Consider the following 59,691-nt stretch of genomic DNA (forward strand, 5'->3'; position numbering starts at 1 on the left):
GTCACCAGCAAAGCGCCCCTACACCATAACACCTCCTCCTCCATGCTTTATGGTGGGAAATACACATGTGGAGATCATCCATCCACCTACAGCGCGTCTCACAAAGACACAGCGGTTTCAACCAAAAATCTCCAATTTGGACTTCAGACCAAAGGACAAATTTCCACCGGTCTAATGTCCATTGCTCGTATTTCTTGGCCCAAGCAAGTCTCTTCTTCTTATTGGTGTCCTTTAGTAGTGGTTTCTCTGCAGCAATTCAACCATGAAGGCCTGGTAACTCGAATGAACTTATCCTCTGCAGCAGAGATAACTCTGGGTCTTCCATTCCTGTGGCGATCCTCATGAGCGCCAGCTTCATCATAGCGCTTGATGATTTTTCAGATCAAAACAAATCAAAGTTTAATTGTCACATGCACCAAATACAACAGGTGTAGACCTTATAGTGAAATGCTTACTTACAGGCTCTAATCAATAGTGCAAAAAAGGTATTAGGTGAACAATAGGTAAGTAAAGAAATAAAACAACAGTAAAAAGACAGGCTATATGCAGTAGCGAGGCTACAAAAGTAGCGAGGCTACATACAGACGGTTAGGCTGATTGAGGTAGTATGTACATGTAGATATGGTTAAAGTGACTATGCATATATGATGAACAGAGTAGCAGTAGCATAAAAGAGGGGGTTGGGGGGGCACACAATGCAAATAGTCCAGGTAGCCATTTCATTACCTGTACCTGAGTCTTATGGTTTTGGGGTAAAAACTGTTGAGAAACCTTTTGTCTTAGACTTGGCACTCCGGTACTGCTTGCCATGCGGTAGTAGAGAGAACCGTCTATGACTGGGGTGGCTGGGGTCTTTGACAATTTTTAGGGCCTTCCTCTGACACCGCCTGGCGTAGAGGTCCTGGATGTCAGGCAGCTTAGCCCCAGTGATGTACTGGGTCGTACGCATTACCCTCTTGCGGTCAGAGGCCGAGCAATTGCCGTACCAGGCAGTGATGCAACCAGTCAGGATGCTCTCGATGTTGCAGCTGTAGAACCTTTTGAGGATCTCAGGACCCATGCCAAATCTTTTTAGTTTCCTGAGGGGGAATAGGCTTTGTCGTGCCCTGTTAATGACTGTCTTGGTGTGTTTGGACCATTCTAGTTTGTTGTTGATGTGGACACCAAGGAACATGAAGCTCTCAACCTGCTCCAGTACTGCCCCGTCGATGAGAATGGGGGCATGCTCGGTCCTCCTTTTCCTGTAGTCCACAATCATCTCCTTAGTCTTGGTTACGTTGAGGGATAGGTTGTTATTCTGGCACCACCCGGCCAGGTCACTGACCTCCTCCCTATTTGCTGTCTCGTTGTTGTTGGTGATCAGGCCTACCACTGTTGTGTTGTCTGCAAACTTAATGATGGTGTTGGAGTCGTGCCTGGCCATGCAGTCGTGGTTGAACAGGGAGTACAGGAGGGGGCTCAAGACGCACCCCTGGGGAGCTCCAGCGTTGAGGATCAGCGTGGCAGATGTGTTGCTACCTACCCTCACCACCTGGGGGCGGCCTGTCAGAAAGTCCAGGATCCAGTTGCAGAGGGAGGTGTTTAGTCCCAGGATCCTTAGCTTAGTGATGAGCTTTGAGGGTACTATGGTGTTGAACGCTGAGCTGTAGTCAATGAATAGCATTCTCACAAGTGTTCCTTTTGTCCAGGTGGGAAAGGGCAGTGTGGAGTGCAATAGAGATTGCATCCTCTGTGGATCTGTTTGGGCGGTATGCAAATTGGAGTGGGTCTAGCGTTTCTGGGATAATGGTGTTGATGTGAGCCATTTTTGCGACTGCACTTAAAGTAACTTTCAAAGTTCTTGAAAATGTCCGTGTTGACTGACCTTCATCTCTTAAAGTAATGACGGACTGTCATTTCTCTTTGCTTATCTGAGCTTTTCTTGACATAATATGGACTTGGTATTTTACCGAATAGGGCTATCTTCTGTATAACCCTCTACCTTGTCACAACACAACTGATTGGCTCAAATGCATTAAAAAGGAAAGAAATTTCACAAAACTTTTAACAAGGCACACCTGTGGATTAAATGTCAGGAATTGTGAAAAACTGAGTTTGAATGTTTTTGGCTAAGACCATGGTAACATCAGATAACATAGTAGTTGGTTAATGATTCATCTCACTGTGTTGTTATGCTGACATGCAGAATCTGGGCTAGGCTTGCTGGCCCCAGTGTGTCAGACAGAAACAATAATATCAAATTCAACTTCAGACTTGTATAAATTACTTCATATTTCCAAAATACAATCCATTCCACACATAAATGTGTAACTATTTTGTCCCTGTGTTATTTAAATCTATCACAGATTAAGAACAGTTAGAGCCAATCTTTAGTGTGTAGCAGTGGTGATGGCGAGGTTAAAATGTCACTTATGACTTCATTTTCCACATGACAACAACTTCTCATAGTGTATACACAAAACTAAACAGCTTATACAAATTACATAGCCACACAACCCAAACATGACAGCCAACATGACTAATAACTCTGAATAACTGGGTGAGTTCAAAGGTCAAAATCAGAGTTTATTATACAACCTTTGATCTATTGTGTGTCAGGACAGGTGTGTGTATCACCCAGACTATGATCTCAGCTGAGAAACACACACGAAGAACACTTCACAGAGACAACATGTTCAGGTAAGAACCTCTTCCAGTACTTTCAGGGGAAAACCACTGCCATATAGTACACGTTACATCAGAACACAGTGAATCAGTTGTCAGTTAATCAGGTTAATAATCATCAATAGTCAGTTGATCATCATGTCTCTCTTCCTCTCAGAATTTCTGTGTTGATCTGCATCTCTCTACTGGTTTATGGCAACTCAGCCAAGCCATACAAGTCCTGGGTACGTACTGTAGACTGCATAAATATAACATTACTTCAATGTATGTACTCGCCTCCCTTAAGTGTACTATGTACTATTATTCTCCTATGTACCAGTCTTCTGTTCTCGCTCTTGCAGGATAAAGTGGCTGAGTATGCAGTCCAGGAGACTCTGATGTGAGTCCTCTCTGTTCTGTTATCTTTCGGTTCATATATAATAAAATATGCAGACCTGTGCAGAAAATGTGTATCAGCCTAAAGCCGGGATGCAAGCCAATCGCACTTTGTCGACAACGCGCCGTTTACCTTGAATGTGATTTCCACAAACGCGGTAACATTGTCCACAGCATTATACAGATTGAATCCCGGTCTGTGTTTCCCTCCCTCCACCCAGTAATAATGCTTCACTGTTCACTCCCTCTTTAGGTCTGAAAAGGAGAGGGTGATGTTTGATCTGGGGCTGAAGCAGGTGGAGGCTCCTGAAGACATGGACATCACTAACAATGACATCCACCCTGTCATGGCCATCTGGAAGAACATGAGAGGGGGAGGTGGGAAGAGACAGAAGGTAGAAAAAGAGGTAGTCCAAGGCAGATACTCCACAACCGAGGAGGACATGGACCATCTATACCACCCATCCATGGAGCAGACCCACGAGGCTGACCTGGCCAGAGCCCGATCTCAGCCAGAGGACACCTTCGTTCGGATGGCCATCCAGACAGAGCCCCTTGAGGAGGATAACACCAAGTACTACCAGGAGGCTGGGATAGATCTAGATAACATCTCTCATCTCTTCTCAGGCCAGGTGGATCCACGGCACCCTGAAGAGGACTGGGACGAACTCTACCATCCAGAGATGAAAAGGGGAGACGGGCAGTACCAAGTGGACGTGCCTCACCAGGGGGAGCTAGCTGCTGTAGGGGCAGAGGTGAAGGGTCATAGTGAGCCAGAGGAAGACAGGGATGACCTCTACCATGGTGACCTGCCTGTACCTGTACCTGGCCAGGACAGGCAGCAGTCTGCCGATCGGCCCTCTCAGAGGATGTACAGAGAACCAGAAGAGGACCTGGATGACCTCTATCATCATTAATTAAACACCTAAGACCCATGATATCTGCCCCCTAACTGACTGTCAACTCTACAGTCAGATACAGCTCTACTGCATCCAATCAAATACAGTTAAAAGCTGTACATACAGCAATGGGTTAAATGCACATCGGAGTGACTCTATAGAAGTCTATAAACTAACACTGTATGGATCTAACCGTTTATTATGTTTAATAACCAGTACTGTATAAGTTGATCTTCTAAAACATTAAAGACACTTGTAACCTCTACTGTAATGTGTCTGTCTTACATCTACTTAATCATTCACATGGAATACGAATAGAAAAATCACTATTGTTTATTTACAATTGATACATTGCATATTCGATTTCAGACGGATCGTGACATCAACATAATATATATTTTTAAAGAAAATCTAGATGTTTCTCAGAAACATGCAAACTCAAATTCTTAGGTAATTTGTTAGGCAATGCGAAATTTGGTTGTGCCCCGTCGATAACATTCATTGTGTGTGTCAATCTAGTAGTTCACCCGGGATGACTCCCTTCTTCAGTATCAGGCACCCATAGAGCGCTGTCTCCCTGTTTATATAGAGAGAGAGACACAGTAAACACACACACAAAACTAGAGAGATACCTAGTCAGTTAGTTGCACATCTGAATGAATTCAACCGAAATGTGTCTTCCACCATTTAACCCAACCCCTCCGAATCAGAGCGGTGCAGGGGGCTTCCTTAATCGTCGTCATCGGCAGCCTGGGAGCAGTTGTTGTTGGGGGTTAACTGCCTTGCTCAAGGGCAGAACGGCCAATTTCTCCACCTTGCCAGCTCGGGATTCGAACCAGCGACCTTTCGGTCACTGGCCCAACGCTGTTAACCGCTAGGTTACCTGCCGCCCCACTTATCTACACTGATGCATGACGTGCCCACACGCACACACAAAGAGAGAAAAACCTGTATCTCACCCAGTTGCTACAACAGCAAAGGCTTTCTTGGCTCGTTCATAGAATGCAAATCTCTCCACCTTCTCTAGAGGAGCCTGGACACAGAACACACAATAACTTTACTCAACATATAAGTATGTGTGTGTGTGCGCATGCGTTCACCCCTATCCACTCACCTGTACCCCAGCATGTGCCAGCTTCTGTCTGAAGATGTCCCATACAGGAGTGGCTAGTCCCCTTTTTTTGTCACTGTCCACCAACTCCATCACGGCAGCCTACACACGTACATGCACACAAAACAATTGGTCACTGTCCAGCTAGCTCTCCAGATGTGACATATTGACATTTCCAGTTGCTGGGGACCTACCGGGCTGAGGACGTAGGTATCCAGGGGCAATAACTTCAAAATGGCCTCCAAAAGCTCAGCAGCCCCTAGACCTGCGGGAAAATCACAGAGACTGACCATATAATACAATACAACACACTCTTTAATTAGGGCCAGTATCGGGACACTCGTTAGTATCGTGGCAACACTGGCAAGGAAACAAAACACGAAGGAAAACAGCCCTAATGTTGGAAACAAACAATTATTTGTGGTCATCCAGACAAAGTGGGTGGGGTTATATCCTACCTGTTTGGCCCTGTCCGGGGGTTTCATCGGATGGGGCCACAGTGTCTCCTGACCCCTCCTGTCTCAGCCTCCAGTATTTATGCTGCAGTAGTTTATGTGTCGGGGGGCTAGGGTCAGTCTGTCACATCTGGAGTATTTCTCTTGTCTTTTCCGGTGTCCTGTGTGAATTTAAATATGCTCTCTCTAATTCTCTCTTTCTTTCTCTCTCTCGGAGGACCTGAGCCCTAGGACCATGCCTCAGGACTACCTGGCTTGATGACTCCTTGCTGTCCCCAGTTCACCTGGCCGTGCTGCTGCTCCAGTTCCAACTGTTCTGCCTGCAGCTATGGAACCCTGACCTGTTCACCGGACGTGCTACCTGTCCCAGACCTGTTGTCCCAGACCTGCTGGAACCCTGACCTATTCACCGGACGTGCTACCTGTCCCAGACCTGCTGTTTTCAACTCTCTAGAGACAGCAGGAGCGGTAGAGATACTCTCAAAGATCGGCTATGAAAAAGCCAACTGACACTTACTCTTGTGTTGCTGACTTGTTGCACCCTCGACAACTACTATGATTATTATTATTATTTGACAATGCTGGTCATTTATGAACATTTGAACATCTAGGCCATGTGCTGTTATAATCTCCACCCGCACAGCCAGAAGAGGACTGGCCACCCCTCATAGCCTGGTTCGTCTCTAGGTTTCTTCCTAGGTTTTGGCCTTTCTAGGGAGTTTTTCCTAGCCACCGTGCTTCTACACCTGCATTGCTTGCTGTTTGGGGTTTTAGGCTGGGTTTCTGTACAGCACTTTGAGATATCAGCTGATGTAAGAAGGGCTATATAAATACATTTGATTTGATTTATTTTCCATGCTACAGCAAACAATATTTTACATACATTGTGTTTTCATTTTTGCCAGGGAAAAATATAAGTATACTACATACCGGTACTACACCACATAAGTATCCGGAGTGTTTTTTCTGTTCCCCTGGTTAAGTAAAGGTTAACTATACACCTACCATCAGCTCGGTTAAGTAAAGGTTAACTATACACCTACCATCAGCTCGGATCTCAATGGGACCGCAGGTGCAGGTGGAGGAGGTAGGGAAGTTTGTATCAGCCAGAACTGTAACAAGACAATGAATTCAAATATATCAATGTAATCTTTTTATTGTCCTTGTTTGAGACTTCAATCTGTAACCAGGAGTTTGAGTTGAGAGATGAGTTGACACATTTTTTTTTTTTTAAACAGAAGTTGCCAGATTGATTGGATGGGGGATAAACTAAAACTGTAATGTCTTCTATTGACTATTGCATTTCACCTCGCTTAGGTGGTATAAACCTACAGCCTAGGTTTGAGGAGTTTAGAAACAAAAGCCAATAGTGGAGGTGCATAAAGATGGCGGCCCTCATGCACTTACCACAAATTCCTAGTTTTTAATAAGTTAGCCATATTGTACATTGCTCTCGTTACCCTTTTTTGTATGGACATTAGCAGATATCACGTGCTGTAGTTTAAAAACTCAGTGTGGATAGTGCTAAAACAATGATGTCATATTTGAATTTTGCCATCTTTATGCACATTCACCATTACATCAGTTGTTAGAATGCATTAGATTGAAGATAACAGTCAGTCAGATTAGGCTACAGGTAAAACATATATAATTAACACTGACTATTGGGAAACACAAGCACTTCTTACCTCTAAATCGCCAAGCTATTCATGTTGAATAAATGTGTGTGTTATTTTGAACTATGGTAGCAGCTAAATTGTTCAGTTCACAGCTTGCCTACATTATGCCTAGGCTATTGCAGACTATCCAAAATAAGATGTAGGCCTATCAGGAGCTAAAGGCTACCTGCATATATCTAAGAAAACCATGGCAAAGTTGAATTACAATAATAAACCCAGATTTTAGTCTGTAGCCTATGCCTATTGAAATGACAGGTCAATCTCGCAAATGGGCCATTTATAAATGTTTGCAGTCTTAACATCTGGCACATAATAATGGCAGAATTGCCAGAAAATAGCCTAACATTCGGGTTTTTTAAATTTTTATTCATCCAAGTGTTTCTTGCTCAGAGATTTGGACATCCTCTGTCCAACTTTCATCACTCAAACTCCTGTCGGATTTATCTATAGTGCGCAAAAGAGATGCATTTACAATTATAAAACCGGTTTCGAGCCCTGAATGCTGCTTGGCTAAAAGCTGTGGTATATCAGACCGTATACCATGGGTATAACAAAACAAAAGTTACTGTTCTAATTACGTTGGTAACCAGTTTAAGCAATAAGGCACCCTGGGGTTTGTGGTATCTGGCCATTACACCCGGGCTAACGGCTGTATAGAGGCACTCTGCATTGCGTCACGCTTAAGAACAGCCCTTATGGATGTCGATTTAACTCGTTTGACTGCAATGATTAAGCAATAAGGCACAAGGGGTAAGGCATGTGGCCAACGACTTAAATCGTCATCCATTGACGGAAAATGATCTGGCGAGTTTAACCCGGCCAATTATCTTTTCTCTTGCGACATATTCAAATGTCTTTATTATGACATGTCATAGTTCACAATAATTCATATTTTGATGAAAACAGAATTTTGCGTCTAACGTCGTTACAAGTTTGGTCGAGATTACTTCTTAATTGTCTCGATAACGTTTTGGGGAAAAGGGTTTATTGTATACACGTGTCCGCTCCTCTCTTGCTGTCGAAAAAACTAGTTGGGTTCGTTTTCAGACCTTTTGCGCGGGTTGAGCAGTCATTGTCTTAGAACTTGTAGCGGTACCTGGCAACCCTGATCGGCACACTGCTTTGTTTGAATTACAGTGCTTTGCGATTTCGACGCATGCCTCGGAGCTCCGGTATCAAACATTAACATCACTGCTGACAACAAGATCCATCAAACAGATGACGTTCACAGACCTTCACTGAACCAGCAAGTTAATGTTCGCTCTTACGAGCGTAGCTAGCTGATTTATTTACCCAGTTCGTCTCCGTGGCCCATCTTGGCCAGAGCATACAGCAGCTCTGGCGACAGAATGGACGGTATTCCTTTTAGAATAACCATAGTAGCAGGTTCGATAACACAGGCACTTCACAGAAGGAAAAAGACGACCAGGAAGTAAGTCATGAGATCAGAGTGCTTGTAGGCTATTTGATTAGTCTAACACAGGTTGCCGAACTACAGTCAGTGAGGGCACACCCCTCCTCAGGGGCGGACTGGGGCAGAAATTCAGCCCTGGCATTTCAGCCACAACAACCCACATAACCGCGAGCGTGCACACCCTACTACTTACACACACAGGCAGTAATGCTACTGAAACATAACATAGGCAACTAACAGTCTAAATATCAGACTGTTACCATGGTTACTCCACAGATAGACTGAAAGAAGTCGCTGTAAAAAAGATGCAATTGTCTCTACAGGCCAGAATGTTGAATACAATGATATTTACCGGTTGTCTGTGCTGTTGGTCCTTTTGGCTGTAGGAAGTTTGCCAGCTGATTGCATGGGACAACTTTGGTCTGTTCTTCGGTTAAACTCGGTCATTGTTGACATACTGTATTGTGGAAGTCCTGTGCGAATTGCATCAGCATTGAAAATACAAACTGACATACAGACCAGCATATTGAAAGTCGGGTTAATAACACTACTCTGTGGCTATTTTGTCACAGATTACCTCCTGCATAAGGAAAAAATCTGCAGACAACAGGTAAAGTACTTTCAAATGAAGTCTATTCAACAGTATGACTTGTGATGGGACTGTTCACAAAGATGTTAGAGACGAGAGAGGAGTCTTCCACTCTCAGATTCGTAGAAGCTAAGCGTTTCTCAACTTTTACTGTACCAGTGACCGGTGAAACATAGCCCTCCTTTTTTACCAGCTCTTTTTAACCAGCTCATGTTTAAGACAAATACAACATGTAAAAGCACCACTGAAGATACAACTGTCTGTCCATCTGTCTGTCACGACGTGTGTGTAAGTGGCAGGGAAGTCAGGCGCAGGAGAAACAAACTTGGTGTAACTGGAGTAGTTTAATAAAGTTAAAAAACAAACTCCAAAACCAACGTACATAATAAAATAAACATGGGTATAATAACCCGTCGCGCACCAATACAACACGAGCACATAACAACAAACAATCTGACAAGGACATGAGGGGGAACAGAGGGTTAAATACACAACATGTAATGAATGGGATTGGAACCAGGTGTGTAGGAAGACAAGACAAAACCAATGGAAAATGAAAAACGGATCAATGATGGCTAGAAGACCGGTGACATCGACCGCCGTGCACCGCCCAAACAAGGAGGGGCATCGACTTCGGCAGAAGTCGTGACACTCTGTCTGTCTGTGATTCTCCTTGTTCTCCTCTGTTGTCACTGTCTGTCTGTCTGTCACACCTAAGTGTTAATAGTTAAAATTACATATAGACCCTACATATTAAGGAAATGGCAGTACATCTGTGTCTCTCTGTTTTCTTCCTAACTCCACTGCACTCACCTCTGAGCTGTCTATGCTAAGCCTAGCATATTTTCCCACAGCACTGGTACCAGGGGATCATACTGCCTGTGCTGGGCCCAGCAACATCTTAGTTGTGAATGAATAAACACATTTATTAGATAAAGAAGAAATATTACTGAATAAATGCCTAAATACTTACAGTATGTCATACATGTGTCCCCATCCTAAGTGTTAATTATATAATATATCGCCAAAATATCAAACTGGCAGAACATGTGTCAGTGTTTGTCTCTCTCAGTTTTCTCCTTACGTCCATTACATTTGACCTGCTACAGCAGCAGCTGAGATATATGTGCCGCGAAGCCTAGCATCACTGGGACCAGGGGACCACACTGCCTGTGCTGTGCCCAGCAACGCCTAGGGTAGCACTTTATTTTAAAGTCCCATAATAAACCATTATTAAGGCATTTACAAACCATTTGCTCAAAATGTATTAATCATTACTCCCACATTTGTAAGTGTTAGTAAGCTAGTTATTCACACGTGTGCATATATACAGTACCAGTCAAAAGTTGACATACCTACTCATTCCAGGGTTTTTATTTTTTAGTATTTTCTACATTGTAGAATAATAGTGAAGACATCAAGCTATGAAATAACACATATGGAATCATGTAGTAACCAAAAAGGTGTTAAACAAATCAAAATATATTTTATATTTGAGATTCTTCAAAGTAGCCATCCTTTGCCTTGTTGACAACTTTGCACAATCTTGGCCTTCTCTCAACCAGCTTCATGAGGTAGTCACCTGGAATGTATTTAAATTAACATGTGTGCATTAAAAGTTGAATTTCTTAATGTGTTTGTGCCAATCAGTTGTGTTGTGACAAGGTAGGGGTGGTATACAGAAGATAGCCCAATTTGGTAAAAGACCACTTCCATATTATGGCAAGGACAGCTCAAATAAGCAAAAAGAAACAACAGTCCATCATTACTTTAAGACATGAAGGTCAGTCAATGCGGAACATTTCAAGAACTTTGAACGTTTCTTCAAGTGCAGTCGCAAAAACCATCAAGTGCTATGATGAAACTGGCACATGAGGACTGCCACAGGAAAGGAAGACCCAGAGTTACCTCTGCTGCACAAAATCTAATTGTAAGGAAGTTTCAAGGTTTTGCTCACTTGAGGTAGAGTATCTCATGATAAGCTCTAGACCACACTATTCACCAAGAGAGTTTTCATCTATATTCTTCGTAGCTGTCTATTTACCACCACAAACCGATGCTGGCACTAAGACTGCACTCAATGAGCTGTATATGGACATAAGTCAACAGGAAAACGCTCATCCAGAGGCTGCGCTCCTAGTGGCCACGGACTGTAATGCAGGGAAACTTAAATCTGTTTTACCTAATTTCTACCAGCATGTTAAATGGGCAACCAGAGGTAAAAAAACCCTGGGACTAAACACCTTCCTCTGCAACTTGATCCTGGACTTCCTGACGGGCTGCCCCCAGGTGGTAAGGGTAGGTAACAATACACTGATCCTCAACACGGGGACCCCTCAGTGGTGCGTGCTCAGTACCCTCCTGTACTACATGGCCAGGCACGACTCCAACACCATCATTAAGTTTGCCAATGACTCAACAGTGATAGGCCTGATCACCGACATTGATGAGACAGCCTATAGGGAGGAGGTCAGACACCTGGACGTGTGGTGCCAGGATAACAACCGCTCCCTCAACGTGATCAAGACAAAGGAGACGATTGTGGACTACAGGAAAAGGAGGACCGAGCACGCCCCCATTCTAATCGACGAGGCTGTAGTGGAGCAGGTTAAGAGCTTTAAGTTCCTTGGTGTCCACATCACCAACAAACTATCATGGTCCAAACACACCAAGACAGAGGGCACGACAAAACCTATTCTCCCTCAGGAGACTGAAAAGATTTGGCATGGGTCCTCAGATCCTCAAAAAGTTCTACAGCTGCACCATCGAGAGCATCCTGACTGGGTGCATCACTACCTGGTATGGCAAATGCTCGGCCTCGGACCGCAAGGCACTACAGAGGGTAGTGCGTACGGCCCAGTACATCATTGGGGCCAAGTTTCTGCCTTCTAGGACCTCTACACCAGGCGGTGCCAGAGGAACGCCCTAAAAGTTGTCAAAGACTCCAGCCACCCTAGTCATAGACTGTTCTCTCTGCTACCACACAGCAAGCAGTACCGGAGCACCAAGTCTAGGTCCAAAAGGCTTCTTAACAGCTTCTACCCCCAAGCCATAAGACTCCTGATCAGCTAATCAAATGGCTACCCAGACTATTTGCATTGTCGCCCCCCTCTTTTATGCTGCTGCTACTCTCTGTTTATTATCAATGCATAGTCACTTTAATAACTCTACCTAAATGTACATATTACCTCTATTACCTCGACTAACCGGTGCCCCCGCACATTGACTCTGTACTGGTACCCCCTGTATATAGCCTTTCTACAGTTATTTTACTGCTGCTCTTTAATAATTTGTTATTCCATTTATTTATTTATTTTTTACTTATCTATTTTTTACTTCACACTTATTTTTCTTAAAACTGCATTGTTGATTAAGGGCTTGAAAGTAAGCATTTCACAGAAAGGTCCACACCTGTTGTATTCAGTGCATGTCACAAATCAAATTTGATTTGATTTGCAGAGGATGAATTCATAAGAGTTACCAGCCTCAGAAATTGCAGCCCAAATAAATGCTTCAGAGTTCAAGTAACAGACACATCTCAACATGAACTGTTCAGAGGAGACTGAGTGAATCAGGCCTTCATTTTATATTTATTTTTTATTTAATCTTTATTTAACCAGGTAGGCAAGTTGAGAACAAGTTCTCATTTACAATTGCGACCTGGCCAAGATAAAGCAAAGCAGTTTGACACATACAACAACACAGAGTTACACATGGAGTAAAACAAACATACAGTCAATAATATAGTAGAAAAATAAGTCTATATACAAAGTGAGCAAATGAGGTGAGATAAGGGAGGTAAAGGCAAAAAAGGCCATGGTGGCGAAGTAAATACAATATAGCAAGTAAAACACTGGAATAGTAGATTTGCAGTGGAAGAAAGTGCAAAGTAGAAATAGAAATAATGGGGTGCAAAGGAGCAAAATAAATAAATAAATAAATACAGTAGGGGAAGAGGCAGTTGTTTGGGATAAATTATAGATGGGCTATGTACAGGTGCAGTAATCTGTTTGCTGCTCTGACAGCTGGTGCTTAAAGCTAGTGAGTGAGATAAGTGTTTCCAGTTTTAGATTGAGCCTTTGAACGAAGAGATTGAGATAAAACTGTCCAGTTTGAGTGTTTGTTGCAGCTCGTTCCAGTTGCTAGCTGCAGTGAACCGAAAAGAGGAGCGACCCAGGGATGTGTGTGCTTTGGGGACCTTTAACAGAATGTGACTGGCAGAAAGGGTGTTGTATGTGGAGAATGAGGGCTGCAATAGATATCTCAGATATTGGGGAGTGAGGCCTAAGAGGATTTTAAACATCAACCAGTGGGTCTTGTGACGGGTATACAGAGATTACCAGTTTACAGATGAGTATAGAGTGCAGTGATGTGTCCTATATGGCAAATCTGATGGCTCGAGAGCACCCTTACCTTACCTGCCGATCTATAAATTACGTCTCCGTAATCTAGCATGGGTAGGATGGTCATCTGAATCAGGGTTAGTTTGGCAGCTGGGGTGAAACAGGAGCGATTACGATAGAGGAAACCAAGTCTAGATTTAACTTTAGCCTGCAGCTTTGATATGTGCTGAGAGACGGACAGTGCACCGTCTAGCCATATTCCCAAGTACTTGAATGAGGTGACTACCTCAAGCTCTAAACCCTCAGAGGTAGTAATAACACCTGTGGGAAGAGGGACATTCTTCTTACCAAACCACATGACCTTGGTTTTGGAGGTGTTTAGAACAAGGTTAAGGGTAGATAAAGCTTGTTGGACACTAAGATAGCTTTGTTGTAGAGCATTTAACACAAAATCCGGGGAGGGGCCAGCTGAGTATAAGACTATCTTCTGTATATAAATGGATGAGAGAGCTTCCTACTGCCTGAGCTATGTTGTTGATGTAAATTGAGAAGAGAGTGGGGCCTAGGATCGAGCCTTGGGGTACTCCCTAGGTGACAGGCAGTGGGTGAGACAGCAGATTTTCTGACTTTATACACCACACTCTTTGAGAGAGGTAGTTAGCAAACCAGGCCAAAGACCCTCAGAGACACCAATACTCCTTAGCCGGCCCATAAGAATGGAATGGTCTACCGTATCAAAAGCTTTGTCCAAGTCAATAAAAATAGCAGCACAATATTGCTTAGAATCAAGGGCAATGGTGACATCATTGAGGACCTCTTCAGGTTGCAGTGACACATCCATAACCTGAGCGGAAACCAGATTGTATACCCGAGAGAAAACTATAGACATCAAGAAAGCCAGTCAGTTGATTATTGACAAGTTTTTCCAACACTTTTGATAAACATGGCAAAATAGAAATAGGCCTATAACAGTTTGGATCAGCTTGATCTCCCCCTTTAAATAAAGTACGAACTGTGGCTGCCTTCCAAGCAATGGGAACCTCCCCAGAAAGGAGAGAAAGGTTAAAAAGGTTGGAGATAGGCATTGCGATGATAGGGGCAGCTACCTTAAAGAAGAAAGGGTCTAAACCATCTGACCCAGATGTTTTTTTGGGGTCAAGTTTAAGGAGCTCCTTTAGCACCTCGGACTCAGTGACTGCCTGCAGGGAAAAACTTTGTAGCGGGACAGGGGAAAAAGAGGGAGAAGCATGGGGGATAGTCGCATTAGAAGGGGTGGGAGATGAGGAAATGTTGGACGGGCAAGGAGGCATGGCTGAGTCAAATAGGGATCCTGACTTAATGAAGTGGTGATTAAAGAGCTCAGACTTGTGCTTCTTGTCAGTAACAACCACATCATCAACATTAAGGGACATGGGCAGCTGTGAGGAGGAGGGTTTATTCTCCAGGTCTTTAACCGGTCTTTTTCCAGAACTTCTTGGGATTAGACCCACTGAGAGAGAACTGCTTCTTAAAGTAACTAACTTTGGCCTTCCGGATAGCCTGAGTGCACTTATTTCTCATTTGCCTGAACGATAGCCAGTCAGCCTGAGTATGCATGTGCCGAGCCTTTCGCCAAATACAATTCATGAGGTGGAGTAACTCTGCAAGATCACGGCCGAACCAGGGGCTGAACATGTTTTTAATTCTCATTTTATTTATGGGGGCGTGTTTGTTAACAATACCACTGAAAATATCAAAAAGGAAGGTCCAAGCGTCTTCAACAGAGGGGATCAAGCTGATTCTATACCAATTTACAGAGGCCAGTTCATGAAGGAAGGCTTGCTCATTAAAGTTTTTAGCAAGCGTCTATGACAAATCAGGACAGGTCGTTTCACTGAGCAGCCATTAAAAACACAGGCTGTAAAATGATTTTATATGATGGGCATAGGATGTGCTGCCTCCAGTTACTGCACGAGAAAGAAACAACTCAACGAAACAAAACAGATCATATCATCGCTTCCATCTATTAAATTTAGTGGTAATTTCCCAATAGACATTTCATCAAACTAACAGCTGTCTATCACCAAACACAGATTAAGGTATTGTTACATTAAACCTGATCATTGTCAGCTGGTTTCCTGGACCTAGATTAAACCTACTGCTGGACTAAAAAGCATGCTAAATGGATCTCCACTGAAAATGCATCTTACACAGGAATTTTTGCTTTATTCTTCTTAATGCCTACAATATGACTGATTGAATAACTCAAATGGACAGATACATACATTGTTACGGCTTTATTTGCACAATGTACACAGGAAACATTTATTTTCTAGAAAATGTGAGATTCAGTTGGACAGTGAAAAGGCTGTGTTAGTGTGTGTTGGCGGTTGTGACTGATATCGCTTGGCCTCTACCATTTACTCCCAACAAGATATTTGTTTTTCTATGATGGACGATGACCTAAAACATCTTTCATACAAACACACTATACTGTACTGCACACATACAGCATACAACACAGTCTGCGTACAGGGTATAAAACCGTGATAAGGCAAGTAAATCGCTCTGGATAAGAGCGTCTGTTAAATTGTCTGTCCGGGTGTCATTCAGGGCTAATTCCTAACTAAAGGTCTACATGTAAAAGTCTGATCTTCACAATAATCTCCAGTTCAGATTACTTAAATCTCATCTAAGCCAACATCAGAGTCATGAGTCAAGATATCAAGTAAGGATACAGCCTTCAGGAACCCTTGGATCGGAGATTCACATCCTGGTCTGTTGGGTTTTGTGTTCGCTCCTCTACTGGTCCTTGAAATTGGCCTTTCTCTTTTCCACAAACGCGGTCATGCCCTCCTTACGATCCTCCTGTTGTAGGGAACACAATGTCAGTGAGTACACACAGAACACACCTGAGAAACGGTGGCATGTACGACCAGGTTATGCCAAAAGGAGCTTCCTAAGAAAACAGTTGATCTGAATAAGAGAACATCAGTAGATTGACTGACCGTGGCGAAGGTAGAGTGAAATAACCTCTTTTCCAGACGATTCCCTTCAGCCAGCGTCAGCTCGTAGGCTACACACCAACACACACGTTAGATCTTGCATTAATCAATACAACTAAAGCAATAAAAGACTGAGATAATTCATACATTTATATATACACTGCTCAAAAAAACAAAGGGAACACTTAAACAACACAATGTAACTCCAAGTCAATCACACTTCTGTGAAATCAAACTGTCCACTTAGGAAGCAACACTGATTGACAATAAATTTCACATGCTGTTGTGCAAATGGAATAGGCAACAGGTGTAAATTATAGGCAATAAGCAAGACACCCCCAATAAAGGAGTGGTTCAGCAGGTGGTGTCCACAGACCACTTCTCAGTTCCTATGCTTCCTGGCTGATGTTTTGGTCACTTTTGAATGCTGGCGGTGCTTTCACTCTAGTGGTAGCATGAGACGGAGTCTACAACCCACACAAGTGGCTCAGGTAGTGCAGCTCATCCAGGATGGCACATCAATGCGAGCTGTGGCAAGAAGGTTTGCTGTGTCTGTCAGCGTAGTGTCCAGAGCATGGAGGCGCTACCAGGAGACAGGCCAGTACATCAGGAGACGTGGAGGAGGCCGTAGGAGGGCAACAACCCAGCAGCAGGACCGCTACCTCCGCCTTTGTGCAAGGAGGAGCAGGAGGAGCACTGCCAGAGCCTTGCAAAATGACCTCCAGCAGGCCACAAATGTGCATGTGTCTGCTCAAACGGTCAGAAACAGACTCCATGAGGGTGGTATGAGGGCCCAACGTCCACAGGTGGGGGTTGTGCTTACAGCCCAGCACCGTGCAGGACGTTTGGCATTTGCCAGAGAACACCAAGATTGGCAAGATTGGCAAATTCGCCACTGGCTCCCTGTGCTCTTCACAGATGAAAGCAGGTTCACACTGAGCATGTGATAGACGTGACAGAGTCTGGAGACGCCGTGGAGAACGTTCTGCTGCCTGCAACATCCTCCAGCATGACCGGTTTGGCGGTGGGTCAGTCATGGTGTGGGGTGGCATTTCTTTGGGGGGCCGCACAGCCCTCCATGTGCTCGCCAGAGGTAGCCTGACTGCCATTAGGTACTGAGATGAGATCCTCAGACCCCTTGTGAGACCATATGCTGGTGCGGTTGGCCCTGGGTTCCTCCTAATGCAAGACAATGCTAGACCTCATGTGGCTGGAGTGTGTCAGCAGTTCCTGCAAGAGGAAGGCATTGATGCTATGGACTGGCCCGCCCGTTCCCCAGACCTGAATCCAACTGAGCACATCTGGGACATCATGTCTCGCTCCATCCACCAACGCCACGTTGCACCACAGACTGTCCAGGAGTTGGCGGATGCTTTAGTCCAGGTCTGGGAGGAGATCCCTCAGGAGACCATCCGCCACCTCATCAGGAGCATGCCCAGGCATTGTAGGGAGGTGAATACAGGCACGTGGAGGCCACACACACTACTGAGCCTCATTTTGACTTGTTTTAAGAACATTACATCAAAGTTGGATCAGCCTGTAGTGTGGTTTTCCACTTTAATTTTGAGTGTGACTCCAAATCCAGACCTCCATGGGTTGATAAATTGGATTTCCATTGATTATTTTAGTGTGATTTTGTTGTCAGCACATTCAACTATGTAAAGAAAAAAGTATATATATATATATATTTTTTTATCAAGTTCACAAAACATGAAATATCTAAACATCTCACATACCATTGTAGGGTCAGAGAAGGGTTTATTAAATATGTAAAAATGAGATCAGCTCTCTAACCTGCGTTGACGGCCTCTTTAGCCATGGCAGACACGATCTTGGAGTTGGCAGCAATCTTCTCCCCACATTTAATAGCTTCTGACACCAATTGGTCTACTGGACAGATCTTACTCACCAGACCTAAGAGAGAGAGCATGGTAAGTGTGTGTATAATGTGAGGTTTGTGCGTATTATCTGACTACTTAGCCTCCTGTGTGTGGCTTACGTGCAAATTACCTGACTGTTTAACCTTCTGTGTATGTGTCTGTGAGTTACCTGACTGTTTACCCTCCTTTGCATGTATAATGTGAGGTTTGTGTGTGTGATACCTGACTGCTTAGCCTCCTGTGCTGTGATCCTGTCTCCAGTCAGTACCATCTCCATGGCGAGAGATTTCCCCACTGCCCTTGTCAGTCTCTGAGTACCACCAGCACCTACGCACAGTACAGTTAATCTACAGACCAACAGACAGACTGAACTATTTTCAATCCACATAGATCAGGGATTAGTGGTACCTGGGATTGTTCCCAAAAGGATCTCAGGCTGTCCAAACTGAGCCTTCTCTCCAGCAAAGATGATGTCACACATCATAGCAAGCTCACAGCCTCCCCCCAACTAGAGAAAAATACATGGAGCGAGAGAGAGGCACACAGAAATAATGTTAACCCACACACCATTAACACACACACACACACACACAAAACCAAGCTGTGGTACTAGTCTCGCTATACAGACTACCTCCCACAATGTGCCAATGTTTCAGCATACACGTCTGTCTGTACAAAGTAAGTTTGGCAAAGAGGAAAGGGCAGAGTTGTGACGTGCGCCGAAAACTCGTCCAGAGCTCTATCCATTGACGTCCTGCCGTAAATATTTCCGGTAGCTACTGTAGCTAGATGGAGCTCGCAGAGGATATTTTCAATTAGTGTATTTCGCAAAGTAAGTAGTTTGTTTGCACCATTGACGTTTGCGTATCAAGCTTGTGTCTACCTCCGTCATGTTTCCGAGGGGATTATTTTTAACCCCCTCCTACCTAAAATCGTGATTGTGTCGGAGTTCTCTGTCTGAAGAGCAACCACCCCCCCAAAAAAAATATCGACATTAGAAGTGGCCATTAGAAGTGGTGTTGCCCTTGGTCTGGGATTTCTGAGACTGTTGTGCTACTGACAGTAAAAGCAAAGACAGGGTAGCTGAAGGCTGGGACTAAAAACAAAAAAAGATAATTCATGTAAAATATACTGTCCGTGAAATGTATGTAGTATGTGAAAGCTGGAAATGGAAGTATTGTTTGTTGTCAATTAGTTTACTCCAATTAGGGGGGTGTTAAGAAGAAAAAAAATAAGAAAAATATTTTTAATTTGTTTACTCCAATTAGGGGAGGGGTGGTAGGGTTAGGAGAAAATTATAAAGAAGGAAAATATGTTAGAATTATACTTTTTTTAAAACACTTTTACACATTTTTGGGGGAAATGATGCAGACAATTACATTGATAGAAGCCACAATGTATCTGCAATATTAATGCTGATATGCTCCCTAAAAATCTATATATAATAAAATAAACAGGCTAAAACCGCTTCTCCAATAGAAATACCTTATTTACACTTGTAGGTGATGTCATCGCAACATTAGCTAGCAAAGCTCATGTTTGTCTCACACCTTTGTTGACAGGTGTATCAAATCCAGCACACAGCCAGGCAATATCCATAGACAAACATTGGCAGTAGAATGGCCTTACTGAAGAGCTCAATGACTTTCAACATGGCACCGTCATAGGATGCCACCTTTCCAACACATCAGTTTGTCAAATTTCAACAACGTCTCAGCCGCAAAGTGGTAGGCCACACTAGCACACAGAACGGGACCGTCGAGTGCTGAAGCGCATAAAAATGTATGTCCTAATTTGCAACACTCACTACCGAGTTCCAAACTGCCTCTGGAAGCAACATCAGCACAATAACTGTTAGTCGGGAGCTTCATGAAATGGGTTTTCATGGGTGAGCAGCCGCACACACACAAGCCTAAGATCACCATGCGCAATGCCAGCTTTCGGGTGGAGTGGTTTAAAGCTCGCCCTTCGACTCTTGAGCAGTGGAATGCGTTCTCTGGAGTGATGAATTATGCTTCACCATCTGGCAGTTCGACGGACAAATCTGGATTTGGTAGATGTTAGTAGAACGCTACCTGCCCCAATGCATAGTACCAACTGTAAAGTTTGGTGGAGGAGGAATAATGGTCTGGGGCTGTTTTTCCATGGGTCGGGCTAGGCCCCTTAGTTCCAGTGAAGGGAAATCTTAACGCTACAGCATACAATGACATTTTAGATGATTTTTTGCTTTCAACTTTGTGGCAACAGTTTGGAGAAGACCCTTTGCTGTTTCAGCATGACAATGCCCCCGTGCACAACGCAAAGTCTATACAGAAATGGTTTGTTGAGATCGGTGTGGAAGAACTTGACTGGCCTGCACAGAGCTCTGACCTCCACCCCATCAAACACTTATGGGATGAATTGGAACGCCGACTGCGAGCCAAGCCTAATCGCCCAACATCAGTGCCCGACTTCACTAATGCTTGTAGCTAAGTCCCTGCAACAATGTTCCAAGATCTCGTGAAAATCCTTCCCAGAAGAGTGGAGGTTGTTATAACAGCAAAGGGGGGACCAACTCCATATTAATGCCAATGACTTTGGAATGAAATGTTCGACGAGCAGGTGTCCACATACTTTTGGTCATGTAGTGTAAGGTTGTGCCTTTCAATTTAGAGAAAATGTACAATTAAGGAAGAGTTTTTCCCTTCTCGCATTGACTTCACTAACCCCAGCGTGGTCTGTTGGGTCTGTTTTGCTAGTGTTCCCGGAAGTCTTGCGAGGATGCGCCTCTGAGTTAAGAAACTGATAAAAGCCCCATAATTTCTTTAGAATGCTCCCGTGGTTGTGATCTCTGCTGCTGCTGCTGCTTCCTCCCACACAAAACACACTGGATCAAATCAAGCTGTATTTATAGCACATTTCAGACATGGAATGCAATGCGCGTTACAGGAAAAAAAAAAATAAAAAAATAAAATGTTAAATATTTACTACACAAACATAAAATAAAAAACTAAAGAATGATACAAACTGAACAACTAAAAATCACCCTAAGGTTAAGCAAACCTAAAAAGGTGTGCTTTAAGATCTCTTAACTTCATCGGGGTAGGGGGCAGTATTTTGGTGTCCGGATGAAAAGCGTGCCTGTAGTAAACTGCCTGCTACTCAGGCCCAGAAGGTAGGATATGCATATTATCAGTAGATTTGGATAGAAAACACTCTGAAGTTTATAAAACTGTTTGAATGATGTCTGTGAGTATAACATAACTCATACGGCAGGCAAAAATCTGAGAAGAAATCCAACCAGGAAGTGTGGAAATCTGAGGTTTGTAGTTTTTCAAGTGATTGCCTATCTAATACACAGTGTCAATGGGGTCATTTTGCACTTCCTACGGCTTCCACTAGATGTCAACAGTCTTTAGAACGTTGTTTCATGCTTCTACTGTGAATTGGTAGAGAATAAGAGCATATGGAGTCAGATGACTGAGAAAATGACATGAGCTCAATCTCGCGCGCTCCTGTGAGAGTTAGGTGTGTTCCTTTTCATTTCTGAAGACAAAGGAATCGTCCGGTTGGAATATTATGGAAGATTTATGATATAAACATCCTAAAGATTGATTCTATACATTGTTTGACATGTTTCTACGAATTGTAATATAACTTTGACTTTTCGTCTGAACTAACTGCGCGAGCACAGTGCATTTGGATTACTCTACTGAACGCGCGAACAAAATGGAGGTATTTGGACATAAAGATGAACTTTATCGAACAAAACGAACATTTATTCTGGAACTGGGATTCCTGGAAGTGCATTCCGATGAAGATCATCAAAGGTAAGTGAATATTTATAATGTTATTTGTGACTTCTGTTGACTCCAAAATGGCGGGTATCTGTATGGCTTCTTTTGGTGTCAGAGCGCTGTACTCAGATTATTGCAAAGTTTGCTTTCGCCGTAAAGCTTTTTTGAAATCTGACACAGCGGTTGCATTAAGGAGAAGTGTATCTATAAATCTTTGAATAACAGTTGTATATTTTATCAACGTTTATGATGAGTATTTCTGTAAATTGATGTGCTCATTCACCGGAAGTTTTGGGAGGCAAAACCTTTCTGAACATTACACGCCAATGTAAAATGGGGTTTATGGATATAAATATGAACTTTATCGAGCAAAACATACATGTATTGTGTAACATGAAGTCCTATGAGTGCCATCTGATGAAGATCATCAAAGGTTAGTGATTAATCTTAGCTATATTTCGGGTTTTTGTGACGCCTCTCCTTGCTTGGAAAATGGCTGTGTGGTTTTTCTTGTCTAGGCGCTGTCCTAACAATCTAATGTTATGCTTTCGCCGTAAAGCCTTTTTGAAATCGGACAGTGTGGTTGGATTAACGAGAAGTGTATCTTTAAAATGGGATATAATAGTTGTATGTTTGAGAAATTTGAATCATGAGATTTATGTTGTTTTGAATTTGGCGTCCTGCTATTTCACTGGCTGTTGGCGAGTGTGTCCCGCAGGCGTCCCACATTCCCCAGAGAGGTTAAATATGTCCACAGTTTCAGATATGGGGAATGTTGTCCGTGTGGCCAAGTTTTAATATTGTAGCGGACAAAGATGAGAATAACGTTGGCGTGGCCAAATGGCGCGAATGCGGCCATCTATCCACGGTTTCTGGTTAGGGTAGGTTTTAATAGTCACAGTGGGTTCCACATCTCCTATACACTTCCTGATGAACTCCGTTACCATATCAGTGTATTCGTCAATGTTATTCTCTCAGAGGCTGCCTGAAACATATCCGAGTTCGCGTGATCAAAACAAATCTTGAAGCGTGGATTCCGATTGGTCAGACCAGTGTTGAACGGGTACTTCCCGTTTGAGTTTCTGCCTATAGGAAGGGAGGAGCAAAATGAAGTCGTGATCAGATTTGCCGAAGGGAGGGCGGCGGAGGGCCTTGTAGGCATCCCGGTAGTTGGAGTAGCAGTGGTCGAGTGTTTTAGCAGTGTGAGTATTACAGTCAATGTGTTGATAGAAATTCGGTAGTGTTTTCCACAAATGTGCTCTGTTAAAATCCCCAGCTACAATAAATGCAGCCTCAGGATATGTGGTTTCCAGTTTGCATAATGTCCAGTGAATTTCTTTGAGGGCTGTCGTGGTATCAGCTTGAGGGGGAATATACACGGCTGTGACTATAACCAAAGCGAATTATATTGGGAGGTAATACGGTCGGCATTTGATTGTGAGGTATTCTAGGTGGGCTGAACAAAAGGACTTGAGTTTCAGTATGTTAACACAATCACACCATGAGTAGTTAATCATGAAACATACACCCCCACCCTTCTTCCCAGGAAGATATTTATTCATGTCTGCGCGATGAACTGAGAACCAAGCTGGCTATATGGACGAAGACAGTATATCCCGAGAGAGCTATGTTTCCGTGAAACAGAGTATGTTACAATCCCTGATGTGTCTCTGGAAGGAGATCCTTGCTCTAAGCTCGTCAACTTCATTATCCAGAGACTGAACATAGGCGAGCAATATACTTAGAAGCGGTGGGTGGTGTGCACGCTTCCTGAGTCAGACAAGAAGTATACTCCGAATACCTCCTCTCTGCCGGCGGTGTTTTGGCTCAGCATGTGGAATTACATTTACATTTTAGTCATTTAGCAGACGCTCTTATCCAGAGCGATTTACATTTCATACATTTTTTTTTTTTGTACTGGCCCCCCGTGGGAATCGAACCCACAACCCTGGCGTTGCAAACACCATGCTCTACCAACTGAGCTACAGGGTAGCCGTTCAATTGCCCTGGGGGGTACGAACAAAGGATCGATTCCGGAAAGTCGAATTCCTGGTCGTAATGCTGGTGAGTTACCGCTACTCTGATACCCAAATGTTCTTCCCTGCTGTATGTAATAACACACAAAAGATTCTGGGCTGATAATGTAAGAAATAACACATAAAAAACAAAATAGTGCAAAGTTGCTTAGGAGCTATAAGCATGGCTGCCCTATCTGTCGGCGCCAACCCCAGATTAAGACCAATTAGTGTAAAAAAGATCAGAATTGGGCTGTGTGTTAAAGCAGCCAGTGTGGCTCAGCATAAGCATGTAGAACAGGGGTCTCCAACCCTGTTCCTGGATAGCTACCCTCCTGTAGGTTGTAACTAACCTGTTTCAGTTTGTCAACCAGCTAATTATTAGACTCAGGTGTGCTAAATTAGGGTTGGAGTGAAAACCTACAGCAGGGTTTCCCTAACTTAGTCCTGCACACACATTTTTGTTTTTGCCCTGGCACTACACAGCGGATTCAAATAACCAACTCATCATAAGCATGGATTATTTAATCAGCTGTGTAGTACTAGGGCATAACCCAAAATGTTTACCCAGGGGGGCCCCAGGACAGAGTTTGAGAAACACTGAGATACAGGACAGTAGCTCTCAAGGAAGAGGGTTGGAGAGGAGAACCTTGATGTAAAAGCACCATAATATACAGTTGAAGTCGGAAGTTTACATACACCCTAGCCAAATACATTTAAACTCAGTTTTTCACAATTCCTGACAATTAATCTTAGTAAAACTTCCCTGTCTTAGGTCAGTTAGGATCACCACTTTATTTTAAGAATGTGAAATGCCAGAATAATAGTAGAGATAATTATTTCAGCTTTTATTTCTTTCATCACATTCCCAGTGGGTCAGAAGTTTACATACACTCAATTAGTATTTGGTAGCATTGCCTTTACATTGTTTAACTTGGGTGAAACGTTTTGGGTAGCATTCCACATGCTTCCCACAATAAGTTGGGTGAATTTTGGCCCATTCCTCCTGACAGATCTGGTGTAACCGAGTCAGGTTTGTAGGCCTCCTTGCTCAAACACGCTTTTTCAGTTCTGCCCATAAATATTCCAAAGGATTGAAGTCAGGGCTTTGCGGCCACTCCAATACCTTGACTTGGTTGTCCTTAAGCCATTTTGCCACAACTTTGGAAGTATGCTTGGGGTCATTATCCATTTGGAAGACCCATTTGTGACCAAGCTTTAACTTCCTGACTGATGTCTTGAGATGTAAGGGCACTGCGTTCATCCACCTCTGGCCTGCTCGCCTCCCTACCTCTGAGGAAGCACAGTTCCCGCTCAGCCCAGTCAAAACTGTTCGCTGCTCTGGCACCCCAATGGTGGAACAAGCTCCCTCACGACGCCAGGACAGCGGAGTCAATCACCACCTTCCGGAGACACCTGAAACCCCACCTCTTTAAGGAATACCTGGGATAGGATAAAGTAATCCTTCTAACCCCCCCCCTTAAAAGATTTAGATGCACTATTGTAAAGTGGTTGTTCCACTGGATATTATAAGGTGAATGCACCAATTTGTAAGTCGCTCTTTATTTTATTTATTTTTTATTTATTTCACCTTTATTTAACCAGGTAGGCAAGTTGAGAACAAGTTCTCATTTACAATTGCGACCTGGCCAAGATAAAGCAAAGCAGTTCGACAACATACAAAAACACAGAGTTACACATGGAGTAAAACAACATACAATCAATGATGCAGTAGAATAAAAAAAATAAAAAAAATAAGACTATATACAATGTGAGCAAATGATGTGAGATAAGGGAGGTAAAGGCAAAAAAATGCCATGGTGGCAAAGTAAATAAAGTATAGCAAGAAAAACACTGGAATGGTAGATTTGTAGTTTGAAGAAAGTTCAGAGATAAAATATAAATAATATGGTGCAAAGGAGCAAAATAAATAAAATAAATAAATACAGTAGGGGAAGAGGTAGTAGTTTGGGCTAAATTATAGATGGGCTATGTACAGGTGCAGTGATCTGTGAGCTGCTCTGACAGCTGGTGCTTAAAGCTAGTGAGGGAGATAAGTGTTTCCAGTTTCAGAGATTTTTGTAGTTCGTTCCAGTCATTGGCAGCAGAGAACTGGAAGGAGAGACGACCAAAGGAGGAGTTGGCTTTAGGGGTGACCAGAGAGATATACCTGCTGGAGCGCGTGCTACAGGTGGGTGCTGCTATGGTGACCAGTGAGCGGAGATAAGGGGGGACTTTACCTAGCAGGGTCTTGTAGATGACCTGGAGCCAATGTGTTTGGCGACGATTATGAAGCGAAGGCCAGCCAACGAGAGCGTACAGGTCGCAGTGGTGGGTAGTATATGGGGCTTTGGTGACAAAACGGATGGCACTGTGATAGACTGCATCCAGCTTGTTGAGTACGGTATTGGAAGCTATTTTGTAAATGACATCGCCGAAGTCGAGGATTGGTAGGATGGTCAGTTTTACGAGGGTGTGTTTGGCAGCATGAGTGAAGGATGCTTTGTTGCGAAATAGGAAGCCAATTCGAGATTTCACTTTGGATTGGAGATGATTGATGTGAGTCTGGAAGGAGAGTTTACAGTCTAACCAGACACCTAGGTATTTGTAGTTGTCCACAAATTCTAAGTTAGAACCGTCCAGAGAAGTGATGCTGGACAGGCGGGCAGGTGCAGGCAGCGATCGGTTGAAGAGCATGCATTTAGTTTTACTTGTGTTTAGGAGCAGTTGGAGACCACGGAAGGAGAGTTGAATGGCATTGAAGCTCGTCTGGAGGGTTGTTAACACAGTGTCCAAAGAAGGGCCAGAAGTGTACAGAATGGTGTCGTCTGCGTAGAGGTGGATCAGAGATTCACCAGCAGCAAGAGCGACATCATTTATGTATACAGAGAAAAGAGTTGGCCCAAGAATTGAACCCTGTGGTACCCCCATAGAGACTGCCAGAGGTCCAGACAGTAGGCCCTCCGATTTGACACACTGAACTCTGTCAGAGAAGTAGTTGGTGAACCAGGCGACGCAATCGTTTGAGAAACCAAGGCTACTGAGTCTGCCGATGAGGATGTGGTGATTAACAGAGTCAAAAGCTTTGGCCAGGTCAATGAATACGGCAGCACAGTATTGTTTCTTATCGATGGCGCTTACGATGTCGTTTAGGACCTTGAGCGTGGCTGAGGTGCACCCATGACCAGCTCTGAAACCAGATTGCATAGCGGAGAGGGTGCGGTGGGATTCGAAATGGTCGGTAATCTGTTTGTTGACTTGGCTTTCGAAGACTTTATAAAGGCAGGGTAGGATGGATATAGGTCTGTAGCAATTTGGGTCAAGAGTGTCACCTCCTTTGAAGAGGGGGATGACAGCAGCTGCTTTCCAATCTATGGGAATCTCAGACGACACGAAAGAGGTTGAACAGGCTAGTAATAGGGGTTGCAATAATTTCGGCAGATAATTTTAGAAAGAAAGGGTCCAGATTGTCAAGCCCAGCTGATTTGTAGGGGTCCAGATTTTGCAGCTCTTTCAGAACATCAGCTGAATGGATTTGGGAGAAGGAGAAATGGGGGAGGCTTGGGCGAGTAGCTTTGGGGGGTGCAGTGCTGTTGAATGCAGTAGGGGTAGTTAGGTGGAAAGCATGGCCAGCCGTAGAAAAATGCTTATTGAAATTCTCAATTATAGTGGGCTTATCGGTGGTGACAGAGTTTCCTATCCTCAGTGCAGTGGGCAGTTGGGAGGAGGTGTTCTTATTCTCCATGGACTTTACAATGTCCCAGAACTTTTTTAGAGTTGGAGTTGCACAAAGCGAATTTCTGTTTGAAAAAGCTAGCCTTGGCGTTTCTAACTGCCTGTGTGTATTGGTTTCTAACTTCCCTAAAAAGTTGCATATCGCGGGGGCAGTTCGATGCTAATGCAGAACGCCACAGGATATTTTTGTGTTGGTTAAGGGCAGTCAGGTCTGGGGAGAACCAAGGGCTATATCTGTTCCTGGTTCTAAATTTCTTGAAAGGGGCATGCTTATTTAAGATGGAGAGGAAGGCATTTAAAAAAAATAACCAGGCATCCTCTACTGACGGGATGAGGTCAATATCCTTCCAGGATACCAGGGCCAGGTCGATTAGAAAGGCTTGCTCGTTGAAATGTTTCAGGGAGCGTTTGACAGTGATGAGTGGAGGTCGTTTGACCGCTGACCCATTACGGGTGCAGGCAATGAGGCAGTGATCGCTGAGATCTTGGTTGAAAACAGCAGAGGTGGAGCCAGGCACTGCAGGGCCTGGATTCACCTCTACATCCCCAGAGGAGCAGAGAAGAATAAGTATGAGGGTACGGCTAAAAGCTATAAGAATTGGTCGTCTGTGACGTCCAGAATAGAGAGAAAAAGGAGCAGGTTTCTGGGGGCGATAAAATAGCTTCAAGGTATAATGTACAGACAAAGGTATGGTGGGATGTGAGTACAGAGGAGGTAAACCTAGGCATTTAGTGATTATGAGAGAGATATTGTCTCTAGAAACATCATTGAAACCAGAAGATGTCATAGCATGTGTGGGTGGAGGAACTGAGAGGTTGGATAAGGTATAATGAGCAGGGCTAGAGGCTCTACAGTGAAATAAGCCAATAAACACTAACCAGAACAGCAATGGAGAAGGCATATTGACATTAAGGAGAGGCAAGCTTAGCCGAGTGATCAGATGGGTCCAGTGAGATTCAGACAGCTAGCCGGGCCGTAGGTAGCAAGCTGGTGGAAGATGGGAGGGAGGTCTGTTTTTAGCCACCTCGTGCGTTTCCGTCTGTGGGTTAGTGGGGTTCCGTGTGGAAGGGGGGACCAGTCCAAGTTGGCAAAATAGTTAGTTATAGTGGCCCAAGAAAAGTGTCCGATAGACCTATTCAGATCGCAGCCGAAAAGACAGCTAACGATTAGCGGGCCGCAGATGGGCGATCAGGTTACGTCGCGACGGAGGGGCCAGTTGGATAACTCCCTCGGGCAGATAACGTCGGTGGTCCAGTCGTGAAGACCCGATGGGGCTCCGCATTGGCAGTAAAACGGGTCAGGATAGGTGAGTTGTAGCCCAGGAGACACTTCAGCTGGCTAGCTCAGGAATAGCCCAGGAGTGGCTGACGGAACTCTTCAGCTGGCTAGCTGGCTAGCTCCGTAATAATGTGTGTTAATTCCGTGACCGACGTTGCCAATAGTCACTCAGGTAGCAGCTAGTTAGCTGCAAGATCCAGGTGTAAATGTCCAGAGCCTGCGGTAGAAATCGGGGAAAGGAGAGAGAATAGGTCCGGTATGCTCTGGTCTGAGTCACGCTGTACAAAAACTGGCGATAGCTTTGAGCTAATGGATAGCTGAGGACAGCTAACCGTGGCTAGCTGAACTTCAACGTTAGCCAGTGAAAATGGCTAACCTCTTGCTAGCTTCTGTTGTGGAATTCAGATGAGGTAAATAATACTTTCTTTTTTAAATTGGTGAGACGGGTTGCAGGAGAGTGCTTTGAGGTTGAGTTTTTAGAATTAAAAAAAAATATATATATATATATATAAAAAGATAAGTGAAGAAAAAACATGTAAATATATATATACACGGGACACGACAAGAGGAGGGTAGAGGACGTCTGAACTGCTACGCCATCTTGGAAAAAAACATGTATAAGTATGTATGCTCTGGATAAGAGCGTCTGCTAAATGACTTAAATGTAAATGTTAAATGTAAAATGTTGCTTCAATATATCCACAATTTTTATTCCTCATGATGCCATCTATTTTGTGAAGAGCACCAGTCCCCAATGCAGCAAAGCACCCCACAACATGATGCTGCTACCCCCGTGCTTCACGGTTGGGATGGTGTTCTTCAGCTTGCAAGCATCCCCCTTTTTCCTCCAAACATAATGATGGTCATTATGTCCAAACAGTTCTATTTTTGTTTCATCAGACCAGAGGACATTTCTACAAAAAGTACGATCTTTGTACCCATGTGCAGTTGCAAACTGTAGTCTGGCTTTTTTATGGCGGTTTTGGAGCAGTGGCTTCTTCCTTGCTGAGCAGCCTTTCAGGTTGTCGATATAGGACTCGTTTTACTGTGGATATAGATACTTTTGTACCTGTTTCCTCCAGCATCTTCACAAGGTCCTTTGCTGTTGTTCTGGGATTGATTTGCACATTTCGCACCAAAGTACATTCATCTCTAGGAGACAGAACGCGTCTCCTTCCTGAGCGGTATGATGGTTGCGTGGGCCCATGGTGTTTGAACTACTGTTTGTACAGATCAACGTGGTACCTTTTCCTGAGGTCTTGGCTGATTTCTTTTCATTTTCCCATGATGTCAAGCAAATAGGCACTGAGTTTGAAGGTAGGCCTTGAAATACATCCACAGGTACACCTCCAATTGACTCAAATGATGTCAATTAGCCTAACAGCAGTGTCTAAAGCCATGACATAATTTTCCAAGCTGTTTAAAGGCACAGTCAACTTAGTGTATGTAAACTTCTGACCCCCTGGAATTGTGATACAGTGAATTATAAGACAAATAATCTGTTTGTAAACAATTGTTGGAAAAATTACTTGTGTCATGCACAAAGTAGATGTCCTAACCGACTTGCCAAAACTATAGTTTGTTAACAAGACATTTGTGGAGTGGTTGAAAAACGAGTTTTAATGACTCCAACCTAAGTGTATGTAAACTTCCGACTTCAACTGTAAAGATGGATAATATGGATTTTCTATCAGTCTTCGAAATATGTCTGCCTTTATGGGTTCACAGAATATTTCTATAAGCTGTACAGGGCTCTGCGTCAAATAGATGCTAGACATTCAGATATCCAAATAAAATGCAGGGGAGTGTACATTATTCAATGTTAACTCAAGAGAACTGGGTATTCAACAATCATTTTATATGGTAAAAGTAACATACCAACAAACAAACAAAATTGTATGAACAATGTAGTACAAGTTCAGTGTTTCAGAGTGTGTCTCTGGTGTAGAGACACACAAGTGCACAGAACTGTAGCTACAGATTATTACACCAGATAATGTGATTTACCCAAATATTTTTGCCCACATCTTGTCTATTTCAAGTCTTCTCATTGAGCGAGACAGGTGGTTGTCCACCCCAAAGTGCTTCATGTTATGATGACAGAGACCTCCCTTACAAAAATGAATTTGTTGCTGTTTGTGGCAAATTTGCTGCAAACTAAATAGTGTGCCACAAAATGTTTCCATATGTTTTTAAATGTTTGCCACTAGTGGTGTATCATTGGCAAAAATAACAGTTCGCCAGAGGTTTTTTTCTGGCAGACAATTCTCTCAAGATTCTTCTATTTGAATCTGTGGCAAACCTGCGGCAGCAACATTTATTGCCATTAGTGGCAAACAGTTTACAAGAAGGCCAGCATCCCGGAGTCACCTCTTCATTGTTGACGTTGAAACTTGTGTTTTGCGGGTACTATTTAATGAAGCTGCCAGTTGAGGACTTGTTCGGCGTCTGTTTCTCTAACTAGACACTAATGTACTTCCTCTTGCTCAGTTGTGCACCGGGGCCTCCCACTCCTCTTTCTATTCTGGTTAGAGCCAGTTTGCACTGTTCTGTGAAGGGAGTAGTACACAGCGTTGTACCAGATCTTCAGTTTCTTGGCAATTTCTCACATGGAATAGCCTTCATTTCTCAGAAAAATAATAGACTGACGAGTTTCAGAGCCTGTAATCGAACCCAAATGCTGATGCTCCAGATACTCAACTAATCTAAAAGGGCCAGTTTTATTGCTTCTTTAACCTGTTAGGGCTAGGGGGCAGTATTGACACGGCCGGATAAAAAAAACGTACCCGATTTAATCTGGTTACTACTCCTGCCCAGTAACTAGAATATGCATATAATTATTGGCTTTGCATAGAAAACACCCTAAAGTTTCTAAAACTGTTTGAATGGTGTCTGTGAGTATAACAGAACTCATATGGCAGGCCAAAACCTGAGAAGATTCCATGCAGGAAGTGGCCTGTCTGACAAGTTGTTGTTTATCTTGGCTCTTTTTATTGAAGTCTGAGGATCTTTGCTATAACGTGACACTTCCTACGGCTCCCATAGGCTCTCAGAGCCCGGGAAAAAGCTGAACGATATAGAGGCAGCCTCTGGCTGAAACACACTATCGCGTTTGGCAAGTGGCCGATCAGAGTACTATGGGCTTAGGCGCGTGCCCGAGTCGACCCCATGCTTTATTTTCTTTCGTCTGTTTACCTAAACGCAGATTCCCGGTTGGAATATTATCGCTTTTTTTATGAGAAAAATGGCATAAAAATTGATTTTAAACAGCGGTTGACATGCTTCGAAGTACGGTAATGGAATATTTAGAATTTTTTTGTCACGAATTGCGCCATGCTCGTCACCCTTATTTACCCTTTCGGATAGTGTCTTGAACGCACAAACAAAACGCCGCTATTTGGATATAACAATGGATTATTTGGGACCAAACCAACATTTGTTATTGAAGTAGAAGTCCTGGGAGTGCATTCTGACAAAGACAGCAAAGGTAATAACATTTTTCTTATAGTAAATCTGACTTTGGTGAGTGCTAAACTTGCTGGGTGTCTAAATAGCTAGCCCTGTGATGCCGGGCTATCTACTGAGAATATTGCAAAATGTGCTTTCACCGAAAAGCTATTTTAAAGTCGGACATATCGAGTGCATAGAGGAGTTCTGTATCTATAATTCTTAAAATAATTTATGCTTTTTGTGAACGTTTATCGTGAGTAATTTAGTAAATTCACCGGCAGTGTTCGGTGGGAATGCTAGTCACATGCTAGTCACATGCTAATGTAAAAAGCTGGTTTTTGATATAAATATGAACTTGATTGAACAAAACATGCATGTATTGTATAACATAATGTCCTAGGGTTGTCATCTGATGAAGATCAAAGGTTAGTGCTGCATTTAGCTGTGGTTTGGGTTTATGTGACATTATATGCTAGCTTGAAAAATGGGTGGCTGATTATTTCTGGCTGGGTACTCTGCTGACATAATCTAATGTTTTGCTTTCGTTGTAAAGCCTTTTTGAAATCGGACAGTGTGGTTAGATTAACGAGAGTCTCGTCTTTAAAATGGTGTAAAATAGTCATATGTTTGAAAAATTGAAGTTTTTGCATTTTTGGAGGTATTTGAATAACGCGCCACGGGATTACACTGGCTGTTAGAGGTTAAAATCAGGACAACAGTTTTCAGCTGTGCTAACATAATTGCAAAAGGGTTTCCTAAATGATCAATTAGCCTTTTAAAATGAACAACTTGGATTAGCTAACACAACGTGCCATTGGAACACAGGAGTGATGTTTGCTGATAATGGTTCTCTGTACGCCTATGTAGATACTCATTTTAATTATTATTATCATAATTTTTTTTAAATCAGCCGTTTCCAGCTACAATAGTCATTTACAACATTAACAATGTCTACACTGTATTTCTGATCAACTTGATGTTATTTAAAATATATATATATATATATTTATTTATTTAAAAAACAAGGACATTCCTAGAGTGACCCGAAACTTTTGAACGGTAGTGTAACTAAATGTACGGTTTTGGTCAACGTTTGTCTAAGCTAGCTATGTCGGTGTAACGGTAGCTAGCTAAGTCTGACACTTCTTCTAGACCGTCTTGGACACTGTTTCACTCGTTAGCTAAGTTAGTGGGCTAAATAAGATACCAGTGGCAACTTGAAAGACTTAACTTCACCAGAGCCTCTTAGAACCATGCAGCCACTTTGGGACTAGATACATTACATGCACAGCTACTGTATCATAGATAGTCTTCATTAAACCATACTTGCTTTATTGGTCATTTGCACAGATATTCTGTCACAGTGATCGACCTGACACACACATCACAGTCTGAGAGCCGCTCATGGGCACTTTAGGGGTAAAGTGCCTTGCTCAAGAGCACAACAGCAGTAGGTAGTATACAAAAACATTGTAGCTGGTAAGCTTCTGGCTGCGGATCACTCCGTGCAGATTTCCTCGCAGGCAGCTTGGGGGTTTGAATATCAGCCTGCCTTTCTAACCCCGAAGGTACTGCTGCCCCTATTCATTTTTATCTTTCCTCACTCCTTGCCTTTGTTCAACCATTTGACCTGGCTTACCAACCCTTCCCTCAAAATATTTAATTTAGAAACTATCCCTTAAAATCTCCCCCCAGTGGTTAAGCCTAACGATTAAGAGCGTTGGGCCAGTAAATGATAGGTTGCTGGTTCGAATCCCTGAGCCAGCAAAGTTTACAGTATTCTGTAAACGCCACCTTTTTTTTATACACGAGGGGAGGTCCTCGGAACACACACAAATACATAGGACTGTGGACAGGTACATGTTGAAAGACTTGTTGTGTATTTTGAAAACTGATTGTTAAAATACATTTATAATACATTGAATACTTTGTGCTCACAACAGAGTCAAATGTGAGAGGTCAGCCTAGATGACCAAGTGGCCGAACAACATCTGGCCATCAAACCAGGTTGCGGAGAACATGAAGGAGAGCGCGATCCAGAGGACTCAGTGGACCAGACAGAATGGGGTCAAGACAGTTGAGATAGTCTGAGAGAATCCGCGTCTGCTGGATCCTCCAGGCATTAAACGTAAGACTTTAATTTTATTCTGTTGTGATTAACTAGCCTGGCTGACGCGACCCATGTGACTCACAGCGCAGGGAGAGCTGTGACCCCATTGGTCTATTAATGCAATATTCGCCAATAAAATGTGCGATAGGGTTTGATTGGTTTTCTCAAATGTTCGTTTTTTTCCTCTCGGGGTTGAGACCTCTCATTGTTTGGATTTGAAAATCATACCATTGTAATAGAATGGGTGTTTGAGTGAGAAAGACACAGGAGAGCCAGGAGAGCCAACCAGTAAAAGCACATAATTGTATTATTGACGCATTGTGCCGACAACATCAGAGTCATTCCAGACTCTGAAGTCAGGAGGACTTCAAGAGTTAGGTGTTACCCAGACTAGTGATTCTTTTCAATGGAAAAGTAATTGTTTGGCTACAACATAACACAATTTGAAGTCATAAGGGGAGTCTCACAAGAAACAGCATTGGGTGTAAATACGGTGAGAACATGTGGATCTGAGCAAGTGTGTGACAAATGACATAAATTTTGTACACTATGTAAATGTTAAGTTGTCTATTATTTTTGTCACTTTAAGGTTTTGTTTGTAAAAAAATAAAAAAGTAATTGTCTGCTTAACTATAGATTAATCAGGAATTCTACATTTTAAACCCAGACTGCTCAGGGTAACACACTGATAACTGGATCGCAGTCTACAAGGACAAAAAAATAAAATAAAAAATAAAAAAAATACTTTGCTTCACCAGTCCAGAGAGAAGCAGGCCCAAGGTCTTCTCTTTGAAATGCAGGTATAGTTTGAAATGACCCTGCTGGTGGTGACTCAGATGAAACAAAGTTATTCACTAAACATTCTTCTCTCCAGACACACAAGATGACATCGCTTTAAAACTTCTGCCAGTGGTCCTCCCAACACCAGTCTACAAGATAGGTAGGAAGACATTTCGACCCAGCTTCAATGAGACCAGAAAGTCCTTAATTTACTTGCAGCCTGTAAGTTTAAATAGTGGATAGGCATAGGCAGATTGATGGCGAAATTAGATTACATCTTGTAAACCTTGAATGAAAGGAACAGCCTTCCAAAATCTGTTATGCATAACTGCACACTCCAAGACATTAGGTAGGTTTCCATCCAATTTGCGACAGATTTTCATGTGAATATTCTAAAATCTGAATTTTCCCAAAACTGACTTTTTGCGGATAAAAGGCTGTGCGTGGTGACGTAGTGCACATAAAAATAACTTTATATTCCCATGTACAAATATATATTTTTTTTAACTCTACAGATTGTTATTTACATAAGTATTCAGACCCTTTACTCAGTACTTTGTTGAAGCACTTTTGACAGCAATTACAGCCTCGAGTCTTCTTGGGTATGATGCTACAAGCTTGGCACACCTGTATTTGGGGAGTTCCTCCCATTCTTCTCTGCAGATCCTCTCAAGCTCTGTCAGGTTGGATTGGGAGTGTCGCTGCACAGCTATTTTCAGGTCTCTCCAGAGATGTTTGATCGGGTTCAAGTCTTGGCTCTGGCTGGGCCACTCAAGGACATTCAGAGAGTTGTCCCTGAGACACTCCTGCACTGTCTTGGCTGTGTGCATAGTGTCCTGAGCGCTCCGGAGCAGGTTTTCATCAAGGATCTCACTGTACTTTGCTCCGTTCATCTTTGCCTCGATCCTGACTAGTCTCCCAGTCCCCGCTGCTGAAAAACAATCCCACAGCATGATGCTGCCACCACCATGCTTCACCGTAGGGACGCTGTCAGGTTTCCTCCAGACGTGACGCTTGGCATTCAGGTCAAAGACTTCAATTTTGGCTTGATCAGACCAGAGAATCTTGTTTCTCGTGGTCTGAGAGTCCTTTAAGTGCCTTTTGGCAAACTCCAAGCGAGCTGCCATGTGCCTTTTACTGAGTAATTGCTTCCGTCTGGCCACTCTACCATAAAGGCCTGATTGGTGGAGTGCTACAGAGATGGTTGTCCTTCTGGAAGGTTCTCACATCTCCATAGAGGAACTCTGCAGCTCTGTCACAGTGAACTTTTGGTTCTTGGTCACCTCCCGGACCAAGGCCCTTCTCCCCCGATTGCTCAGTTTGGCTGGGCAGCCAGCCAGCTCTAGGAAGAGTCTTGGCGGTTCCAAACTTCCATTTAAGAATGATGGAGGCCACTGTGTTCTTGGGGACCTTCAGTTCTGTAGAAATGTTTTGGTACCCTTCCCCAGATCTGTGCCTCGACCCAATCCTGTCTCGGAGTTCTACAAACAATTCCTTTGACCTCATGGCTTGGTTTTTGCTCTGACATGCACTGTCAACTGTAGGACCTTATATAGACAGGTGTGTGACTTTCCCAATCATGTCCAATCAATTTAATTGACCACAGGTGGACTCCAATCAAGTTGTAGAAACATCTCAAGGATGAGCAATGGAAAATTAATGCACTTGAGCTTAATTTCGAGTCTCATAGTAAAGGGTCTGAAAACGTCTGTAAAAAAAAATATATATTTGTAATAAATTGGCCCCAAAAAAATTACCTGTTGTCGCCTTGTCATTATTGTGTGTAAAAAAAATAAATCAACGGGTCTGAAAACTATATACAGTGCATTCAGAAAGTAAATGTGCCCACTCTGGTCTTGGCACATGTCTCTAGCCAACATTGAGATTATTATGGATAAGAGCAATATTATTTGTATGTGTCAAACGGCAGCCAAGCATCGATCATCATGTCACCAGAATAAGCTCATCACCTTGCACATTCACCGTCCTATGAAGTTCATAATTTATTTAATCTGTAGCCTAATAAACCGCATGCTTTCCCTGTTGTTGGAATTACAAAATTGGGTTAGTTTTAAAACACAGCATTTTTTTGTAACATTAATTCATTTGGGAAAAATAAAATGAATTGCCATACTATGCATAACTCAATTTCTACATTTTAAGATGCCAAAATAAATTGTTTTCAGTAATTGTTTTTAATATCCTAATTTTGTTTTGTTTTCTGATTGTTTCAGTCCATGCATTCAACAAGCATTGGACGAAGAATATTCCCAGGGCCTACCATTGCCAAAGTTCACTCAAAAAGTCAATAGTTCTGAACTGGGTTTGATTTAGTTTGTTTTAATTATTAAAATTGTGTTCATTATCTTATAAACTTCCCTTGGTTAATATATTGCTCAGTTATCACTTGGCTCATGTACATAATTCTGTAGTTGTCCCTTTAAACATCCTAAGGTCAACATCCACACAGTGTTCACATTTCTCACAATTAAATGTTGTAGCCACCAAAAAATTTTTTGTTGATAAATATCCAGTCTTTGCTATTTTTCTTCATTACCATGCTGATGACTTCAAGTTGTATTGGATTTATTTTTGTCTGTTAAAGACATTGAATACATGTTGTTTAGTATACATTTTTTTTCTCTGTGAAGTGACTTCATTTAAAAAGTTATGCGATTTGGTTGCTGTAGATACATTTCAAAGTTGTTTAACACACAGTAATCAAAAACCTGATCTAATGTGCATATTCATACTGAGTTTGCAGCAAACAGAATGTTCGCCACAAGATTCCCAAAATTGTTTGTCAGAAGTTCATAAAGGGCTTCAAATTTACCACAACAGTTTGCCAGAAAAACGAATTTGCATATGAAAAAAATGAGCTTGCCACAAGCCTATTTTTGCGGTAAGGGCTGTCTCGATCATTGAGAAGACTTGAAATAGACAAGATGGCAGCGTACACATTGTTGGATTGCTTCATGGAGCAAAACAAGTATTTTAATAACAGAGCTTTTTCTAAATTCAAACTGACCCCTTGCAACTGGACACAGACATTTTATGAGACTCTTGTTTCCCTGAATCGAGGACCAAGACGGCATCGCTATGGTTGGTCGAAAATTCTCTGTGCTCCATAACTCCCAGTTAATGGATACCATAAATCTGTGGTTAAACCACATTATCTGGTGTAAAAATCTATACTAGTCAAGATGAAATTGCCATTCACAAAGAAACATACAGTATGATAAGCGTACTAAAGTTCAGGGAATACTGCTTGAAATCCAGCGTAATGTCTAATCCCTCGAGGGATACAGTTCACGGCCTACAGTTCTGCTATAATGACACAGGCAGGCAAAGGGATTCTGTTTCAGTATCTAGAATCCACTCCAGGAAGAAGGCCAGGCACCACACGGTATTGTCTGTAAGACTAAAATAAATACATAATAATCTATTGTACAGTTTGAATGACAGCTGAACTGTGCCAGCAGAACATCAACATTAGGGTAGACTACACTGAGTGCACAATTATTAGGCAATTGAGTGTTCTGATCTTATCATTGTTTCTATTCACATTTTCGAACTCCAAACCATATAAACTTGAATGCTTATTGGATTTAATCATTTTCAGGTGATATGTATTTGCGTAATAAGGGAGGGTGTGGCGAAAGTGAATAACACCTTATATCAAGGTGTGCATAATTATTAGGCAGCCTCATTACCTCAGGTAAAATGGGGCAAAAAAGAAATTTAACTGACACTGAAAAGCCAAAAATGTAAAATGCCTTTCAGACGGATGCGACCCTCTTTAAAAAGCTAAACTATTGAGGTGTGACCACCGGACATTCAAACGTTTTGTTGCGAATAGTCAACTGGGGCGCAAAAACCGCATGGGGAAGAAAAGGCGCAAATTAACTGCAAAAGACTTGAGAAGAATTAAACGTCAAACTACCAGGAACCCATTATCCTCCAGTGCCACCGTATTCCAGAACTGCAACCTACCTGGAGTGTTCAGAAGTACAAGGTCAGAGACATGGCCAAGGTCAAGAAGACTGAAACAAGACCACCACTGAATAAGATTCACAAGTTGAAGCGTCAAGATTGGGCAAAGAAATACCTGAAGACAGATTTTTCAAAGGTTTTATGGACAGATGAAATGAAAGTGACTCTTGATGGACCAAATGGATGGGCCCGTGGCTGGATCAGTAATGGACACAGGGCACCACTTTGAGTCAGGTGCCAGCAAGGTGAAGGAGGGGTACTGGTATGGGCTGCTATCATTGAGGATGAGGTAGTTGGACCTTTTCGGGTTGAAAATGGACTGAAACTCAACTCCCAAACCTACTGCCAGTTTCTGGAAGATTCTTTCGTCAAACAGTGGTACAGGAAGAAGTCCTCAGCATTCTAGAAGGCCATGATCTTTATGCAGGACAATGCTCCATCACATGCATCCAAGTACTCCACTGCTTGGCTAGCCAGCAAGGGCCTCAAAGATGCCTGAATAATGACCTGGCCCCCTTCATCACCTGACTTAAATCCTATTGAGAACTTGTGGGCCCTTCTCAAACGTGAGATTTACAGTGATGGAAGACAATACACCTTTTTGAACAGCATTTGGGAGGCTGTGGTTGCTGCTTCAGCGAAAATTGATTGCGAACAGATCAAGAAACTGACAGACTCCATGGAGGGAAGGCTCATGGCAGTTATTGAAAATAAGGGTGGCTATATTGGTCACTGAATATTTTTCTAAAAATTGAGAATAAACAAGTGAGTTGAGAGAAATGATTTGTGTAATTTAGTTGCCTAGTAATTGTGCACACTAATAGTGAATAACATTCAGATTTGAGGTTCAATAACATTTTTGATTGACTGAGAGCATTGTTTGTTCAACAATAAAATGAATCCCGAGGAATACAATTTGCCTAATAATTGTGCACGCAGTGTAGCTGAACATGCATACATGTGCACAGGCACATAGATTACATTTACAACAATTTCTAGCATAATAGAAAGAAATGTGGCGTAACTCTCAACCTTTGCACAGTGACCAGACCGTAGAAATGTATCTACCTACAGCCATGTCTATCAGGCATGCTTGGAGAAATCATTTTTTTTAAATTGTAAAACCAACTTCAGTTTTTGAGATTTACAACAGTAAATAGTTGTATTATTGTTTCTCCTCACTGTTTGCTTGTAATCTGAGATAGCTTGCTGGATATAAAATGCTTGTTAATAACATCTGTTTGGAATCCTATCTTGTGTCATGCCTATAATTATGTGAGATTGAAATGCATCCATGGTCATTGCTAATCATAACCAATGTCAATCCTCATCAATTACACTACATGACAAAAAGTATGTAGACACCTGCTTGTCGAATATCTAATTCCAAAATCATGGGCATTAATATGGAGTTGCTCCCCCCTTTGCTGGTATAACAGCCTCCACTCTTCTGGGAAGGCTTTCAACTAGAAAGTTGGAACATTGCTGCAGAGACTTGCTTCCATTCAGCCACAATAGCATTAGTGAGGACGGGAACTGATGTTGAGCGATTAGGCCTGGTTCGCAGTAGGCTTTCCAATTCATCCCAAAGGTGTTCGATGGGGTTAAGGTCAGGGCTCTGTGCAGGCCAGTCAAGTTCTTCCAAACTGATCTCGACAAACCATTTCTGTATGGTTCTCGCTTTGTGCAAGGGGGAATTGTCATGCTGAAACAGGAAAGGGCCTTCCCCAAACAGTTGCCACAAAGTTGGAAGCACAGAATCGTCTATAATGTCATTGTATGCCGTAGCGTTAAGATTTCCCTTCACTGGATCTAAGGGGCCTAGCTTGAACTATGAAAAATAGCCCCAGACCATTATTCCTCCTCCACCAAACTTTACAGTTGGCACTATGCATTGGGGCAGGTAGCATTCTCCCGGCATCCGCCAAACCCAGCTTCGTCCGTCGGACTGCCAGTTGGTGAAACGTGATTCATCACTCCAGAGAAAGCGTTTCCACAGCTCCAGTCCAATGGCGGCGAGCTTTACACCACTCCAGCCGATGCGTGGCATTGCACATTGTGCTGGAATTTTTATTTATTTAACAATGAATCCACCAATAGGAACATTGCAGAAAGACGCCCAATGGCTCTATCGAAAAAGGAGAACCATATCTACATGCACAAAAACGTATAGTGTGATCAGTATAACATGGAGCCTTCGAGAAATGCCACAAAGCAGGACTACATGTATATTTTAGATCTCACCCCCATCAATACACTGGAAGCAGTCATAGGGTGTATCATTCAGCGCACGAAGCCCAGACCTGCCTTCCTCCTGGGCAATTATGTGTGTAACATCTCACAGTCTTAGAAATGCTTTGGACATGATGAAAACAAGCCCAGTTTCCCCCAAGGTGAAATTCCCCTTTAAGTTCCAACTGTAATGTGTTTGCCACAATATAATAAATAGGCTTTTAATATTTTCCTTAAAACAATGGCTTTACTTACTTTTGATATTAGAAAAATATGTTTTGTCACATTCACCGAATAGGTGCAGTGAAATGTTTAGTTTTACAGGGTCAGCCATAGCGGTAAGAGCACAGACAGATTTTTCGCCTTGTCGGCTCGGGTATTCGAATTAGTGACCATTCGGTTAAAAGCCCAATGATCTAACCGCTAGGTTAGTTTAGAAACTTTTATGAAGGTTTGGTGTGGTGTGGAAAAGGCAGTGCGTCTCCCTCGGACTCCCGACAGTTGAACATGAGGTGAGGAAGCATGTTTTAGGCCTACCAGTACTTCTATAATCTAACAATATGTTTATCTTTCTAAAAAAAAATTATGATCGAAAATGTACAAATTAGCCTCCTGTAAGCCTACAGTATATCTATACAGCAGTAGTAGCCTATCTGGCAAGGATAAAGAAATGCATGACGGTATTGGGGAACATGCCGCCGGAATCCCTCTCTCGCTTCTCTTCCTTTATATTCTTTTTTTTTTTTTTTTTTAATAGGCCAATTAATATCATACAGTGGACGCATATAGGCCTATGCATGCACACCCTGATTCATTCAGCTCTCAAATCTCTGACAGCTGAACCTGGAAGTGGACAATCACTGTTAAGGATTGTAAAAACCAATAAAACAAGTCTATAACGTTTTGAATATGCCACACATCGAAACAAGGAATATATGTTTTTTATTTGTTATAGGCTGTTTTTAAGGACACGTAGGCCTTACTGTGGCTAATTTGGTCAATATCACTCGTTTATTGATGGTGCCAGGTCAGAGGTTTCTTTCTCACTTTCATCTCTCGGATCTGAACGGGTCTCTTGGATCCGAACGTGGGTCCGTTGGGTCCGTTTTTCCACTGGACTTTTTGCAATGGGTATGAATGCCCTCTAGTCCATTCTGAACGGGACTCTACTTCAAATTAATGCATATCGGATCCGGGTGGCAAAGCCACCGGTCCATTCCAGATTTCTGGACCCGTGAAGTCCTCTAGTGTATACTGTTATAACAGACTACCTGTTGACTGAGGTGTGTGTACTCACAGCGAACCCGTTGACAGCAGCGATGACTGGTTTCCTAATGGTAGAGACTCTGTTCCAGTGAGCTAGGAAGTTCCCGGCATAACACTCCTGGAAGGTACGATTCTGCATCTCCTTAATGTCAGCCCCAGCTGAGACACACAGTTTTCAGGTGTAAGACACAAGATGCGTGTGCACACACTCATCTCGCTCTCTCGTTCACACACACCTCACCTGCGAAAGCCCTGTCGCTGCCAGTAAGGACGATGGCGCCCACTGTTCCGTCAGCCTCGAATGCATCCAGCGCTTTTCCCAACTCCAGCATCAGCCCGTCACACAGAGCGTTCAGAGCCTTGGGGCGGTTCAACTGGATGTAGCCCACATCCTGATTCTCTCCACGCTTCTCCACCAGGATGTACTCATACTGACCACCTAAACACAAACACACACACACACAATAAATTAGAGGATTATTAATTCAACGTGACCAAGGTGGCGTTCCAGGCTGACTACATTGCAGCCTTGCTGTGTGCAGCAACGAGCAATTGTTGCATGGCATCGATGGTGCAGTCGGGCACCAGATTGAATAGGTTATGATTCCTATCATATGATGTGATAAGCTGATATGTTAAACAACTATGCAGCCATTGTGAGAACCGACAGGCTACTGCAATGTAGTCGGCCTGTAACGCAGCATAAGTTTTCGCTCCAACTAATGCAGGTGGGATGGCTCAGCAAGCTGATATCCTGATATTTTTGAGAGTGAGCGGACTGACCAACACAGGTTGCTATTAATAGACATTTTCATAAATAGCCCAAATCAATAACCAATATGCAGAAAGTATATATTGAAAACCTAAAGTTGACATGTACCATATACATGTGCAACAATAGTAATCATATTACTTTTTTTTTTTTTTTTTTAAACAAGCACCTTATAAACTGCACATGCACTGAAAACCCTGTCGTTTAGACAAGTGGCAATAAATCGCTCATATCGATTAGGCTGAAATCAGGTTGTATGCGCTGTTGAAACTACCACAACTCAAAAACCACATTGAAACTAGAGATTTTAACATCACTGGTTAGAGGACAACCTGCAGAAAAACAGTCCGCTGCATTCTGGAATGTTGCATTTTGATACGGAGGTCACCAGAACAGAAAGAGAAACACAACACTTGTCAATCACTCCTATCGATTATCACGTTGAAATCAATAGAGCGAGATGGGGGAGATTAGGTTAAAAGCTTCCTGTTAAAACTAACACAGCTCAAAAACCACAGGAATCTGAGAATAATCTGTACACCACTGGTTAGAGGACAATTTGCAGAAGACACCGAGCTACATTTTGAAGTGTTGCATTTTGATTCAAATAGGTCGCCAACATGGTAAGCTTAACTTTTTTTATCACTTCCATCGATATCACGTTGAAATCAATAGAACGGGAGACAAATGTTTGGGATGTATGCTCTGTTTAAACTAACCCCATTCAAAGGCTACACATAAATCGGATCATTTTTACATCACTGGTTATAGAAGAGAATTTGTTGAAGACAGTTATCTAAATTCGAGAATGTCAGACAGGGATTCTGGGAGACTGCCGAAACAGGGCAAAAACAAATCAGTTGCTTTGTTATTTAACTTCAACGAATCATCACCTCTCAGGTAGTTCTACATAGTGAAAGGGGGTGACTTTTATTTTAGTGATAGCTTGACTGTCAAATCCGTGTTTTTGGCCTTCGACTTTTAAACAGAAAGTGCCACAAATTATGTGCCATTTGAGCTTAAAAAGTATAATGGCGTTCTAGGTCCTGCAACGGACAGGCACGTAAAACAACATCAACGGGACCCAACCAAATATATGAACCTGTTTAAAGCATCAATTTATTTGATGACTAAACCATTGTTTTAACATCACCAATCTGAAACAAAAAGGATGTGTAATTCCACAAAATTGTATGTGGTGAAAATGTTCCCATTTCTGCTCAATTTGGCAATCGGGCATGCCTTCTTAAACAGCCAAACTATATGCATTCACACATCAAGTCTTCTCTTGAGTTGAGCTCGGGGATGGAACAACTGTTGAACATTTGAGCTTGTGTGTGTGTGTGTGTGTGTGTGTGTGTCAATCTATGGGAAGAAGGGGAGAGAGTTGCAGAAGTGTTTTTTTGGGGAGTGGTTGGTTAATGAAGTGAGTGTATGCATCCCACGTCGGTTGACAAAAACGTAAAATTCCTACTACCGGCCGTTATGGGTAACAATCCTGCGTAGAAGTGCTTATATTATTACGCATATTACTCATCAATTGTGGGAATAAATGAAGATTAAAAAAATATTGCATATAAACTGTGGCAACCCAGGGGACAGCGGGGAGCTACAAAGAAAGGAGCAGAGGGCTAGAGGCCAAGGTGAGTCAGCACCATGGACACCTCTACAGGCACCAACTAGGGCTGGTGATCCAACACTAATAGTACCCAGTCCAGGTGCTGCAACCAATTGGTACCTGGAATTGGTCCCACCTGTCCCTCGTTACCCAAAATTAGTATAAGTAGAGGCGCAGTCACTCTGGCGCTTGGGCAGACAGGCCGAAGGTATGCCTACAGTCGTGGCCAAAAGTTGAGAATGACACAAATATTCATTTTCAAAGTCTGCTGCCTTAGTTCGTATGATGGCAATTTGAATATACTCCAGCATGTTATGAAGAGTGATCAGATGAATTGCAAAGTCCCTCTTTGCCATGCAAATGAACTGAATCCCCCAAAAAACATTTCCACTGCATTTCAGCCCTGCTACAAAAGGACCAGCTGACATGTCAGTGATTCTCTCGTTAACACAGGTGTGAGTGTTGACAAGGCTGGAGATCACTCTGTCATGCTGATTGAGTTCGAATAACAGACTGGAAGCGTCAAAAGGAGGGTGGTGCTTGGAATCATTGTTCTTCCTCTGTCAACCATGTTTACCTGCAAGGAAAGACGTGCCGTCATCATTGCTTTGCACAAAATGGGCTTCACAGGCAAGGATATTGCTGCCAGTAAGATTGCAAATCAATATTAATCTTTAAAACAAAAACAATTTAGGTCAAAAGAGTTTCTTGGCCTCCCGAGTGGCGTAGTGGTCTAAGGCACTGCATCGCAGTGCTAGCTGTACCACTAGAGAGTCTGGCTTCGAATCCAGGCACTGTCGCAGCCGGCCACGACCGAGAGACACAATTGGCCTAGCGTCGTCCGGGTTAGGGGAGGGTTTGGCCGGCAGGGATGTCCTTGTCCCATCGCGCACTAGCGACTCCTGTGGCGGGCTGGGCGCATTGCACGCTGACACTGTCGCCAGGTGTACGGTGTTTCCTCTGACACATTGGTGCGGCTGGCTTCCGGGTTAAGTGGGCATTGTGTCAAGAAGTAGTGCGGCTTGGCTGGATTGTGTTTCGGAGGACGCATGGTTCTCGACCTTCGCCTCTCCCGAGTCCGTACGAGAGTTGCAGCAATGAGACAAGACTGTAACTACCAATTGGATACCACGAAATTGGGGAGAAAAAGGGGGCAAACATTTTTTTTCATTAAAAAATAGAGTTCATCTTAAAAATAAAATAGAGGAACTAACAGTACAGATAGTAATAAAAACTAACAGGCACAGAATAAGTTACAGGAAAAACTAAAAGAAATGGAGGAACTCATTCAAGAAAGATAAAGTGTAATATATTATAAAAATAAAGCTAACTGGATGGAATATGGGGAAATTGCACCAATTTTTTTTTGTCTTCAACAGAAATGCTACCAAAAATAATTTACATTAACTTGTTACAAATGACAGATTCATCCATGATTCACCAAACAATATTTTGAAAGAGGAAACACTTTAAGCATATGTTTTCATTTCAGTCTCCTCCATTTCCATTAACTGAAGTTAATTGTAAAGATTTTTTTCTATTACTAGTGTAAAATTAACAGCTATACAGAAAGACTCATGTGAAGGCCTAATTACAGAGGAGGAACTTCTATATGCAATTAATTAAAACCTTCAAGGACTGGGAAAACTCCAGGGCTGGATGGCATACCAGTTGAGGTACATCATATTGTTTTCGATGTACTCAAAGGTCAGTTATTAACATGTTTTAACCACTCCTATAAAAATGATCAGATACTCAGATACTAAGCAAGAAGGTCTGATTTCACTATTACTGAAACAGGACCCAGATGTTAAATATAAAGATCCACCTAAAAAAAAAATTGGAGACCCCTTACACTTCAGTGTTGTGAAGCCAAAATCCTTGCAAAATGTATAGAGCATACAATTAAAATAACATCAAGTTGATCAGAAATACAGTGTAGACATTGTTAATGTTGTAAATTACTATTGTGTCCTCTTAGTTGTGCACCGGGCCTCCCCACTCCTTTTTTTTATTCTGGTTAGAGCCAGTTTGCACTGTTCTGTGAAGGTAGTGGTACACAGCGTTGTACGAGATCTTCAGTTTCCTGGCAATTTCTTGCATGGAATAGCCTTCATTTCTTAGAACAAGAATAGACTGATGAGTTTCAGAAGAAAGTTGTTTCTGGCCATTTTGAGTCTGTAATCGAACCCACAAATGCTGATGCTCCAGATACACAACTAGTCTAAAGATTGCTTCTTTAAAATCAACAGTTTTATCGCTGTGCTACCATAATTGCAAAAGAAGGGTTTTCTAATGATCAATTAGCCTTTTTAAATTATAAACTTGGATTAGCTAACAACGTGCCATTGGAACACAGGAGTGATGGTTGCTGATAATGGGCCTCTGTACGCTTTTTTTTTTTTTTTAATTTTTATCTGCCGTTTCCAGCTACTATAGTAATTTACAACATTAACAATGTCTACACTGTATTTCTGATCAATTTGATGTTATCTTAATGAACAATAAAATGTGCTTTTCTTTCAAAAACAAGGACATTTCTAAGTGACCCAACATTTTTGAACGGTAGTGTATATACAGATCTATAATAACAGTTGTGTGGTCAGTTTTGTTGACCGTGAGCTAACCATTTACCCATCTTTAAAGATTATTTATTATATTGACAAGATAGCCGAGTGATCTGCGTCACAAACAAAGATTTTGGAAGCCGATTTGCTGCTTCTCTCCCATAACTCCGCCCCATAGTTACTCTTGCCACGACCTGTCAACCCATGCGAGAAGTTCACCGGAAAAGGGGAGACAGATTGGGCAAGGTCCTGCAAGCTAACAAGCTAGCAGCTAATTCCGTGGCTATATATGTAGCTAGCTAGCAACTCATTTGTTACTGTATAAGATAGTAGATACGTGTTGATTGTATCTACTGGACTACTAGCTCATTCACTTCGCTCTGTTAGCTACCAGGCTAATAAGCTAGCTAGCAAGTTGTGTGGTCATTTAGCTAGATGTCCTTGGTTGTTGCACTGCAGCTATTTACAACCTTCTCTAAAACACATCAATGGATATACATATAAGGCAAGTATCAAGTTGTATGTATTTGTCAACATTTTAAGGGATGAGTAGATGGACATAACCTACTGCAATCATTCTGGTAAAACACATTAAAATACTACTTTTTTGGCACAGTGTGTGTGTGAAGGACCCCTTTGGACCATCTTTACAGTCTCAGATCGTGATGGTGAGACAGTCTTTACAAACACTAGTTGTCATCTCTGCCAGTGTGCATCATCACGGTATCAGGAGATAGGAAGCCCACCTTCCTGCTCTGCCCCTCAAGCACTGTGACACAATATTTTTTTAAACAGTAATGCTGTTGCTTGACTCCATACTGTCAAAGCAGCAAGCCATCTGTTTAAAAACTGCATATCGACTTTTTCCTTGCTAATGACAACTGGAAATTGAGAGGCATAATAGCCGATAACAGTGTTTAATTAGTTCATTGATTTGTTATGCCCATGCCATAGAAATCACTCGGCACAATTACATTATTTTATTAGTGACCTGTGATCGAGATATTGTCGTACAGGTAACAATTATTCTGTGTCCTTAAAATCACTGGTGCTCAAGAAATATGTTACATTTACACAAGGGGTTCAACTAGGTTTCCTTGATAATGGTTTCCAACATATGATTGGCAGAACTTCACTGAGGACCAAGAACATTTTTGTATTGTAATTCTATTTGCAGAATACCTTACTGAACATGTGACTAGTTTCTGGTAACAAAGTAGCACTGTAAATTTCACTGAGCACAGTTTAGCAACAATGGATAAATCCACCCTCTTCTTCCTCATCAGTACAGTTAGAAACAGTAGTAGTATTGGGGACAAAGAGATATTTCTCCTCGGTTTCTCTCAGCTATGGAGACAGAACGTGAAAAAGGACCACAAATTATGCAAAGGTTAGCATTTTCAAGATATTTTGGTGCCTCTCCAGCCCTTGCTTCCTATGGGAGAGCATCCTCACCTGTTACATGGTGGGCCCACATACCATAGTAATCCCCTCAAGTATCTTCAGTGCATCATAACTTACTAGCTGGGTGTGATGCATGGTAAAATATTTTCTATCTAGTTAGTTAGCTAATTGTTTCAATGCACTTTCCAAATGTGAAATTACAAAATAAAAAAAAGACACTCGTTGATGTCTTTCCTGTTTTTAATGTAGCTAGTGCCAGTGGGCTAGCTAGCCAGTAGCCACTGAGACTTTATTCAAAATGGAAAAGTAAAATAAATACAAACCAAATCAAGCAAATTTATACAGTAAAAACAGGTTGCTAGCTAGTTAACAGAGCACACTGTTATCTCTCACCATAGCAAGCTAGCTATCTAACCTAGCTAGCTACAGGTGCAAGCCATTATATTAGCTGCTAGCTAACTTGCAAAACCTCGCTCGATCTGACTCCCCTGCCTGTTATCAGTTAGATTTGCTAACCTCCACTTTCCGCCGTCCTCTCTCGTCTACTTTTTTTAAAAGGTCAAAGTTAAACAATGAGAGTTATCGAGGAGAGTGAAGGTGGATGGAACTGTGTTTGCTTGAAATGAGACGGTCCTTTCTCCACATGTGTGCCATTATGCAAATTACATTTACAGGGGTGGATCCCAAAATAAATGTGTAAAGTGATCCCCCAAAAATGGTTAGTTGTGTAAGACATTTTATATATAAAACAATAAGTAGTATGTTTTTCTCCTTTGACAAAACAAAAGCTGATTCAAAGTGGGTGTGGCAGAATTCAAAACTCTTCCGCGGTAAGATACACATGAGTATCCTCGATGAAAGGTGGCTATCGAGGAGGGGAGGACACTTCCATTTGCCTACTGTCGATTTGGCACACTCCTCAACCACTTATCGGTTTCCGGGTCACGATGGAGAGAGTACTTGCCCAAACGAGAAAAATCCCCTCTTCTGTCCGACCTTCTCGCGTGCACAGATTCATCGTAGCAACATTAACTATGGGGCAGAGTTATGGGAGAGGACTAGGTTAGATGAACCTCATGGTTTCAGGCTATTACACCACGATGATGATGGAAAGATGTGTGCTCCGGTTACTCGATACATTTGTGTCCCCGAAGCACTTCATCACCGGTAATGCCTGGTGTACTACACAACTTTCAAAATCCTAACATCGCTGAGCCTCTCACATTAAACGACCATCTTTCCTGTAGTTTTTTTACTTATCCAACTTAGTGTTGTGCACACTAACAGGCTGACTACACCACTCGCGTACCGCGTGTGAGAGTTGCAAAATACATTTCGAAATCTATATTATTCAATTATTGCACCCACATTGCTTGCGCACGCCAACGAGCGTGTGCGTTGCCAAGGGCTAAAATAGAAGATCATGCTGCAAGTCCTACCTCTCCCATCTCCTCATTGGTTTATAGAAGCAGGTACCCATGTGCAATCTCCTCATTGGTTATACCCACGTGGGTGACTGAAAGACGAATGAGGTCAGTGGCGGTAATGCACCTAATTTATGAAAGTTGCCAATCGCAATATAAAGTCAAGAGAAGAAAAGGCCTAGGAGGAGAGATGACTAAACGATTCGGTTTACCATTTACTGTAACTGAAAGGTTGCAAGTTCAAATCCCCGAGGTGACAAGGTACAAATCTGGCGTTCTGCCCCTGAACAAGGCAGTTAACCCACTGTTCCTAGGCCGTCATTGAAAATAAGAATTTGTTCTTAACTGACTTGCCTAGTTAAATAATGGTAAAAAAAAACTACTTAAAATAAAAACATGGGACTAACTGGAGTACCCTACTTGGGGGTGTGGTTACATGAAACCACTCCTCGCCGTGTGCATCTATCGGCAAGTCTGTCTGTCAGTCAGATTCAGTAGGCAGTCAGATCTGACGCAGGAAAGCCACTTATATCAGTACATCACGAAACTTCTATTGATCAAATGAACATCACCTAATTCGACACTCTCTCATAGACGCCTATACATCCTTTTATCTCACGCCTCTTCCTCTGTCAATATGCAAAGGGATGTCCCTACCCTAAAGCGTAATCTTAAAAAGGTATACATCGGGATTTTGGCAAAGATGCCGTTTATCTACTTCCCCAAAGGCAGAAGAACCCGTGGATGCCATTTGTATGTCTCTATGTCCAGTATGAAGGAAGTTGAAGGTCGTTTTGCGAGCCAATGCTATCTACCATTTGCGTAGTCATTGCGCTAACGCTATTTAGCAATAGTGCTTGCACTAAATAGCAACATCCTTCAAATTGCACACAGAGGCATAAACCAGGTATCCACGAGTTCATATGACTCGGGGAAGTATATCCTGAAATATCCCTTTAACCTCAACCAGGGACGTCTCTAGGATCCATCTGCAAAACATCAAGCGTCGCACATGTAATGACGTAACGTTAAATAGCTCCATGACATTGTCCATGACAAAAAAAGGCAATGCTTTTCTAAAATGAAATTAGCACCAACCTCTTACCTGCACTGTACTGACGAGCGACAGAGAGAGTGGAGGAGAGAGCTCCTGGCTTCAATAGCAGTGCTGCGGTTCTGCAGAACAAGGCCATTTCAAACACGAAGTTGCTGGCGCTGAAAGTCACAAAAACACGAGCTCTCACTGCAATCCACCTCACGCGTGACCCGGAAACGGATGGTCGAGGAGTGTCAACACAGATTAGCCATTAATAAGCGGCTCTAACAATGAAAATAAATGTCTTAAAAAATGGAAGGCAGTCTGGAGGAGGCAACATCAGGCGGGATCATTCTAGCCAATGCGGGCAGATACGTGTGTAAACAGGCACAACAGTTTTCACTAGTTACCGCAGCCATAAATTCGAAATTGCTTACGAAAATTAAAATTAGCTTTTTGGACTTAAGGTTAGGGGTAGGCATAAAGTTAGCAGTGTGGTTAAGGTTAGATTTAAAATAACATGTTAGGAAAATAAATAGTTTTCCTAATATGGGGTTTATAACTTTGTGGCTGTGGTAACTATAGACGACCAGGCACAACTCCGCTATAGTGTTTTTAATAAAATTTGCCGGCATGACACGTGCCCTACTAATATTAGTACACATGTATATTCGAGAAAATAAGCTACACGTAGCAAATGAGCCATTATATATATTTGTTAACCAAATTCGACACTCTCATTGACCTCCATACAAAAACCTTTCGCTTGGTGAGCGAAAAAATGGCGACCTGGCCAAGATAAAGCAAAGTAGTGCGACAAAAACAACAACACAGAGTTACACATACACAAACTTACAGTCAATAACAGAATAGAAAAATCTATGTACAGTGTGTGCAAATGTAGAAGTGTAGGGAGGTAAGGCAATAAATAGGCCATACAGGCGAAATAATTACAATTTAGCATTAACACTGGAGTGATAGATGTGCAGATGATGATGTGCAAGTAGAGATACTCGGGTGCAAATAAGCAAGAGGATAAATAACAATATGGGGATGAGGTAGTAGGGTGTGCTATTTACAGATTGGATGTGTACAGGTACAGTGATCGGGAAGCTGCTCTGACAGCTGATGCTTAAAGTTAGAGAGGGAGATATAAGACTCCAGCTTCAGTGATTTTTGCTATTCTTTCCAGTCATTGGCAGCAGAGAACTGGAAGGAAAGATGGCCAAAGGAAGTGTTGGCTTTGGGGATGACCAGTAAAATATACCTGCTGGAGCGCGTGCTACGGGTGGATGCTGCTGTGGTGACCAGTGAGCTGAGATAAGGTGGAGCTTTACCTAGCGAAGACTTATAGATGACCTGGAGCCAGTGGGTTTGGCAACGAATATGTATTGAGGGCCAGCCAACGAGAGCATACAGGTCGCAGTGGTGGGTAGTATATGGGGCTTTGGTGACAAAACAGATGGCACTCTGATAGACTACATCCAGTTTTCTGAGTAGAGTGTTGGAGGCTATTTTGTAAAGGACATCGCCGAAGTCAAGGATTGGTAGGATAGTCAGTTTTACGAGGGTAAGTTTGGCAGCATGACAGAAGGAGGCTTTGTTGCGAAATAGGAAGCCGATTCTAGATTTAATTTTGGATTGGAGATGCTTAATGTGAGTCTGGAAGGAGAGTTTACAGTCTAACCAGACACCTGGGTATTTGTAATTGTCCACATATTCTAAGTCAGAACCGTCCAGAGTAGTGATGCTAATTGGGCGGGCGGGTGCGGGCAGCGATCGGTTGAAGAGCATGCATTTAGTTTTACTTGCATTTAAAAGCAGTTGTAGGCCACGGAAGGAGTGTTGTATGGCATTGAAGCTCGTTTGGAGGTTTTAACACAGTGTCCAAAGAAGGGCCAGATGTATACAGAATGGTGTCATCTGCGTAGAGGTGGATCAGAGAATCACCAGCAGCAAGAGCAACATCATTGATATATACAGAGAAAAGAGTCGGCCCAAGAATTGAACCCTGTGGCACCCCCATTGAGACTGCCAGAGGTCCAGACAACAGGCCCTCCGATTTGACACACTGAACTCTATCTGAGAAGTAGTTAACTTCTCAAATGACTGCCTCGCCTGGTTCACCAAGGCCATTGAGTCTACCGATAAGAATGCGGTGATTGACAGAGTCGAAAGCCTTGGCCAGGTCGATGAAGACGGCTGCGCAGTACTGTCTTTTATCGATGGTGGTTATGATATAATTTAGGACCTTGAGCGTGCCTGAGGTGCACCCATGACCAGCTCGGAAACCAGATTGCATAGCGGAGAAAGTACGGTGGAATTTGAAATGGTCGGTGATCTGTTAACTTGGCTTTCGAAGATTGTAGAAAGGCAGAGCAGGATGGATATAGGTCTATAATAGTTTGGGTCTAGAGTGTCTCCCCCTTTGAAGAGGGGGATGACTGCGGCAGATTTCCAATCTTTGGGGATCTCAGACGATACGAAAGAGAGGTTGTAAAGGCTAGTAATAGGGGTTGCAACAATTTCGGTGGATAATTTTAGAAAGAGAGGGTCCAGATTGTCTAGCCCAGGGTGGGGGCTTGGGCAAGTTGCCGCAGGGGGTGCTGAGCTGGTGGCCGGGGTAGGGGTAGCCAGGTGGAAAGCATGGCCAGCCGTAGAAAAATGCTTATTGAAATGATCGATTATCGTAGATTTATCAGTGGTGACAGTGTTACCTAGCCTCAGTGCAGTGGGCAGCTGGGACGAGGTGCTCTTATTCTCCATGGACTTTACAGTGTCCCAAAACTTTTTGGAATTAGTGCTACAGGATGCACATTTGTTTGAAATGTATAGCTTTCCTAACTGACTGAGTATATTGGTTCCTGACTCCCCTGAAAAGTTGCATATCGCGGAGGCTATTCGATGCTAATGCAGAACGCCACTAGATGTTTTTATGCTGGTCAAGGGCAGACCAAGGGCTTTATCTGTTCTTAGTTATAAATTTTTCGAATGGGGCATGCTTATGAGGAAGGCACTTTTAAAGAGCAACCAGGCATCCTCTACTGACGGGATGAGGTCAATATCCTTCCAGGTCGATTAGAAAGGCCTGCTCACTGAAGTGTTTTAGGGAGCGTTTGACCACGGACCCATTATGCACGCAGGCAATGAAGCAGTGATCGCTGAGATTCTGGTTGAAGACAGCAGAGGTGTATTTAGAGGGCAAGTTGGTCAGGATGAAATCTATAAGGGTGCCCATGGTTACGGATTTGGGGTTGTACCTGGTAGGTTCCTTGATAATTTGTGAGATTGAGGGCATCTAGCTTAGATTGTAGGATGTCCAGGGTGTTAAGCATGTCCCAGTTTAGGTCACCTAACAGTACGAACTCTGAAGATAGATGGGGGGGCAATCAATTCACATATGGTGTCCAGGGCACAGCTGGGGGCTGAAGGGGGTCTATAACAAGCGGCAACGGTGAGAGACTTGTTTCTGGAAAGGTGGATTTTGGGCCCAGTTATACATATATTTTCTGTAGTTGGAGATATGGAGGTTCAGGACAACCGTGTGCTTTGAAGTGGTACATGGGTGGTAGTCAAGGCTGACTAGAGGAAGAGAAGATAGAAAAGTGGAATGATCTCCATAGGGTCACAATAGTGTGTCTCATACAATAACACTATGCTCTGAGGACACATATGGACACACATACAAATCAAATGAAATTGTATTTGTCACAGGCAGTGACGACCCTTCATTCATGTTTTGAGACCCACCTGTTTAGCTAAAAAATAATAAATTATTTTATAATTTTTAAAAATTGGCCTGTTTTGCATGTTATTTTGGCATTATTTCGTGTTACATATCAGTTTGCAAACAATGTAAAAAATAATAATCCTTGAGTTAATAAAGCCGCATACAAACATGGTTTCTTTCTTAAGTAAGCCAGCTCCAAAATGCAGGTGTTTTAGCCTAGCTCAGTGCTTTCTGTGGTGGAGGTGCAGCCAGCGAAAGCACAGAGTGAAGGCATTGGTAATCTTCTCTAGTTGTGCCATGATTGGCTAAGTGTTCTGTCACTCATGGGGTCATTACGTCACCACAGAGTCTACAGGGAGAGCTACGCAGTTAAAGCCCCCTTGGGTTCTGCCATAGATTCATATTAGAAGTGCCCATCCAAGTAGGCTCAAAGTCATTGGCCACAGATAAAGTTACGTCAAATCACGTTATATCTACCGTAGTTTTAAATTGGACATACTTTCGAAATCTTAGCAAGCAAGCTATCTAGCTAGACAAGCAGTCATCATCATGAATCATGTCGACAATCTACTGGAAAATCCTTTTCAATTCTTGTCATATGAAGAGAAATGATAGATAAAATGTATCGGAATGTAATACTAAGTCTATGTTGTGTAGTAAGCTGTTAGTAGCCTATGTGTCCCTCTCTCCCTCAGAACTTAGCCTACTGTTCTGACTTGGTGATGCACATGTAGCCTATAGCCTGTTTTAGAGAAATGTCATCATTGAATATTGTAAGAGCTTTCATTGTCTGCTTATATGCCCCCATTATTTATCATACGGTTCTGACTTGGTATAGAGGGAGAATACTGTAAGAATGGCTCATGTTGTGAATTCTGTCGCTGGCCATTTAAAAAGTCCTGAACAAATAGGCATATTGACTACATCTGTTTTAGCTCGCTAATTAACATCTTAATCGAAGTTATGGCTTTCCTCTTATCGTTCCCTTATGCCATAGCGTGTAAAGCTCAAATGTACATAGTGTGTACAGCTCATAGTGTGTACAGCTTATTATTGAAGGAGAATGCAGTTCTTATCGAGTTCATCTCAGTAGAAACCATATTTATTTAAACAAGGCAGCCATACCAGCTATGGGTTTTTAAAAGGCAGTAAATGAGGCTGAATGAACTGTTTCACCGCCAGATGAGGCTCTGCTGATAGCCAGGTGTAGTTGTGGTAAGGATTCACTCCATGGTGCTGAAAGGAAAGCTCCGCTGTCTGGACAGCTTTACAGTATGTAGGCCCTAACAGTTCAGCTCCGCTGTCAAGACAGCTTTATGTAGGCCCTAACAGCTTGTGGACACTGTTTGTCACCGTTATAGTGCAATTAATGTATTGTTTAGTGTTGTGTTGTGGCTTTTCTGCCATGCATCTAAAAAAAATGGTTGAGTTTGCCCCCACCAAGATTTACATGCTAAAATCGCCACTGGTCACATGTGCCGAATACAACACGTTTAGACGTTACAGTGAAATGCTTACTTACAAGCCCTTTGCCATGTTCTCAGAATATAACATATTCATGTTCTAGACACGTTGTATGGGAACGTTGCAGGAACATATCTGTGTATCAGTTGTCAGGACGTCAACTGATGGTCCCAAATAAACTTTCTCCAAAACAATCAAGTCACGTCTTCTCTCTCCCAACAAACATTCCCAAAACTTTAGAAAAAGTTCCCTTAAGAGTCTCATAAGGTCATTAACTAACGTTTTTCATAGGAATATTTCATCAACGTCCCACCAAACATACACAGAACATGGTTGCCATGTTCTCAGAACATAAGATATTAATGTTCTAGACATGTTTCATTGGAATGTTGCAAGAACATATGTGTATCAGTTTTCAGGACGTCTCCTGAAAAGTTCTCCATAAAAAATCATTACACATCATGCCTTCTAACCAAGACAGGGATGTAAACAAATTTGTGCACAACCTTTTAGAGAAATATGTTTTTTGTGCATATGGAACATTTCTGGGATCTTTTATTTCAGCTCAAGAAAACAAACGGCAAATGCATTCAACAAGCTTGATGTAATCATTACGTGCTAGGAATATGGGACTACTTTAAGACAAGTGAATTTATCCCAATACTTTTGTACTATGTACAAAAAGTGCAGTAATGAAAATACCCTCAAATTAAAGCTGACAGTCCGCACTTTAACCTCATAGTCATTGTATAATTTCAAATCCAAAGTGCTGGAGTACAGAGCCAAAACAAAAAATGTCATTCCTACAACTGTTCTTTTGTAAAATAACAGGACAGGTGGAAGCAAAGGCCACTGTAGTTTATTTAGAGGAAAGGAGGAGAGGAAGCCACTGTAGACTATTGAGATGGAGGGGAGGAAAGGAATGTATTGGAGACTTGAGAGGTTGTCATTGTAGACTACTGAGATGGAGAGGAAGTCACAGTATTGTATTGAGATGGATGAATGGGGATGAAGTCTTCGTAGAATATTGAGATGGAGGAGTGGAGGGAAGGGTCTCGTCTCGTAGCAGCAGCCGTTTCTGAACCAGGACCCATTCAACAAAAGTCTGGTTCAAGAGGAAGCGACGCAGGTACAGAGGACAAAGAGCCGGATGCCTGGTCAGGACGGGTGGGAAAAGCTGCCGTTACCGTCAATACTACTCGCCAACGTGCAATCATTGGACAATAAACTAGACGAGGTACGATCACAAAGGAGGTCAGAGACCTGTCCGGGTGGTGCCAGAATAACAACCTATCCCTTAACGTAACCAAAACTAAGGAGATGATTGTGGACTACAGGAAACGGAGGACTGAGCACGCCCCCATTCTCATCGACGGGGCTGTAGTGGAGCAGGTTGAGAGCTTCAAGTTCCTTGGTGTCCACATCAACAATAAACTAGAATAGTCCAAACACACCAAGACAGTCGTGAAGAGGGCACGACAAAGCCTATTCCCCCTCAGGAAACTAAAAAGATTTGGCATGGGTCCTGAGATCCTCAAAAGTTTCTACAGCTGCAACAACGAGCGCATCCTGACTGGTTGCATCACTGCCTGATACGGCAATTGCTCACCTCTGACCGCAAGGCACTATACAGTGCGTACGGCCCAGTACATCACTGGGGCTAAGCTGCCTGCCATGCCTGCCATCCAGGACCTCTACACCAGGCGGTGTCAGAGGAAGGCCCTAAAAATTGTCAAAGACCCCAGCCACCCCAGTCATAGACGGTTCTCTTTACTACCGCATGTCAAGCGTTACCGGAGTGCCAAGTCTAAGACAAAAGTCTTCAACAGTTTTTACCACCAAGCCATAAGACTCCTGAACAGGTAATCAAATGGCTACCCGGACTATTTGCATTGTGTGCCCCCCCCCCCAACCCTCTTTTTACGCCGCTGCTACTCTCCGTTTCATATATGCATGATCACTAACTATACATTCATGTACATACTACCTCAATTGGGCCGACCAACCAGTGTTCCCGCACATTGGCTAAGCGGGCTATCTGCATTGTGTCCCACCCACCACCCCCCTCTTTTACACTACTGCTACTCTGTTCATCATATGTTCATCATATATGCATAGTCACTTTAACCATATCTACATACTACCTCAATCAGCCTGACTAACCGGAGTCTGTATGTAGCCTGTCTTTTTACTGTTGTTTTATTTCTTAATTACCTATTGTTCACCTAATACCTTTTTTGCACTATTGGTTAGAGCCTGTAAGTAAGCATTTCACTGTAATGTCTACACCTGTTGTATTCGGCGCACGTGACAAATAAACTTTGATTTGATCCAATCAGAACCAACATTTACTCGTCATCTTCGACACGATATTCCTCAGATATGTTTATGTCTTAGACAATATATTGTAGATGAGTAAATTAGTTATACTATTTATGGATTAATAAGGCTAAATAATCAGCATACATGTAGAGGTGTAACAAAGACGCTGTGAGTCGAGAAGCAGGTGCAGGTGAAACGTTTAATAAAACAACGAACATGGAATGAGACAACATAACAGTAGGGTCTATGCATAAACACAGGATCAATACTGACTGGGGAAGGAACCTAAGGGAGTGCCAGATATAGGGCAGGTAATGGAGTCCAG

At 42.6% G+C, this 59,691-nt stretch overlaps 3 protein-coding genes across 4 annotated transcripts; 1 reads left to right on the top strand and 2 right to left on the bottom strand.

Annotated features, from left to right (window-relative positions):
* The first annotated feature begins 2,554 nt into the window (after nt 1-2,554).
* On the top strand, nt 2,555-4,203 carry si:ch211-217g15.3 (uncharacterized). 2 transcript variants are annotated; one of them, XM_014154378.2, is made up of 4 exons: nt 2,560-2,679; nt 2,822-2,888; nt 3,006-3,043; nt 3,293-4,203. In XM_014154378.2, exons 1-4 carry the CDS (start codon nt 2,624-2,626, stop codon nt 3,954-3,956), a joined length of 825 nt encoding a protein of 274 aa, XP_014009853.1. In that variant the 5' UTR covers nt 2,560-2,623; the 3' UTR covers nt 3,957-4,203. The 2 variants fall into 2 exon arrangements, with proteins under 2 accessions (XP_045556616.1, XP_014009853.1); XM_045700660.1 differs by having other exon boundaries at nt 2,555-2,679; nt 2,822-3,043.
* Nucleotides 4,204-4,298: 95 nt separating this feature from the next.
* fuom (fucose mutarotase) lies at nt 4,299-8,616 on the bottom strand (the record flags this gene model as incomplete). The annotated part of the gene is given in 6 exon segments (NM_001165267.1): nt 4,299-4,515; nt 4,898-4,971; nt 5,053-5,151; nt 5,244-5,314; nt 6,548-6,616; nt 8,477-8,616. Coding segments are annotated over 6 exon segments (465 nt in total). The 3' UTR covers nt 4,299-4,448.
* A 7,174-nt stretch (nt 8,617-15,790) lies between these two features.
* On the bottom strand, nt 15,791-52,056 carry echs1 (enoyl CoA hydratase, short chain, 1, mitochondrial). The gene is made up of 8 exons (NM_001139656.1): nt 51,920-52,056; nt 43,271-43,468; nt 43,061-43,188; nt 18,802-18,901; nt 18,616-18,720; nt 18,308-18,427; nt 16,517-16,584; nt 15,791-16,376 (listed from the first exon to the last, which is right to left on the bottom strand). Exons 1-8 carry the CDS (start codon nt 52,005-52,007, stop codon nt 16,311-16,313), a joined length of 873 nt encoding a protein of 290 aa, NP_001133128.1. The 5' UTR covers nt 52,008-52,056; the 3' UTR covers nt 15,791-16,310.
* Nucleotides 52,057-59,691: the final 7,635 nt, after the last annotated feature.

Source organism: Salmo salar, chromosome ssa18 (assembly GCF_905237065.1).
Source record: "Salmo salar chromosome ssa18, Ssal_v3.1, whole genome shotgun sequence".
Classification (NCBI taxonomy): domain Eukaryota; kingdom Metazoa; phylum Chordata; class Actinopteri; order Salmoniformes; family Salmonidae; genus Salmo; species Salmo salar.

Bases quoted from the DNA above. Each gene is read 5' to 3' on its own strand.
- si:ch211-217g15.3 (XM_045700660.1), top strand. From the start codon at position 2,624: ATGATCTCAGCTGAGAAACACACACGAAGAACACTTCACAGAGACAAC. The intron at 2,680-2,821 runs GTAAGAACCTCT...TCTTCCTCTCAG, and splicing joins CACAGAGACAACATGTTCAG to AATTTCTGTGTTGATCTGCA. The intron at 3,044-3,292 runs GTGAGTCCTCTC...CTCCCTCTTTAG, and splicing joins GCAGTCCAGGAGACTCTGAT to GTCTGAAAAGGAGAGGGTGA.
- echs1 (NM_001139656.1), bottom strand. From the start codon at position 52,007: ATGGCCTTGTTCTGCAGAACCGCAGCACTGCTATTGAAGCCAGGAGCT. The intron at 18,428-18,615 runs GTATCACACACA...TCTCTCTCTTAG, and splicing joins ACAGGAGGCTAAGCAGTCAG to GTCTGGTGAGTAAGATCTGT. The intron at 16,377-16,516 runs GTCAGTCAATCT...TCCCTACAACAG, and splicing joins TTCACTCTACCTTCGCCACG to GAGGATCGTAAGGAGGGCAT.